Source organism: Corythoichthys intestinalis, chromosome 13, assembly GCF_030265065.1.
Source record: "Corythoichthys intestinalis isolate RoL2023-P3 chromosome 13, ASM3026506v1, whole genome shotgun sequence".
NCBI lineage: Eukaryota > Metazoa > Chordata > Actinopteri > Syngnathiformes > Syngnathidae > Corythoichthys > Corythoichthys intestinalis.
The window spans coordinates 26595944-26668032 of record NC_080407.1 but is presented as its reverse complement, the minus strand read 5'-3'; the positions used below and the strand labels follow the sequence as shown (position 1 = coordinate 26668032).

The 72089-nt window shown below is 40.9% G+C and overlaps 1 protein-coding gene across 2 annotated transcripts; it reads right to left on the bottom strand.

Annotated features, from left to right (window-relative positions):
• Positions 1–25626: 25626 nt before the first annotated feature.
• On the bottom strand, positions 25627–68605 carry LOC130928526 (oocyte zinc finger protein XlCOF6-like). Of its 2 annotated transcripts, XM_057855207.1 has the most exons (3): positions 68322–68605; positions 52108–52212; positions 25629–36798 (listed from the first exon to the last, which is right to left on the bottom strand). In XM_057855207.1, the coding sequence occupies exons 1-3, from the start codon at positions 68326–68328 to the stop codon at positions 34622–34624; spliced, it is 2289 nt and encodes a 762-aa protein (XP_057711190.1). In that variant the 5' UTR covers positions 68329–68605; the 3' UTR covers positions 25629–34621. The 2 variants fall into 2 exon arrangements, with proteins under 2 accessions (XP_057711191.1, XP_057711190.1); XM_057855208.1 differs by lacking the exon at positions 52108–52212 and having other exon boundaries at positions 25627–36798.
• Positions 68606–72089: the final 3484 nt, after the last annotated feature.

Sequence of the window (72089 nt, the reverse complement as noted above, 5' to 3'; positions counted from 1 at the left end):
GCGAGATAATGTGCCTTTTAAAACAACGCGGCGAACACACGGGGTCTGTACACTCATCAGAGAAGAGGGGAAAAAGGTGGACTTGATTCAACGGAACATATTCATCCCGAAACATTTTGCTGCTGTAACCATGGGTAAAGTATCCTATCAAGAAATATATTTCCCTAATACACATACTGATTCTACAGGGTGTGCCGGAATCCTTTTCCCTGTAACATAATGATAGCCTACCACTTTCATATTCATTATTTGGTGTTGTCTGAGCTGAATAATACACACATGAGCGCATATGCATATATATATATAAAAAAATATGAGAGAGAGAGAGAGAGAGAGAGAGAGAGAGAGAGAGAGAGAGAGAGAGAGAGAGAGAGAGAGAGAGAGAGAGAGAGAGAGAGAGAGAGAGAGAGAGAGAGAGAGAGAGAGAGAGAGAGAGAGAGAGAGAGAGAGAGAGAGAGAGAGAGAGAGAGAGAGAGTCAGAATGTAAAACAAAGTTCCTATAGATAACAATACAGGCAATGTTGGAAATGTTTTAACATCTCACATAGTGATAATATACCTATTGTCATCATTATTGTCTCAGCGCCTTTAAGTAAGAGGAAAGTAGTAGCCTTCCTACTAGGGATGGGCGATACCAGTGATTTTGGATTCGATCCTATACCAAGTAATACCAAGGCCAAATATTGCGATCCCGATCCGATATCGTTACCGGAAGTTCATATTTTATATATATTATATAAACACACAACCCTGCAGAGTTCTCAGCCATTCTGATGATATCTAATGTACAACTACAGCAAGCACTCAGAAAACTATTAAAAGTCTCTTTGTGTCAAATACGCATTGCGATGAAAAAAACTGCTGCTTTTAATAACTATCAAAGTAGTTTCCCTACAAACTCACAAACCAATCCATTATCAACAAAATCAGTCAGTCTCACTCTTTAACCATGACCCTTCAATTCAGATGCACAGAACATTTCCCTGCTACACTTTGTATTTGGTCAAATTTTAATCTACCCAAGTTAAATATTTTTGGTCTAATTAAAGAACAAATTAATAGTAGCATGTTACCGCCCTCTAATGGTAGATCATTAAAAACAAATCCAATAAACAATAGTCACTTGCCGTTTTTGAATTTTATTCTACTAACACAATTTTCAAATAGATTTTGAAATAATTGAAACAGACCTTTAACAAAATAAAATTAAATAACAACGAAACATAAATAATCAAGCATTTATGTGTGTGAAACAAAACAATATGGAAAAATATATTCACAGAAAAATAAATAATATATTAAACAAAATAAATACTAAACATACTGTAAATTAACAAGAAATAATAATAAATGAATAAGAAATTGTTATGATGCAGGGAATCGTATAATATGGATCCAAACACAGACTTTGAAATTAGAAGTATTTATTACAAAAACGAGAAAAAAGGGAGCACGCATAAACACGCGAGAGAAACAAAGGGAGCACGCAAAAACACGCGAGGTAAAATGCAACGCAAAATGGGCACGAACCGAGTCGGCGAGAGAACTAAGGGGAAGGCAATAATGGCCAGAAAAAGCTGAATCAAATGACAGCAAAGTCCAACAAAAAAGACTACTAGCAATGAGATAACAAAAGATACAACCGTAACAGGCAAGAGATCTCCAGAAGACGCACACAGCGGTAAGCAAGCATGTAGAATGTAATAGTCCGACACTTGCAGGTGGTGACAGACTTCCTTAAATATTGCGCTTTCCTAATCAAGCACAGGTGTGTCGCATTACCCTGCCAATCTGGCTCAATCAGGTGCTGCATAAAGAAAGAAGAACTGAGAACACACTCAAAACATGACAGAAATAATAATAAGGTCAAGTCAAGCATTAGTTCAGTAAGTTTCCTTGAGAATCTTGAAGTCAGCAGCAGGATAGTTTAAATCCCTAAATATTTAACAAACCATTCACTTAACACTTTTATTAAAGTCCCTATATTTTGATTGATTTGATTGATTTTTTTTTTGTGGAATAAGATAAAATATGTATTTTGTATATTTGAGTTTGGACAGTAAAATAATAATTCCCAATTTGTGTGAGCCTGAGGGAAAAGTAGTACAAAAATTGTGCACAAAAATATACCCAAAAAATAGACAAAGAAAATACAATATATTAATTCCAAATATCGATACTTTTGCTTGGGGATCGATACTTAAAACTCAACGCGCTGGATCGAAATATTGATATTTTGGTATCGATCCGCCCATCCCTACTTCCTACTACTGCTGGACAGACTGCGGAGGAGGGGTGGAGGTAGAAGGAGGCTGCATTGGGTCCATCCACTGAACCAGCGCAGGCGTCAGCAAGGGGATTATTATCATCTTGTGGCTGAACTGCGGCTGGACAGCCAACGCCATCACCAGTACTTCAGGATGAGTGCGGAGAAAATGGATGAGCTTCTGTCGCTCATCGGTAGTGAATTCACCAGGCAGTCCACCAACTACAGATTAGCCATAGAACAAAAGCAGAGACTGGCTGTTGCACTGAGGTGGGCTTTTATTTTAATGCATTTCAAATCACTTAAAACAAGCTGAACAGGCATTGACCTCATAGTATCATTTAAATAAGTGTCAGAACTACAAAACAAAGGCAATATCTTAAAAAAAATTAAAATAAAACGTCAACACAAATAGTCACCCACAGCACACACAGACAAACTCAACCAAAAATAATGAGGCAGCTCTTTTTCATGGTCCAGAGAGTGAGGTGTTGCTACCTTCCCACTCCTGAGCACTTGGAAGCATTTGTGTGAAATGCCCAAGTGGTTGGTGTCCTGGGGGACGTGTGGGGTGCTGAAACAATATTCTCCTGTTCAGGGGCGCTGCCAGGGATTTTGGGCCCCATGAAAAGATATCACTTTGGGCCCCACCACCAGTGCCGGGACACACACACACATTTAGAGTATCAACTACGTAATTTCCTGCATTCTGGTGAATTTTTACACACTAATTTGTGCATTTTCTGCATTAATTTAAGATGAAAATATATTTATGTAAACATACAGCGTACAGAGCAATAATGAATAGACTGATATCATCTTTAAGAAATGTACTGAAGCCCATCTTTTACAATCTAAATATATTTTTATTTAAAATATTCTCAAATACCACAATGAATGACTTAAGTTAAAACAAAACTTTTATTCTAACAATACTACAGCATACATTAACGCCAATCAAAAAAACAATCTTTAGAATGATATAACAAACAAAGCGAACACCACACATACACACACAAACACACACACACACACAAGCAATCACACTCACAATTACAAACAAAGCGAGCAGATTGCAGGTTGCTCAGCCTTAGTCACCAAGAGCCCAGCGCCGAGCCTTCTTGATAGCAAAGTCAGTTATCAAATCATTAAAGTCTAGCTTCCTAGCCAACTGACATTCAATGGACAACATGGCAAGACTAGAAAGCCTGTCCTGACACATAGTGGACCTCATATAATTTTTTATGAGTTTTAGCTTACTAAAAGCTCTCTCGCCGACTGCAACCGTTACGGGGAGTGTGCAAAATATTCGTAAAGCGATGCACTCTTCTCCAAAAATGCTTTGCAGCTGCATCTTAAAAATTGCATTCAGGAGACCAAGAGAGGACAAGTTAGGGGGGAATGTAGCAGTATACACAGAGTTCAGGTGTCTTACTGAAGATGGTCCTGGCTCTGTAGTGTACATAAAATGACAAATATAACAATATCTTCTATATTATTGTAGTATCTTAATTTAATTAATAATTATGTATCATTAATTAATAATAATAATAATTATTATTAATTATTATTACTTATTACTATTTGTCTCTTAGCCACTGATATTTTATGTGTGGTGTGGCAGTGTTCAAGTTGATTCCTCACCTCCTTCAGTTGGGAGTAAAGATGAGGCTGGCTCATAAAGGGTGTCAGGAGACAGGGCTGCTGAGCCAGACGCAGCAAGAGGATTTGTGCTTGTGCCTATTACAACAGGCGAGGGCAGAGACAACTGTTTTGGTGTGGAGAGCTTGCGAAAGGGTTAACCTGCTGTACTAATTAAATGTAAGCTAAAAGTGGAGCAAACACTAGCTAGCAAACAATTACAGTATTTCATTAGCCCCATTTGAAAACTTACAATCTCCACTATAGGCTACAGCTCCGAAGCCAGGTCCCTTCCTTGTTAACTAACTAAATTTAATTGATGACAAACTAAATTCAATAAATTCTTGACAAACTGGATTTAACCAGATTAAAAAAAAATCCACACCAACTTTCAACATCTGTATGATACCAAAAAATGCCGTCATTATTTGGAATTCATGTTCTTGAATTGGTCAATGTCGCTCACTGAGGTCGGGAAAATCCCGTATTTCTTACGGAGTGAGCTGGGACCTGCTTCTGAGTTTTCTAATAGACGTCGCGTGAGCTAAAATAACAGGTTAATTTTCAGCACTACACTGACACAATTTACACCAACCTTCCTTTGTGAAGTACTTTTTCACATCCTGTTGGCCTTTTCTACCGCTCTCCTGCTTTGCTTTATTTTCTTTCCTCTTTTGATAGCCTGATTTCTGTTTTGAAAACATTTTTGATGTAGCCTACCGCACGCACAGTACTCAGAGTCATTGACTGGTGTAAATGTGCACCGCTGCTCAGCCTGCGCGCGGTCTGTTCAAAGGAAGGGCGGACGAAACCAATTAATGAAAATACGCGGGGTCGGGGGGGGGGGCGCTGGCAATACATATGCTCTCTGGATGTTTACTTTTTGCCAAAAACAAAACAAGAAAAAGAAACCCTTCGTTTTATACCTTTTAAAATTATAATGATTAATATTTAAATTTGCAAACGATTACCTAATGATCTAATTTTCTTTGTGGGCCCCCTCAGGCCATGGGCCCTTAGAATCAGTACCACTTTTCCCCCCTATACGGCGCCCCTGCTCCTGTTAGCTAGTAAAGGTGGGATAGGCAGTGGTGGGGCAGGTTGTGCATAATTAGATGTACTCATATAATGTGATGGGTGTTGCGGGGGCTGTGCCCTCATCTGAATGTTCCAATTCGTCCAGGTATTTTAGAATATGTATCTTTGCCCTGAGCCTCTTCCTCTGGCCTAGTCTGTTCAGCTGGGGGACGCGACTCATGGCAAAGTGGTAAGATTCATCCAGTGATGTATCTGGCCTGGTCTCTTGTAAAACCGACAAGAGTCTGTGCTCCATGGAGTCTGTACCCCTGTGTCTCTTTGTAGGGGCGCTGGTCGAGGTGTCCCGCACCCTGGGGCTGCGAGACCTCTCTGCCCTGTCCCTTGCCTCCGAAGTAGTGGCAACCAACTGCTGTCTCTCTGTGGTCACAGATGAGCTGCCACTGGGCTGCCCATCTGATCCACTAAGTGTCAAAGTTGTGGATGACCACTCTTCCTCTAGGGAGGTGGCACTCAGGCTGGCTTTTGAACTAAGGAAAATATTAAATGAAACTTACTTTTCACAGGAAGTATTACATTAGGGATACATAATCAATATCATTCAATATCATTGAAATGTGCCATGGATAATGAAAAATTTGATAGTTTGCAATACTCCAAATTGCGGATGATTAGAATTCACAAAGACCTTCTGGGTTGTAGATGGGGCAGAAGAAAGGACATAAGCCCTTCATACTTCCACTCCCTCTGATTTCCACCTGCTGAACCACTAGCAGCTACTTTCCTTCTGCATTTCACGAACGCATCCCTCAGGCACCTCCATCTGGTTTTGCATTGCTGAAACAAAGAGGAGATGTAGGTTAATAAAACAATCTCGCATGTAACCTCTCTTTACTTTGTCAATTCCTTCACAGATACTTGGCATTTGGGGACTCACTGATGAGCATTCTGCTATCGCCTGGGTCACACAACCGTAATCAACTCAGTGCATATGGTGTGTGCAGCCATCGAAAAGACCATGATGAAAATATTCCTTCCTAAGCCGACCCCAGACACATGGAGGGAGGTGGCAGAATGCTTCAGGGTGAAATGGGACTTCCCTAATTGCCTGGGTGCACTTGATGGGAAGCACATATTGATTCAAGCACCACCACGATCAGGGAGGCTATTCATTAATTGTTAAAGAACATTTTCAATAGTGCTTTTGGCACTTGTTGATGCTGATTACCGCTTCATGTGCATTCAGGTGGGAGACTATGGGAGGACAAGTGACGGTGGTGTATTTGCTGGATCACATTTGGGGGTGGGAATGGCGAATGGCACACTTCAGGTCCCACAAAGTAGCTCTCTGCCTGGTGCTGCCCACCTCGGTAATGTGCCACATGTCATGGTGGGTGACGCAGCATTCCCTCTGAAGCCCTATTTGATGAGACCATACCCTGGAATGAACCTCAGTTGCAAAAAGATCATAATCAATAACAGATTATCAAGGGCGAGAAGGGTGGTGGAAAATGCATTTGGCATTCTTGCATCCCGGTGGAGGATTCTCCATCGGAGGATTAACCTGGACCCTAAAAATGTTGACACTCTCGTCATGGCAGCCTGCACACTGCACAGTTTCCTCCTTGCCCCCTCAGATAATGTAATGCTGCTCACGGAGGCTGAGGAATTGGGGAGGGGAATGGCATCAGTGAGGAACATGGGAGGAAACAGGGCTTCAAGAGAGGCCTGTAGCGTGAGGGAGACCTTTGCCACCTTCTTCACCACCCCCGAAGGCAGTGTGCCCTGGCAGGACAGGATGGTGCCCTAAGCACACTTCCCACACAAGGTGGAACTAGGGATGGGAATCAAAATCGATTCCAATTCGGAACCGGTTCCTAGTGTTTCGAGGCCTCGACATCACAATGAAAAAGCCTTAACGATCCCTTTAACGAGTCCTGAAGCCGCATATTGCGCCGTGACTGTCTTGTTGTCCAAACACATCAAACTAGCATGGCGCCAAGAACCACCCGCTCCAAAGTTTGGCTACACTTCACCAGGAAAGAGGGTGAAAATGAAAGGTTACGATGGTTTAGCACGAGCATTGCAGCCGTAAACATAACAATGACAGCACATAGGTTCAAAAGCTCGAAAGTGTGTCTTCACCTCACGAGGAAAAATTACAACAAAACGACTTGCAATCATTGCAATGTGGAGATAACTGCATCGGGAGGGAATAGACTGCACTGCCCTCACCGAGACACCTATTCAGCTAGCTAAAACTCCGAAATGACGATACAGAAGACGTTGGTATAATTTGCTGACTTTATTCAACCATCACTTGAAGAGTGAAACTAAAAATAGAAATGAAACAAATCAATTTCGTCCCCAATAACAAACAGGTTTGCATCAACGTAAATCAGCGATGATTAGCTACTAATTCAGTAATAACAAAACAGCATGCGTTCGCTAGCATTAGCACATCGTTCAAACCACTACACAACTGGATTTAAGTGTCCGATCGCGAGTGGAAACACACAATAACACAAAAGATGATACATACAGGCGTTGCCTCTGTAGATATTTTACAAGCATTAACAAAGAACGTAGGGTCGTAGCAGTGCTTCCCTCTCTCACTAACTCGCTCACTTGCTTGGATGCGGCATTTCTTCTTCGCGTGTAAGAGCGCTCTTCTTCACGTGGGCGCGTTCTTCTTCGCGCGAGGAAACGCAAGGGCGCCCCCACTTAAGCATGAAAGCACCATAAAAACTAAAAGGCATGCAATATAGACCCTACCCACGTGACGTCACAACTCCTTCCTCCTGACTGGTGCCGCCCAATTGTCCGTCAACACATCATGTTTACCTGTTACAGCTACGTACATTCCTCCTATTTACGACGAGTTTTTCTGCTCGTTAACATTAATAATCAAAATGGTGAAGGCGTGTGTGGCGGTCGGTTGCAATAACAGAGAAGATAGACGGAGAAGACGGAGAGACTTGAAGTTCTACCCGATTCAGAGAGACCTGGAGAGAAGAGAGCGAGATGGGCTGCTGCAATTCGACGAGAAAACTGGGCTCCAAACGATTACCACAGATTATGTAGTAGTCATTTTATATCTGGTAAGATGCATTTAATATATATTTAGAGGGTTTTGGGCTGACAACCACAATTAAGATCATTTCTAGGCTAATAGCCGACAACATACACGTATGTATGTAGTGAGAGTGCTATTGCTAAACCATATAAACATTAAAAGCCCTAACTCCATTGACAAACGACATGAAATACATTAGACTTGACAGTGGATGTTAGCAATAACAAAAAATTTTGAATTGAAAATTTCGTAACTCACCTTTCCAAGCACAAGATAGATTCCTGCCGAATTTTCGTGGACGAGGACCTGTTTCACCCAACCAGCAACGAAGTATTTATAAGCCTCCAAGCTCTTAAAGTTTTTCAAACTTTCGTGAGAATAGGCTGATTTTGTGTGGACAAGATAGTTGTACATATCAGGGTAGCTAGCAGATGTCAGGCAAATACGGCGGAGACAGCGGGTCGAAAAACATCGATTTAGGCATCAAATATGGATCTGGCGAATGGATAAACTGAAGCTTTTCCACATAACGCCTTTTATGCAACGCATCAAGTGAGTTTACGGCATCCGAAAGCACCGGGTCTTCCATGAAATGCATTATAAATTGCTCGATCAATTGAGACCATTGATAATACAGATACAAAATGACGGACAAGAGGGCGGAACCATACAGCGAGCACGTGATTTTGTGACGTCGGTGGGTAGGGTCTATACTGGTAAATAATACTTTAACAGGGGTCCCCAAACTACGGCCCGCGGGCCGAATACAGCCCGCCCCGACATTTGGTCCGGCCCCCTGAACAATACCAGAGAGCATTTTGATTTTTTTTTTTTTTCTCAATAGCTCAATAGTGTTAATTATTTTCTGGCCTTTTTCTGTGAAGAACTCAGAGAGGGTTTTTGGGTTATTATCTATTTGATTAATAGTGTTATTATTATTAATTATTATTATATTATATTATTATTTTTATTGTATTTTTGTTCCGTGAAATATCCAGAAAGGGTCATTTGATTGTGGCTTTCTGAAAACCAGTAATTTTTTAAATTTAGGCACTCCTGCAATCGTCACACTTTTTCTGTTACATACTGACCCCGGCCCCTCATCAGAGAAGGGAAAAGTTATGTGGCCCTCACTGGAAAAAGTTTGGGGACCCCTGCAAGTTTAACACATATTGCTAACGGCAGACCAACGACCTATATGCCAATATATACCAATATTTTTTATTTATATTAGAAAAACGTTTCAGTAAAATGTTACATTCTTGTGCATTTGCCACTTATTGCCACAGTTAATATTGAGGCTTTGGACCTCTTTTGACCTTGTTGTGAGTTTTTAAGGTTGTGACTTCTGATTAAACAAACTCAATGCCAATCAAAACGTTTGTTCTTCTTTTTCCCCAAATTAGAATCGATAAAGAATCGAATCGTTAAGCAATATCGATAATGGAATCGGAATCGTAAAAATCCTATCAATTCCCATCCCTAGGTGGAACGCATTTGGGCTTTGTTTATATGTAAGAATATTCCATAAAAATGTGACTGATCTTTTCAGTTAATAAATACGTTTAAAAATGAATTTTTGCCTGATTATGCCCTTGGTAGTGTCGGTCATGGACTTATTTGCATTTATTTGCACATTAATTTTTCCCATGGCACATAACATCTCATTGGGCTATTATTTCAGATAATTCAACAGTTGTTCATCTATATGACATTAATAGTGATTTATATACTACACTGACTGAAACGGGTGCATAAAACAGCATGCTTGGAAATGGTGTCTCATCATTGCAGAGATTCCCGTGCCAAGCGCACACTGTTGGTTTTTCTATTAGAATGCACGTAAAATGTAGGACAGAGAGACATCTTGAAAAGACCACCAGGTCGAAACTTATAGGTGTCGCTCTTTATTCTTTCGTACTTTTCCCCTCGCCTCTCTGCATTTGAACCAACATTGTGTGTGCGCCGGGCACGAGAATATATGCACTGGAACCACTTCCAAATACGCTGCTTTTCATCCTCTCTTTTCTGTCCGTCTAGTCTGCCGTTTAGTTTTTGACACCCCGACCACGCCGACAACCCATTTTCGACTTTGTAATTACTGTTTTAATTTGGATTACTTGCATGGACACTCACCGTCCATCCCCATGGCGTTCCATGCAGCTTCCTTTTTTATATTGTCCTTATAGGAAGGATCTGCTGCATCATAAATGATTTTGTGGGTTTCCACCTCCATGATGAAGCGCTCATCATCCATCTTCGCTCGTGTTTAAAAAGTGATTAGGCACCTGGGCTTTTGACGTCAGGCCCAGCTCTGCCCATTTTGTCGGATGCGTGTCCGGCAAAAATAGAAAATAGCCTATACCATCCGGCGGGCATGCGGCACACCGGAGGTGGTTCGCAGTCAATCCGGAGCCCTGACGCGGCCGGTATACGTTGAACAATAGGATGTAATGGGAACGGATTGGCTCCGGCGCTATTTTTTACCGGAGTCGGACCGGAAACGCAACGATCATGCATCAGGTGTACTTGGGCCCTAAGGGCGGTTGCGGTTCCGGTCCGACTCCGGTAAAAAAGATTAAGCTACTCTCAAAGTTACCCTGCTAAGCCAGAAAACTGGCTTACAGGACAAATTTCTCTTATCCAATAGTTTATTTTGTTGGCGTCTCATAACATAACTCTCAATAGCACTCTATCCAAATGAAATAACATACCAAAAGACTCAAAAATGTATCAACAATGGAACAAACAAAATGAGCACATTACTTTCCTGCACAGTGCACTAAGCCACAGTCAAAAACTGCTTTGCCCCAGGGCCGGCCCAGCCTATACGCAGACTATGCAGCTGCTCAGGGCCACTAGGGGGCCCCCAATCCGGTAATTGTTTAATTTATATTTTATTTTGTTTACTAGTTTGTTTTATTTGACTTTTGTGAGTTTTGATACTTGATTATAAGCTTAAAAGAATAAAAGTTCTTCCTTAAAGTGATCCTCTAACTTAAATACATGTAAGCTGTAATATACCACAATTGTTCTCTTGTACTAAAATATGTTGTTAGAAACACATAAAACGTTAAATTAATGGCAATATTTTATAATATTTGGTCCATATTTTGACCGTTAGTTGGGCTGTGGTTTGCAGGCTCGCAGTGATAACGTCATTGGCATCTTTCCAAATGTTCAACAATTGCTTATTTCTGCCTAAACTCGCGAAGTAAAATGCGACGCTGTGCTGCTTTTGGATGCGATTTCCAGTCAAATGGAAACAAGGGGACTGAAGTGAGTGGTCAAGGTGGAGTTATACACATTTATTCAACAAAAATAATAAGTTGAAGCTTCTCTCCCTTTTTGGTCCCTGTATGCACGTATCCTACCCACCACGCATTACTACTGGCGCCCAAACATTTTTCCTGGATCCTCAGTCAAGTAAGGGATCCGTCTGTTTTCTGGATCCGATAGTCTCACTGCGTCTGTAATATTGGTTTCGGATCTGTCCATTTCTTTGATTCGTCGGTCCCACAGCGGCTTTTCAGATCAGTCTATTTTGTGGACTCGACGGCCTGATCGCGGCTGTGACAGTGCCATGGGATCGGTCTAATTCCTGGATTGTCGAGTGAGTAAAAAACGCGGATTTGGATTACTATTGCCATCTTTTATGTAGACTATTCTTCGTGGGAGTTTTCCCCAAAACATACTAAATAATTAAAGCACTATGGCACGCTACAGTGACGACAGGGACTCTGACGTGAACCTCACAACAATGTTGGGAATTCGTCAGGGAACGCGTGTTTGCGTACTGCTGAGCTCCCGAGTGAAGAGTGGTCAAGGTGGAAATATTATTTTTTGTGAATAAATGTGTGTAAATATGAAGGGTAAGGCAAGGCAAGGCAAGGCAAGGCAAATTGCGGTTCCCTAGAGAGCATTTGGATGATCCAGAAGAGGACTGGGAGAATGTGTTACGGCCTGGACGTGTACTTTCTTTAGCAGGAGGACGCGTCTGGCAGTGCAGGATTTGAGTCCCTGGCGGCGCATTGTGTTACTGATAGTAGCCTTTCTTACTCTGGTCCCAGCTTTCTGTAGGTCATTTACTAGGTCCCCCAGTGTGGTTCTGGGATTTTTGCTCACTGTTCTTGTTGTCATTTTGACGCCACGGGGTGAGGAGGGAGTTGAAAGTCCGTGTTGCCCAACGACAGTCCCAAAACATCACTGCTCTAGAAGAGATCTACATGGATGAATGGGCCAAAATACCAGCAACAGTTTGTGAAAAGCTTGTGAAGAGTTACAGAAAACGTTTGGCCTCCGTTATTGCCAGCAAAGGGTACATAACAAAGTATTGAGATGAACTTTTGGTATTGACCAAATACTTATTTTCCACCATGATTTGCAAATAAATTCTTTGAAAAATCAAACGTTATTTTCTTTCTTTTTTTTTTTCCACATTCTGTCTCTCATGGTTGAGGTTCACCCATGTTGACAATTACAGGCCTCTAATATTTTCAAGTGGGAGAACTTGCACAATTAGTGGTTGACTAAATACCTATTTGCCCCACTGTAAGACAACGATTCACCCCTTGCACAAGAAGGGCACGACACAAAATGTCATAGCCAGAAAGGCTGCCTGTTCATAGAGCTCTGTGTCCAGGGACATCAACAGACAGGCTAAGGGAAGGAAAAGACGTGGGGAAAAAATGTGGACAAATAGGTGTATCCTCACCTTGGAGAGGCTTATGAGAGAAAACCCATTCTAAAATGTGGGGGAGATTTTGCCTGGCACAGCGAGACTATTCTCCCTGTATTTTTCAAACACTGTGAAAAATAGTCTGGAACCCAGCCCTTTAACGGCCTCTCGAGCAAGGTACAAAATCAATTGACCAATCAGATTTATTTGCGTGACGTGTTCTTAACGAGTAACGTCACTGTTGCGCGCCAAAAGTCGTGTCTACAACAACACAGCTGGCGAACGGGAGAGCCAAGAATATGTTCCAATCCGCGGTAAAACCAGTTTTAAATTACCAAAAACACATCGAAACGGTGGCTGAGTGGTTAGCACATCTGCCTCACAGTTCTGAGAACAAGGGTTCAATCCCGGGCTTCGGCCTTCCTGTGTGGAGTTTGCATGTTCTCCCCGTGCCTGCATGGGTTTTCTCCGGGAACTCCGGTTTCCTCCCACATCCCAAAAACATGCATGGTAGGCTGATTGAACACTCTATATTGTCCGTAGGTATGAGTGTGTGCGTGAATGGTTGTACGTCTCCTTGTGCCCTGCGATTGGCTGGCAACCAGTTCCCCTGCCTACTGCCCGTAGTTAGCTGGGATAGGCTCCAGGACCTCCCCAACCATCGTGAGGAAAAGCGGCATGGAAAATGAATGAATGAACATCGAAACAAGTCATTGACAACAGTCAACATGGCTCGCGCTAGCCATGTTGAATAAACTCCATTCTCCGCTCACGCTAATTACTTGTCGCTTTGACAACGTCACGTCTGCCCGTTGCTGATTGGTCCACTCCGCTGTGTTTGCTGTGGCTTGCTCCGCCGGACGGTCGCCATACTCAATCGCTGGAACAGCGGTGAGTTTGGTATACCAGGCAAGGGGAGATTCACAAAGAGTGCACTGCAGCTGGAGTTAGTGCTTCAAGTACCACCACACACAGAAGTACGATGGAAAATTAGTACAACCGAGTATTAGAGCCAAATAAAGAGGGGAAAAAGGAATACGAGATTCAAGCCATACTGTTACTACGAGAAAAAAAGTCGTACCATTACTACGAGAATTATTATTATGTAGAGGCAATGTAGCTGAATAAACTGCTTACTTTACATAGTGCTTCGCCTCCATTGAAAACCACAATATTGAAGCATCTTGTCTTTTAGAATCGGTTTTACAAATAGGGAAATCCTTATTATGGCTCATATACATAAAATTATAATCAATAAAAGTATATATACTAATTATGATTACTATTCTGCATCTAAGGAGTTTATATTTTAGAATCTGCTTCATAGATGAGGAATTCCTTTGTCCTTTGGCTCATCTCCATCAAATTATAATCAATAGAAGTATTTATACTAATGCTTTGTCATAGCCCCCTACGAAGGTCCATGTACTTAAAGCGCGTAACATCTCATTCAGTTACATTATCCCTATGTAATAATATTACATTGCATTTTTTCTTAACACTTAACGATGCATGCTATAACCTAATTTACATTAAAGACACAACGGTAGTGGCAACATACAGCATGAAGTATCCATATCCATGCTGCTGTTTTGACATCAATAATGTTGACAGTGTGAATACATACCTTGTCTGTTTTCATGCGTGAAACATCCACGTGTGGGAAATGTCTTGACCGCAACAACCATTCCAAGTCTTCCTCCATGTTGTCCTGCTGCAACTTCCAAAACTCTAATTGACCTGGAGGCACAATTAGCTTCCAAGATTTTTTTTTTTTGTGTGTGCTTCATGTTAACTTTTTTTCCCCCCAAGATTTTTTTTATTGCTTCGATATAAAAATGTTTTTTTTATTTTTATTTTTATTCTCTGTTTTTTTTTTCTGATTTGACGGGGAAAAAAATCTTTCGTGTCCCTTAAGGGGCACTTTTTTTACGTCAACTTTCCCCCCCCCTTTTTTTTCTTCTTCCATGTCCCATTAGGGGCTCCGTAATTCTATACAATACTTATAATAATAATAATAACAGTTCATATAGATGAAGTTGTGCTGAAACACAAATACAAAATAAATAAATCTATAAATACCATTATTTAAAAAAAAAAAAAAAATCATTGTAAGCAGTTACAATTTCCTTTCAACGAATACTAGGATAAAATATGAAAAGTACATTTAAATGCAGTGGACTGAATAAAATAAGGTATTAATAATGAATGAAAATAAACAAGTGACAATATATTCTAATTTTCCATATTTATTTGATGACAGTATTTTGAATGAATCTGGTATTTTTTGGAATTTGGGGTCTGCTGTTTCAAATATTAAATGTGAGAAGTGTAGTTTGAAAGGGAGAGTATGATATAAATAATGCCACTTAACTTTGTGATGAAACAGCGAGCTGTATAGTATGGATCCAACACAGACGAGGAAGTTTGTGTAGAATTTATTACAAAAAACCAGGGGAGCACGGCAGAACACGTGAGAAAAACTACAAACAAAAAGAGGCACTAACAAAGTTGGCGAGAACCAAGGGAAAGGTGTCGATGGCCAGAAAAGGCAAAAAACAAAGTAAACACGTAAAGTAAAACAAAGTAAGCAAAAGTCTGACCCTCGCACACACAGGAGTCTTTAAATAATGAGCGCTCCTAATGTGTCACAGGTGTGTTGCTCCGTCCATTCAGCTAAATCATGTGTTGGAATGGAGAGTTCAATCAGCTGAGGTTTAGGCAATAGGATGGATGTACATACAACAATCCAAGCAAGGCACCAAAAGCGCCAATCCTCAACAGAATTCTACGGAATACAATCGTCCAGCGTGCAAAATCTGATGAAGCCAGCACGGATGACAGGCAAAACAGTCACTGGCCTTTGCTTCTCACACCAACACACACGTGTCTCTTCATCCCTTTCTCCCGAACAAAACTTTGACCACAAGCTGAGCAGGAAAAATATTTTTCGCCAGTGTGGGTTCTTGTGTGGTGTTTTTTTTAAAATTGATTTTCATCAAATGGAACAATTCATAAGACAAGAACAGACGGAACAAAATAAGGCAAACGAACAATAACATAAAACAACAAAAACAGCTAGCTGGGAATAGTAAACAGGTACATTATGAAAAGGAGTGCAATACAATGAAAGGTATACAAGGGGGAAAGTACATCATCCACACAAATGCCCTCATCAGAATGGCAGAAACATTGCCGTGAGTGAATGGTTTCCATGATTGTTCAAAAACATCTGTTTTGGAATGCGAAAGACAAGTCAGAAAGTCCAGTGGAATATATTCCATTATTACCCTGTGCCATCCCGATAGTGAGGAGGCCTTATCCATGATCCAGTGCAAGAGGATATTTTTCCGGGCACAAACAGTTAAATTATTAAAGTCTTTCCTGACATTTATCATTAATACTTAATTAATAATATATATAAATAAATTAATTAATAATATAAATAAATAATAATATTTGTAAGACCCGAGAGAAGGGAAAATGGGTCCAAATCAAGCTGTGTTATTAAAATTTTCTGTATTTCAGACAGGATATCACTCCAATATTTTTGTATTTTAATACAGGACCAATCGCAATGTGTCAGATCACCAATTTCTGTCTTATATTTGGGACAAACAGGAGAAACATCTTTCCTATATTTAGAGAGACGGTTGGGAGCAACATGTGCTCGATGTAAAATCTTCGCTCCTGTTCGGTTAGAAACATTTATATTTTTTGCGTTCGTCCAAATGAGGGTAGAGCTTACAAATAGATCACCCAGAGAAACTATTCCTTTAGTTGCCCAGTGGTTGAATGAACCGCCCAAGGTCCCTAGTAGGAAATTAGGGTTATCAGTGATTGGTGTAAAGCAGTACTTCTCAAATGGTGGGGCGCGCCCCCCCAGGGGGGCGCAGAGCGATGCCAGGGGGGGCGCGAGTGACCTCGGGGAACATGCTTTTTTTTTTTTTTTTTTTTGCCGTACTAGAATAAAGTGTACTTGCACATCCACTCCGTGGGTGGCAGTGGCGCTCTCATTTTCAAAGTGCGTGCAGTATTTTTGAAGTAAGCAAGAGCACACGGAAGAGACTCATGCAGAGCTGGACTCACGCAGCGACCCACTGTCTTTCTCACGTGTCCGGCCGAGAAGTGCCGTTTTCGGCTTGGGATCGTCACGACCACCGCCCTCACCTACGGTTCTCCCTCGGCCGCCGAGAATGCGCTTTTTTCGGGCCGTTTGCCTTTGACTTTTAATATAGTGGGAAATGAGGAAAGACCACTGTTTACTGAGTCTAAAAATGATTATAGCGGAGAAGCCAAATCAGTTAAGACGCCACTTAAAGACATTAGACCTCAATCTCATTGATAAACCGCTTGATTGTTTTTCAGCGAAAATGTGCCGAATATTGCCAATTGTCACAATCGTCCCGCTTTGTCAGTGTTATATCAGTAAACCAGTGAGCACTGTGGTGAATCAGCGAAAATAAAAACTTTCCTTCTGTCCAGAGACCTTCCCCCCCCCCCCCCTTCTATTCAGTTTTGTTTTTTTTCGGTCAAATTTTTTGGCATGTTGTCCTGAAGAGTAAATGTTTCTAATCAATTTGAATGTTATTATTTACTGATTTTATTACATTTTATTTTTCAGTATCAAATGGTCAAAAATGTACCTTGAGTGTATTTTTACAGTTTGGATGTGACTTTTTTTTTTTTTAAACTTCAGGCAAATTGATGCGCATTAAGTCTTTTCTGTTACAAGCAACACAATGTTAAAAAAGTTATACTTTATTAAAAGTTGATCTATGTTACTTTTTTTCTTTAATAGAAAAAAAAGGACACAATGTTAGGCTGAGGCGTACTTATAATAGTAATATAGACGAATGATACTATTTACAGTGGCGGCAGAGAGTTGGGGGGGGCGCGAAACATTTACGTCTTCCTTGGGGGGGGCGTAACAGACAATAATTGAGAAGCACTGGTGTAAAGGCTGATGTAAGCCCTGATCTGCCTTTGATGTGCTGAGTCATCCTCCACGCTCCAACAGAATTGTAATTGGGTCGCGACAAAGCTTTTTGACACATTTCAATTATTTAATAAAAAGTAGATTTTTCAAAAGGCAGTTGGATAAGTATTTCTCGATATCCAGCCGTATTGAAGAGGCATCATCTTTCATCCAATCAGTTATATATCTTAAATGGGCACTCAGTTGATATCTCGATGTCGGGGAGGTCCAAACCACCCTTAGCATTGGATGCTTGCAGCATTGATATTCTGATCCTTGGTCTACATTTACCCCAAATATATGAGCTAAACCAACCATTGAGTTTTTTCACTATTGTGTGATTAAATAAGATGGGAATCATCTGTATAGGATCTTGCAGACGTGGAAGGACATTCATTTTCAAAAGTGAAACTCGCCCCAGCCACGAAATCAGATCATTCCATCTCTCCAAATCCTGCTTCATCTTACTAAATAAAGGGACAAAGTTAGCTTGAAACAACCGATTAAATTTAGGTGTAATATATAAACCTAAGTATAAAAACCCAGAGGAGGACCATCTGATTGGAAAAGGATTCGGAACAGCTGGCGGATGTTTTAAATTACCTAGAGGCATTGCCTCTGATTTGGAAAAATTAACTCTATATCCAGAAAAGGCAGCATATTGGTCAATAACCTGCATAAGACGAGGGACTGATACAGAGGGGTTGAACACAAATAACAATACATCATCTGCATATAATGAAATTTTATGAGTCCTTTCTCCTATAGACCCTACCCACCGACGTCACAAAATCACGTGATCACTGTATTGTTCCGCCCCCTTGTCCGTCATTTTGTGTCTGTATTATCAATGGTCTCAATTGATCGAGCAATTTATAATGCATTTCATGGAAGACCCGGTGCTTTCGGATGCCGTAAACTCACTTGATGCGTTGCATAAAAGGCGTTATGTGGAAAAGCTTCAGTTTATCCATTCGCCAGATCCATATTTGATGCCTAAATCGATGTTTTTCGACCCGCTGTCTCCGCCGTATTTGCCTGACATCTGCTAGCTACCCTGATATGTACAACTATCTTGTCCACACAAAATCAGCCTATTCTCACGAAAGTTTGAAAAACTTTAAGAGCTTGGAGTCTTATAAATACTTCGTTGCTGGTTGGGTGAAACAGGTCCTCGTCCACGAAAATTCGGCAGGAATCTATCTTGTGCTTGGAAAGGTGAGTTACGAAATTTTCAATTCAAAATCTTTTGTTCTTGCTAACATCCACTGTCAAGTCTAATGTATTTCATGTCATTTGTCAATGGAGCTAGGGCTTTTAATGTTTATATGGTTTAGCGATACCACTCTCACTACATACATACGTGTATGTTGTCGGCGATTAGCCTAGCAATGCTCTTAATTGTGGTTGTCAGCCCAAAACCCTCTAAATATATATTAAATGCATCTTACCAGATATAAAATGACTACTACATAATCTGTGGTAATCGTTTGGAGCCCAGTTTTCTCGTCGAATTGCAGCAGCCCATCTCGCTCTCTCCTCTCCGGGTCTCTCAAGTCTCTCCGTCTATCTTCTCTGTTATTGCAACCCACCGCCACACACGCCTTCACCATTTTGATTATTAATGTTAACGAGCAGAAAAACACGCCGTAAATAGGAGGAATGTACGTAGCCATAACAGGTAAACACGATGTGTTGACGGACAATTGGGCGGCACCAGTCAGGAGGGCGGAGTTGTGACGTCACGTGGGTAGGGTCTATATTCAGTCCAGTCATTAATGGATCTCGTCTTACAGCTTCCGCTAGGGGCTCAATCGCCATTGCAAATAAAAGTGGAGACAAGGGGCAACCCTGTCTGCTACCTCTCTGGACTGAAAAGTTAGTCGACCTAAGTCTATTGGTCAGCACTGCAGCCATTGGTTCCATATATAAAACCTCCACCCATCTAACAAAGTGATCACCTAAGCCGAACGGATCAAGCGTAAAAAATAAATAAGACCGTTCAACACGGTCAAAGGCCTTTTCTGCATCCAGGGAAATAACGAGATCATTCATTTCTTGTTGTTCAGATAAATGTATAATATTTAGCAATCTCCTAACAATATTGTACAAATTACAGCCCTTTATGAATTCAGTTTGATCCTCCTTCACTATGACTGGTAGAAGGCCCACTCTAAGTCTCTAAGTGTTTTGCCAAGACTTTAGATAGGATCTTCAAGTCCACATTTAGCAGCAAGATTAGCCTACAGTTGAGCAAATAAGTATTAAATCAACCACCAATTGTGCAAGTTCTACTACTTGAAAAGATTAGAGAGGCCTGTAATTGCCAACATGGGAAACCTCAACCATGAGAGACAGAATGTGAAAAAAAAAAAAAAAAACAGAAAATCACATTGTTTGATTTTTTAAGAATTTATTTCCAAATTAGAGTGGAAAATAAGTATTTGTTCACCTTCAAACAAGCAAGATCTCTGGCTGTCAAATAGGTCGAACTTCTTCTAACGAGGTCTAACGAGGCTCCACTCATTATCTGTAGTAATGGTACCTGTTTTAACTCATCGGTATAAAAGACACCTGTCCACAACCTCAGTCAGTCACACTCCAAAAGTCCACTATGGCCAAGACCAAAGAGCTGTCGAAGGACACCAGAGACAAAATTGTAGACCTGCACCAGGCTGGGAAGACTGAATCTGCAATAGGTAAAACTCTTGGTGTAAAGAAATCAACTGTGAGAGCAATTATTAGAAAATGGAAGACATACAAGACCACTGATAATTTCCCTCGATCTGGGGCTCCATGCAAGATCGCACCCCGTGGCGTCAAAATGATAACAAGAATGGTGAGAAAAAAATCCAAGAACCACACAGGGGGACCTAGTGAATGACCTACAGAGAGCTAGAACCATAGTAACAAAGGCTACTATCAGTAACACAATTAGGGCTGCAGCTATCGAATATTTTAGTAATCGAGTAATCGACTGAAAATTCTATCGATTAATTGGATAAAACAAATATATTTTTAGGTGAAGAGCAATTATAAATATACATGAGAAAACAAGAATTTTAATCTAATCTTGAACCATTTTCAGTCAATCAATGTCTTTATTTTCGATGTATATTGTTGAAAACAGCCAACAATTGCGTCTCAGATGTAACTAGAATTAAAAAAAAAAAGACTAATTCACTGCTTTCACTCAAAAAACTTTCAGATCTTATTTAAAAATATATGTATATACATATATATATATACCCAAAAATGCTGTTACGCTTGATAACACACATCACTTAAAAAGTTTTTTCCCCACGTGTTTCTTTGTATACATCTTTTTATTGAGCTTTGGAATACATTGACATGATTTAGTAGTTCTCAGCCACATCTGAGATAACAGATCAGATAGTCTTTATCATGGCACATTTGATGTAGATAGGAGAAAAAAATAAAAAATAAAAAATAATAATATTAACAAAAGATAGGTTGATAACAACACTTTGTCTTTGCCATGAGAGAGAAAAAACAAGAAACAAAACGGGAGTTATGTTTGGCTGTATCAAGAGCAAGTCCTCATCTATTTTACACAAACCACACATACGCACACACATACCCGCACACACAAAAACAAAATAATAGTAATAGAAATTTTAAAGGAAAATAAATAAAATTCAAGGAAAACAAAACGCACCATTCGAGCATACCGTAGCACAGTAGGTAGGCTTGAATGCTATGGAGAGAGAGAGAGAGAGAAAAAAAAATAAAAAAAATAAATAATAATAATAACAAACAAAAAAACAAAAAAACAAGCCTCAAAATGAATTTAAGAAGGGAGGGGGTGGGGCAGGGCATCTGGTTGCTATTCTGCGGAGATTATTAATCCATCCAGGTAGTCTCTAAAGGGCTGCCAGGTTTCGTGAAAAAAATTTTCCCTGCCGGAGAGTGAGAGTCTTATCTTTTCTAACTTTAAATGAGTCAGAACCTCCTTGAGCCAACTATTGAATGATGGAGGAAGTGCATGTTTCCACTTAAGCAAAATAAGACGTCTCGCTAATAAGGTCGTGAAAGCGATTAGATGCCGTGTTGGCGCGGGTAGAGTGGGAGATAGGGGAGGGCAGCCAAAAAGTGCTATACATGCATCGTTTGCCAAGTTTGTGCCAGTCACGTTTTCCAGAGTGTCAAAAATCTGGCGCCAAAAACCAGCAAGGTTAGGACATGTCCAGAACATATGCGTGTGGTTAGCGGGTGATTGTTTGCATCTATTGCATCTGTCAATGGTAGTGGGGTAAATTTTTGCAAGACGAGCGTTGGTGTAATGTACTCTAAAAACTACCTTGCACTGCAACAGACCATGTTTAGCACAAATTGAAGAAGAATGAACCAGTTTGCATATCTGCTTCCACCGATTGTCCGATATAGTGGTCCCAGTCTCCTCCTCCCACTTCTGCTTTAAAGAGCGAATATGTAAAGGGCTCTGACAATCTAAAGAATTATAAATAGATGAGATAGTACACCTGCGGGCCGGGTCTAAGTTAAGCACTGACTCGATCAGAGTTGTTGGTGGCAGGTTGGGAAAGACTGGATATGTAGTATGAATAAAGTGCCTAATTTGTAAAAAACGGTAAAAGTGAGATTGAGGAAGGTTGAATTTATTCACTAGCTCCTCAAAGTTCATGAGGTGGCCATTTTCATACAAATCTTGAATATGTACCAGGCCTGAGTTGTGCCAAGTCATGAAGGTAGGGTCAAGGTTGGATGGAGGAAATAAATGGTTTTTTGCTATTGGTGCGAGAATTGAGGGACCCACCAGACCAAAGTTTTTACGAAACTGAATCCAAATTTTTAATGAGTTGATGGCGACAGGATTTTGGGAGAGATGATGAATCTTTAGAGGAAGCTTCGCAGTTAGGAGAGACTTCAGCGGTAACCTTGAAGATCTTAGCTCAATCCGGGCCCATGAGGGACATAAGTCAGTGTCTTCCAAAAGCCAATTATTGATTTTCACAATATTGCATGCCCAGTAATAAAGAACAAAATTCGGAAGAGCCAGGCCTCCCTGGTTCTTTGGCAACCGCAGTGTTGTTTTATTAATACGAGGGGGCTTGTCAAGCCATAAAAAGGCAGAAATTATTTTATCTAGATGATGAAAAAAGGATTTCGTTAGAAAAATCGGGATGTGCTGAAAGAGATAGAGAATTTTAGGAAGTACGACCATTTTGATCAAATTAACTCTGCCAGTCAGTGAGAGTGGGAGCACTGACCAGCGTGCCATATCATGCTTACATTTATCAATTAACGGGCGAAAATTGTACTTGAAAAGATCATCAAACGAAGTGGGGATAAAAATGCCCAAATATCGAAATCCCTCAGCTGTGACTCTAAATGGAAACGAGGACACAGGTATCGTTCTTGATAAGGTGTTAATTGGCAGGAGTTCACTTTTCCCGAAATTTAATTTATATCCAGAATATTTGCCAAACTGAGTTAAAATGTCAACAACAACCGGGATGGATGAAACTGGATTTGACAAATACAACAACAAATCGTCTGCATAAAGAGATAGTTTATGGGTGACATCATTCCTCGTAATGCCCACTACTCGTGTCTCTTCACGAAGCCATATAGCCAGTGGTTCCACAGCTATGGTAAACAGAAGGGGAGAGAGGGGGCAACCCTGCCTGGTGCCCCGCTGGAGGGAAAATGAAACTGACCGTACCCCGTTTGTGAGAACCTGAGCAGTAGGAGACTGATAGAGCATTTTGATCCATTTAATAAAATCATCACTAAAACCAAATTTTGCTAGAATGTAAAACAAATACTTCCATTCCACCATATCAAATGCTTTTTCCGCGTCCAACGAGATCACCACTTCAGGTACATCACAGCTAGGAGAACCGATGATGTTGATAAGTCTCCTGGTGTTAAACGATGAATCTCGACCGGCCATAAAACCTGTCTGGTCGGCAGCGATGAGAGTAGGTAGGGCTTGCTGTAGACGCATTGCAAGGACCTTAGCAAGGATCTTCTGATCAACGTTTAAAAGGCTAATGGGCCTATAACTACCACATTCAATAGGGTCCTTTTCCTTCTTTAATAAAAGAGAAATGTTGGCCTCATAGAAAGTTGTGGGTAGTCTGCCAAGAGAAAAGGCATCATTGAAGACGTTAACTAGGTGTGGACAGATTGCATCGGCGTAGGTTTTATAAAATTCCACGCCAAATCCGTCCGGCCCTGGTGATCTGCCGTTCTGTAGATGACTGAGTGCTTCCTGCACTTCCGATAGCAAAACCGGGCCACCCATTCTGCAAGCCAACTCAGCATTGACTCTTGGGTAGCTAAGCCTCTCCAGCGGGTTGTCCCCATCCCAGACCTCTGGCGAGGAATCACTCGTGTACAAATCTGAATAAAATTCTAAAAAAGTTCTGTTCACTAGGTAGGGATCTGACACTCCCGTCCCACAAATTGATTTTATTCGCGGTATCAGTCTTGAAAGGGCAGTAGATCTAACTTGGTGAGCGAGAAGTTTACCTGCCTTATCACCATGCTCAAAATAACGCTGTCTAGTGTGTAGCAATTTAATTTCAACCTTTGATGTGGACAATAAATCGTACTCAGCTTGCAGTTTTAAACGTTCGTCGTAAAGAACATTGGTGGGGGCGGCAGAATATTGTACGTCAACTTTTGATATCTGATTAGCGAGCCAGGTCATCCTAGCCATGTCTGCCTTCTTCCGGTAAGATGCAAACGAAATAGCTTGTCCCCTCAAATACGCTTTGCAAGCTTCCCACAAATTGCCCCTAGAGACCTCAGGAGTATCATTAATCTCAAAGAAAGTTGTTATTTCTTGCTGAAAAAACTGTTTGAATTCTGAGTTTTTCAACAAAAAGTATGAGAGTTTCCATTGAGTGCACGGTGGTTTATAATTGGGAAAATGTATATCCAGTGAAACAGGTGAGTGATCTGAAACAACTATGCTGTGATATTCACTCTTAATTACCCATTCCAAAAATCTATTGTCTATTAAAAAAAAGTCAATTCTTGAATAAGTATGATGGACATGGGAGAAAAATGAAAACGCTTTGCTGGATTGATTCAGATGTCTCCAAGGGTCGCTGATTCCCAACTGATCCGCAAAAGCTCTTAATGTATTAGCGGAGTTAGATAGAGTGAAGGATTTGGATGAAGACCTGTCCAAAAACGGATCCTGAATTAGGTTGAAATCACCACCTATAACAGGGTAGCAAGATTCTATATCAGGCAAGGAGGAAAACAGATGTGCAATAAACTGGGCATCATCCCATACTGGGGCATAAACACTCACTAAGACTACCGGAATGTCAAATAACTTGCCCGAAACAGCGACAAATCGACCATTTGGATCTTCAATGGATTTTGATGGCTCAAAGGGTATATTTTTGCCTATGATAATGGCTGCACCTCTTGACCTCGCCGAAAACTTTGAGTGATACATATGCTTCATCCAGGGTTTCTTAAGACGAGCAACTTCAGATGTTTTAAGATGAGTTTCTTGAATAAAATAAATATCTCCATTCAGCTGTTTTAGATGTGAAAGGACTTTGCCCCTTTTAATTGTATCGTTAACTCCTCTAACGTTCCAAGACACAAACCTGCAGCCTTTACTTTTGTATGTAGGAAGGATGGACATACTAATGTGTTATAAAAGTAAGCATAGCAACAATGCCCTGCACAATTGGAAAAGGAAGGGAAAAAGGCACAAAACTAATGAAAAAACAAACAAACAACAAAACAAAAACAAAAATATAACTACCACAACAATCTTCAAACATACATCTATGTAGCCTCCAGTTTCTACCATACCTACTAATTCCCATACCAATGTCGCTCCCACCGGACGTGACATTAACCCAGCCTCTCAACACAGGATACCCCCTCAGTGAGAATTTTAGCAGAAATGTACAACCCCCCCCCTTTTTTTCCCCTTTGTTCTTTTTTGGATAATAAGAAAAGTAAAGGCAAGCAAATATACATAAATAATCATTGCAATAATTCTTAAAATAAACAACAACAACAAATTAATCATAATAATATTAATAATAGTTAATAAATGATTACATCCCACCTAACAAAAGCCCCTACACAAAAAAGAGGGGGAGGGATGTGTAACCAATAAATAACACAAAAAACTGATGAGAAAATCCGTTTGGATCCTTTGCAATTAAGAGGATTAAGGGAAGAGGGGAAAATAAGTAATAAAGCGTAAAGAAATGCGCACCAAAACAAAAAAGTAGTACTAAACAGACACAAGTCCACGAATGTTGACTTGTCCGCAAAATTACACAAATCAACGAGAACACTCTATAGTCACTTCCCACGGGGTGTGTCAATAATAATAAATAAAAATAAATAATAATAAGAAGAAATAAAGAGTGTAAAGAACTCTTACTGGTTAATGACATAGTTAACAGGTTGCTAGCCACCAGTACAATTAAAGCACACCCCTAGTACGTAGTCCAAGCTTAACAAAACAAAGGCCGTCCTGGCGAAGTGAGGAGAAATAAGAAGTAAAAAATAAAAATTTAGGCAGAAGACTGAGAGTGCAGAAAGGAGGTAGCATCCTCGAGAGAGGAAAATCGTAGTCTATTACCGTCTTTCTTGGTAATCTGGAGCTTCGCCGGATAGAGCAGAGCCGGCCTAAGACCCAGATCGTATAGTTTTGCCATTATTACACGATAGGCCGAACGCTGCTCCAAGACGTCAGGCGAGTAATCCTCATAGATCCGAATCGACGAGTCGCGGTACTTCAACACGTTCCTCCGTCGGCGGGCCTCGCGGACAATCAGCTCCTTCGTTTGGTAACGATGGAAGCACACGATCACCGGTCTTGGTCTGTCTCCCTGTTTTGGCTTGGCGGCGAGGCTGCGGTGAGCCCGGTCCAATTCCGGCGGGGAGGGCAGCAGCTGTGCACCAAAAATCTCCTTCAGTGCCTCCGCGAAAAAATCTGTGGGTCTTGGACCTTCCACCGACTCTGGCAGACCGATGATCCGAATATTATTTCGCCGGCTTCGCCCCTCCAGGTCTGCATTCCGAGCTTTAAGTTTCATACAGGTTTCAGCTAGCGAAGCGCACGAAACTTCAAGCGTGTGGATGCGCTCCTCAGCAATGCCAAAATTAGTCTCGAGGCTCGTAAGTCGCTCGCCAAAGTCACTCACAGTGCTCTGTAAAGAGTCCAATTTGACTTCGAGGGAGGAAAACGCAGATTTAAGTTCCGCCGACATCGCAGCAGCGATTGATTGGCGATGATCCTCGAGCAAGCTAGTCAGAGCCGACATGCTAATGTGGCTAGCGGTAGAAGGATCCTCCTTCCTGGCGTCTTTATCTCTCGCCTGTCTGGTCCCAGATGCCATCAGTTTAATCAGAAAATGAGGGCGACTGAATGCGCTGAGTTTGAGCGGGCACGGGTTACAAAAAGGTATTGAAATGTCGGGTCAGAGCGGGAGCGTTCAAACCTACGTCCCTACTCCATTTGCCTCTCCACCGGAAGTCTCCCCACGTGTTTCAATTGAATTTCTCTTTGTGTCAAGCCATTTTCAAGTTCTAGTTAAGTTTTAAGTTAGTCTAAACTGTAAGTCCTGATAGGATTTTGAGTTTTTGCAGTGTTCAAAATAAATGTATGATACAGGCTGTATTGGAGCACATTAGGGACCAGTGCTACTTGGTGTTTTATCCAGCAATGACTACTGAGCTAAAATTGATAGTTAGCATGATTAAGTTTTTTATTTTACACCCTCATCACTCCACAATGCTATGTTATGTTAAAGCCTGTATGTAAGACACGTTAGCCACGCATCGACAGTGGTCATAATTAATTGAAACCTAGCCCTCCGCAGGGCTAACGTTACATGTGCTAGTAGCGACAGTAACGTTAATCTTATTTATTAGCGCTTAGCGCTCTTTAGTAGCGCTTAGCGCTCTACTGCTTTAATATGGCGGCTGTTTACTAACACTGCCCAGACGCGGCCGAGTCTGTCATTTCGCATCTAGTTCAACATACATGTGATCTCTATGAGACGCATCAGACGCTACCTGTACCAACGTAGCATCGTGCGGGCTAGTATTTAGCAACGTCGGCGTCATTTGTGGCGGCTGTCGGCTGCAGTAAGTTGTTTTTTTTCCCTTCTTCCTCTCCGCACGTGACAGTGCGTTGTCCCGCATTAAAAGTAGTCCGAGCAAAACGTGATGCTTCGAGCTGTCAAAATAAACGATTACTCGAGGTGAATAAAATTACTCGGATCAGTTTTTAAACTCGAGTTACTCGAGTTGCTCGAGTACTCGTTTCAGCTCTAAACACAATGCACCACCATGGACTCAAATCCTGCACTGCCAGAATTGTCCCCCTGCTGAAGAAAGTACACGTCCAGGCTCGTCTGCAGTTTGCTAGAGAGCATTTGGATGATCCAGAAGAGGACTGGGAGAATGTGTTATGGTCAGATGAAACCAAAATAGAACTTTTTGGTAGAAACAGGTTCTCGTGTTTGGAGGAGAAAGAATACTGACTTGCATCCAAGGAACACCATACCCACTGTTAAGCATAGGGGTGGAAACATCATGCTTTGGGGCTGTTTTTCTGCAAAGGGACCAGGATGACTGATCTCTTGATCTCGGGTGGTGCGTTTTCGTGGGAGCGAGGAGTGGCCGCCCACACTCTCACGTCAGACGCGCCTATAAGAGTCGGGAGATTCCTCTGCCTCCCTGAAGCCTGCTGGCAGATCCTGGTACCCATCGCGCAGCGTGTCCTTTTTTTTCACCTTACTGGAGTGTTGCTGGCTTCCCACTCATTTTGTCACGGTAAGCGATCTGCATTTCTAAGGGACAACTTGGTTGAGCTGTAACGGTAACGCGGGGATCTGAGACTGACAAACCCAAATCTAGCGACCCAATACTACTTGTTTGCATGTCTGACCTGTTTTGATTGTGTAGGTTTGACCTGTTGATGCTTGCTTTTGTGGGATTGTAATCAATAAATCTCATTTATTCATTTATTCTGCATTTTCTAATCAATAAACATCGTCTATTGAGCAAAAGTGTTTGCCTGTTGCTGACTCACCGCGAACCTAGAAATTTCGGAAAACAATTAGCGTGCTCCGATTTATATAATTCTGAATAGAAATTTCTAAAAGTGTCATTAATCATCTTAGAATCAGAAGAACATGTCCCCAATCCCTCCAGAAGTGACTGAATAATTTGAGAGGCCCTACGCTTTTTTGTCAAATTGGCTAAATATCTTCCTGGTTTGTCCCCATATTCAAATAGTGTTTGTTTTGCATATCCGAATTTCTCCCCTGCCTTTTTTGTGAGCAGGGAGTTTAATGTGGAGCGAATTGCTGTAATTTCCTTCAGTTTAGCTGATGTAGGCCTCTTTATATATTCGGTCTCTGTTATACTCAATTCGGTTTCCAATAAAACCTGTATAGGATATAATCAACCCCCTGGCATGAGCCTTGGAGGTTTCCCACAGCAATGACGGTTGGTAGCAGTGGGGGAGTTAGTGGCAAAAGAGTGCTTGAATTCTTCAGTGAAATATTATAGAAATGTATGATCCTTTAAAATTGAAGTATCCATTCTCCAACCCATAGGTTTCCTATGGAGTTTCCCCAAAGTAACATTCATATAGACAGCAGCATGGTCTGATATTATGATATTTCCAGTTGAATGGGAGACCACAGACTAGCCTTGTGTAACAGGAGGGTTTGAGAAAAAAGTAAATTCCATATCAGAAGGGTGAAGTGTCCTATAAACATCCAAATAGCCAAAATCTTCACAGAGACCAAAAATTTCTTGTGATCGTTTAGAAGGGGCTAAAGCACCTAGAGGAAACCTGTCCATCAAGGGATTAAGAAGGCAATTAAAATCACCTCCTACGACAGTATTTTCAACGGCAAGATCAGTTGGTTTTAGTGATCAGAATTTAGTTGCCATATCCAGAAAGGCAAGTCCCAAAAGCCAGGCCAAAAATTGTTTATAAAAGATCATACAGGGATTTCTGTTGTGACGCATACAGTATGTCAATGATGTCAGTAATATTAGTCGGGCTAATGTTAGTAAGCAGAGTGACCCAGCTACTGCATTGAATGCCTTTACAGAACTGTTAGTGCCAGTTATGGACAAACATGCACCTGTCAAGAGGTTGACTGTTAGAGCCACTAGATGCCCTTGGATTGATGATGAACTGAGACAATGTATGGCTAAGCGAAACAAGGCAAAAATAACAGCAAAAAGGTCAGGCAGCATGTCTGACTGGCAAGTTTACTGTAAACTAAGGGACCACGCCAATAAGCTGAATAGAAAGAAGAAAAAGTTGCATTATGAATTAAGAATAAATCATGTAAAAAAAAATGACAATAAAAAGCTATGGAGTACCTTAAATGACATCATGGGCAGGAATTAGAAGCCTGACTCCATCCTTCATTAAAGCGGAAGGCTGTTTCATAACCAAGCCTGCTGACATTGCAAATTACTTTAATGACTATTTTACTAATAAAATCTGTCAACTCAGACAGGTGATATCCTCACCAAATAATGAATCATTGAACTTACATATACAAAACAAAATAATGAAGGACAGAAAGTGTAATTTTGAATTCTGCAAAGTAACGGTTCAAGAGGTAAAAAAAAAAACTACTATTGGCTATCCACAATGATAAACCACCAAGTATTGATAACCTGGATGGAAAGTTATTGAAAATTATTGCAGACCATATTTCTACTCCGGTATCTCACATTTTTAATCTAAGCCTTGCTAGCAATAGGTTCCCTCAAACTTGGAAAGTGGTTACGGTAATTCCTTTACCTAAAAATGCTCGTGCTTTCCTTCACTGGTTCAAACAGCCGGCCCATCAGCCCGTTACCTGTTTTAAGCAAACTGCTGGAGAAAATTGTACTCAATCAGATACAATCCATTTTTCATTGAATAATTTAATGAGTAATTACCAACATGCCTAGAGTAGGATACTCAACTTTTACAGTACTCACACAAATGACAGACGATTGGCTATCTGACATGGACCAACAGAAAGTAACAGGAGCAGTTCTATTACATTTTAGTGCCGCTTTCGATGTCATCGACCACAATATATTATTGAAAAAACTAAGGTGCTATGGCTTCACTCCATCAGCTATAGCTTGGATTAAAGGCTATCTAACTAGTAGAACTCAGAAAGTTTTGTTTAATGGTTGCTTCTCTAATGCACAACAAAAACAATGTGGAATTCCGCAAGGTTCTTCATTAGGCCTGTTGCTGTTCTCTATTTTTACAAATGCCAGTGCGTGTATTTTGCTGATGATTTAACAGTCTATAAATCTGCACAAACAATGGAGGAAATCACCTCAGCCCTCAACAAAGAGCTGCAGTTGGTGTTTAATTGGATCTCTGATAACAAAATGGTTCTTAACATATCAAAAACTAAGAGCATCATTTTTGGGACTAAACATTCACTAAGATCCAATCCTCAGTTGAACCTTGTATTGAACAATGTGGTCGTGGAGCAGGTACAGGAAACAAAACTTCCAGGGTTAACACCTGAGCTGACCAAACAGGTCTTGCAGACCCTTGTACTGTCACATCTAGACTACTGTTCTGTGATCTGGTCAGGCACAACAAACAAGAACCAACAGAAGCTTCAACGGGTACAAAATAGAGCAGCCAGGCTTGCCCTTAAATGCAGCCAAAGAGCCAACACAGACACAATACTCGATCAACTCTCCTGGTTTAAAATTCATGCAAGGCTTCGAGTATCACTTCTATGCTTTCTGAAAAACATTAAGACATTGCACAAACCAGACCGTTTGTTTAAGCATTATACTCCGAGCTCAACTTTGCATGCATACCCCACCAGACATGCTACTAGTGGCAACTACACATTACCTTTCATGAAAACTAACTCAAACCAACACACAGTATTATGCAGAGCAATGGTGGAATGGAATGCCCTTCCAGACCAAATTTTAAAAACTCAAAGAAAAGTTAGGAAGGAAATGTAATGGAATTCTCTCTGTTGTTGTCAACTTATATATTGCTTATTGTCTATTTACCTCCTTACTGTGTCTTCTTTTTTTCTGTCAGTATGTTGAATTATGCCTTTTTTAGTGTGTGTCCCCAGATAACAACTCTTTGTTTTCATTCTTTTATATATTTCCTATGTTGATTTGTATGTTGATGTCTTGTTTGTTTTATGTTTTGTGTGGACCCCAGGAAGAGTAGCGGATGTGTTCATCAGCTAATGGGGATCCGAATAAAATACAAATACAAAAGATCAGATAGTTGAGCAAAAGCCTCCGTCAAAAAATTAAGTGGGTGACGTGGTGGGCAATATACATTGAAGAAAGCAAATTTCTCGCCGTGTAGAGAGGCTGAAACCAACACAAAGCGTCCATATTTATCTTTAACACATTTTGACACCTTAAGTGGTCATTTTTTTCTAATAAGCATTGCCTCCCCTCTGCTTTTGGAGGTGAATGATGAAAAATACAATTGATCAAAACCGCATTGTAGCAGCTTTAAATGTTCGTCTTAATTGAGGTGTGTTTCTTGCAGCATATCAATATAAACTTTTTCTTTCTTTAATAAACATTTTTTTTTCCTTTTGATGGAGAGTGGCTTCCCTTAACATTCCAGGTGCAAAGCTTCAGTGTGTTACAGGTCATGAAATTTTTAACAGAGTATTCAGACTTCCAAATGTACTACACTCTTCATGTAGGTCATGCACCATACTATAACCCAGCTGAGAAACAAAAAAAGACAAAAAATACCAATCACACGCAACAAGTGTGCAGACAGCACTGTGGGATGGAACTTCCCTTTTTGATAACCAGGGGATTACCTTGAGTTTCACCATTTCTCCCCTCTAACTCGGAAAACTTTTCTGAACCCCAATGGTACCACCTAAATGGTAGTATCCACCCTTATATACCATTGGGCAGGTTCTTAAACAGGACAATAGGATAAAAAAAATAAAATCACTTCAAATTGCCCAATCAAGACTTTATGAGACATCAGTCTTCACAAAAGTTAAACATACCCCTTTCCCACTGGCCAAAAAACCCGTGTCAACCCACTAACAATCGGCTTTTGGTGGCAGTGGGAAAGGTGCAGCGGCCCGCTTCGACCCGTGTCAATCAACCCGCCAAGCGACCCACATTAAAATCACCTCGGCTCTGATCGTCATGCAGTGTGAAAGCAAAACCCCGGGTCAACAGTCAACACCCTAATCTACGTGGTGAGGTAGGCTCTTACGTGATGCGTCATAACAACGTTCCAGTCGCCCCCCATTTTAACACGCCCCACAACCGTAGTAACGTCAATGCTCACAACAAAGCTAGAAGAAGAAGAATTCACGTCGCCTACGATGCCTCAGCACAAGCAGAGTGTTGATTCTTTGCTGCATTTTGACCATTTTGAGGGCAGTAAAAAGCATGAAAACAGAGAACACTAACGGAAAGGAGGCTTCCATTTTGCTCTGCATTGTTTACTTCCTTGAACTGAATGAATTCGGTCGCACTTGTGTCGACGCGCATCTTAGCGTGGTGACGTCACGTAACCTTACGCACGGCTGAGGAGGGGTGGGGGGTTGGACGGGTGAAAAAAAACCGGCTTTCTTTGTCAATGGGAAAGGTGCCCAATGCCAATTGCTAGTGGGTTGCATTGGTTTGGAAAAAACACGCGTTAGACCTATTAGTTTCAGTGGGAAAGGGGTAATAGAAACCCACCACAAATAAATGTAATGTAAATAAATGTAATGTAAAGCAAAATATTCTCATTTTTTAAGATCATTAACCTGCCATAGACATTAACGGATCGTTTGGTGACTCACGTGAAGTTTACTTCAGTGTGTCCACATAAGTCACTGCCTGAGCGGGGGAGTCGAAACTTTTAGCCTCCCCACCGTGGATTACTTTTAGTGTAGCCGGGTAAAGCATGATGTATTTAGTGCCCAACTCTCGTAGTTGCCTCTTCACATCATCAAAAGCCTTCCATTTACGAAGCACCGCCGCCGACAAATCCTGGAAGAACATGATGGAGAATTCCCGGTGCTTCACGGTCCCGCGGCGTCCATCACCCGCTGTTTGTCGACGAAGTTGTGAAATCGGATCAGGACGGGTTGCGGTCGCTGGTTCGGTCTTGGCTTCGGCGCTATAGTACGGTGAGCCCTCTCAATTTTAACGCAGCTGGCTTTCGTCTCCATTCCGAGCACGTCGGGTATCAAGCTCTCCAAAAACGTTGTAGAGTTGCTCCCCTCCGTGTCTTCTGGTAGTCCAATAATGCAGACATTTTTCCATCTGCCTCTATTTTTGAGGTCGTCGATCTGCTCGGCCATGCTTTTTATCTGCTTCTCAAGCTCGTGCACCCGGGTATTCACGTCCTCGCAGATATGTTCGGCCACAGCAATCCTGTTTCTGGCCTCGGCGGTACGCTCCTAAATCTTTTTTAATTGCTCGGCGCGCGCAAGTACGATTTGAGATAGCGGCCCAAGCTTTTCATCAATCACCTTAGTGATGTTCGCTGTTATTTCCTGAATAATTTGCCGAAAGGAGGCATCGAGGAAAACCCCGGTGTCCGGTTGATTGTTGCGCTTCCTCTAGTCTGCTAGCAGAAACTTCTGGCTCGCACATCTTGGCTAGGTTACGATCCTCTCTTGTCAGTATCTTGTCCTGGGATCTCAAAGAGTATTCATCAATATTCATGATGAAACGTGCAATTTCAAGTTGCATATTAAATTGGTTGGAGTTTTGTATGAAAAATCAATGCGGTGGTGCGGAGCTCAGAAAGAGTCAACCATCTTACGCCACCATCTTGGATCCTCTTGTGTGGTGTTTTAAGTGATGCCTCTGAGCGAATCTTTGATCACAAACTGAGCAGGCAAAAGGTTTTTCGCCAGTGTGTGTTCTGTTGTGGATTTTTAAGTTTTCCTTTAGAGTGAATTTTTAACCACAAACTGAGCAGGAAAAATGTTTTTCGCCAGTGTGGGTTCTTGTGTGTTGTTTTAAGGCGCTCTTGCAACTGAATCTTTGACCACCATCTGAGCAAGAAAAAAGTGTTTTGCCAGTGTGAGTTCTTGTGTGTTGTTTTAAGTGTTGCTTCCAGGCGAATCTTTGATCACAAACTGAGCAGGAAAAAGGTTTTTCGCCAGTGTGGGTTCTTGTGTGTTGTTTTAAGTGTTGCATTTGAGAGAATCTTTGGTCACAAACTGAGCAGGAAAAAGGTTTTTCGCCAGTGTGTGTTCTCATATGTACTTTCAAGTATTGCTTCTGAGAGAATCCTTGACCACAAACTGAGCAGGAAAAAGGTTTTTCGCCAGTGTGGGTTCTCATATGTACTTTAAAATATTGCTGAGAGAATCTTTGACCACAAACTGAGCAGGAAAAAGGTTTTTCGCCAGTGTGGGTTCTTGTGTGGATTTTTAAGTTTTGCTTTAGAGTGAATCTTTGACCACAAACTGAGCAGGAAAAAGCTTTTACGCCAGTGTGGGTTCTTGTGTGTCGTTTTAAGGTGCTATTGCAACTGAATCTTCGACCACAATCTGAGCAGGAAAAAGGTTTTTCTCCAGTGTGGCTTCTTTCGTGTATTTTTAAGGCTGTCTTTTGAATAAATCCTTGACCACAAACTAAGCAGGAAAATTTTTTTTCGCCAGTGTGGACACTTGTGTGTTGTTTTAAGGTGCGCTTGCAACTGAATCTTTGATCACAAACTAAGCAGAAAAAAGGTTTTTCGCCAGTGTGGGTTCTTGTATGTTGTTTCAAGCTGCTCTTGCAATTGAATCTTTGACCACAAACTGAGCAGGAAAAAGGTTTTTCGCCAGTGTGAGTTCGTGTGTGGATTTTTAAGTTGTGCTTTTGAGTGTATCTTTGAGCACAAACTGGGCAGGAAAAAGGTTTTTCGCCAGTGTGGGTTATTGTGTGTTGTTTCAAGGTGCTCTTGCAACTGAATCTTTGACCACAAACTGAGCAGGAAAAAGCTTTTTCGCCAGTGTGGGTTCTTGTGTGTCGTTTTAAGGTGCTTTTGGAACTGAATCCTTGACCACAATCTGAGCAGGAAAAAGGTTTTTCTCCAGTGTGGGTTCTTTCGTGTGTTTTTAAGGTTCCTTTTTCAGCGAATCCTTGACCACAAACTGAGCAGGAAAAAGGTTTTTCGCCAGTGTGGACACTTGCGTGTCGTTTTAAGTTGCTCTTGCACCTGAATCTTTGACCACAAACTGAGCAGGAAAAAGGTTTTTCGCCAGTGTGGGTTCTTTTGTGGATTTTTAAGGTTCCTTTTTCAGCGAATCCTTGGCCACAAACTGAGCAGGAAAACGGTTTTTCGCCAGTGTGGGTTCTTGCGTGTCGCTTTAAGGTGCTCTTGCAACCGAATCTTTGACCACAAACTGAGCAGGAAAAAGGTTTTTCGCCAGTGTGGGTTCTTGCGTGTCGTTTTAAGGTGCTCTTGCAACTGAATCCTTGACCACAATCTGAGCAGGAAAAAGGTTTTTCTCCAGTGTGGGTTCTTTCGTGTGTTTTTAAGGTTCCTTTTTCAGCGAATCCTTGACGACAAACTGAGCAGGAAAACGGTTTTTCGCCAGTGTGGGTTCTTTTGTGTCTTTTTAAGGTTCCTTTTTCAGCGAATCCTTGCCCACAAACTAAGCAGGAAAACGGTTTTTCGCCAGTGTGGCTCCTCATATGCGTCCGACAATTATACTTATTAGCAAAGGTTTTCCCACACTGAGAGCATTTGCAGAGTTTGTCGTCACCGTGAGATGTCTTATGACCATCATCATTGTAAGGTGAGTGTGACGGGGCGCCATCTCTGTCTGATGGAGCAATGTAAATGTCTGCTTGTAATCCTTCTGTTGAGCTGCTGCTACTACCCTCGCTTGGAGGCTCCGGCCCTCTGCCGGCCTCACTCGGACCATCTTCACTCTTCAAGGGCTCACCAGTCGACCTGATGATATGCTCCTCCTCTTCCTCCTCTTTAACGCATGGCAGTTCCTCCTGATCCTTTTTGATTGGAAGTTGCTTCTGTTGACAGGGCTTTGGCTCCTCGTCTTTGATTTGGGGAAGCTCAACATCCTCTTTCACGCCAGGAGATTCTGACTGCTGCCTCTCGGCACTAAGGTATTTTCTGAAACCTGCAAGACACAAGAAAACCATTGATATATTTTATGGACTACCACCACGTCTTTCCTTTTCGCAAAACTTGGGAGAAGACGAGTACAGTGATCTCTTGCGTTTTCGTGGATTCAGTACATGGTGCGGTTTTGAAAAGTATCCACAAAAAATAGTGGGAAACAAAATGCGGTTTATTTTGAGCCGAAAGAAACATTGTTTCGCATATGGATTCGGCCAAAAATAATTAAAAATGCAATTTTGGTTAAGATGTTTTGAAGACCAAAAGTTCACCATCGAATTGTGTGAAGAACTTTAGTCCTCTTGTGGTGAGTAAGCCTGTCGGAATATGCAATAATTCCATTTATCGCACGACAAATAAAAATGAAGGCCGTAATTTTGCCGATGCGATTTATCGCCTCGCGTGCACATACGTGCGCGCATGCGGCAGACGTGCTGTTAAAAGTTCGGATTCCTTGTTACCAACTACGCAAAATGCATCTTCTTTCCAGTCCGGCGAAAAATAGCACCCGGGCCAATCGTTCCCATTATATCCTATTGTTCAACGTATACAGAACACCGGCCGCGTCAGTGCTCCGGATTGACCGCGGACCATCTCCGGTGCCGGTGTTGTGCCGAAAAATAGCCGCCCCGCGTGAAATGTCCCCCCTGACGGGAACGCTTATTTATAACGCTTTATTGAGCGTTCATTTTATTTATTTTATTGTTGAGCGCCAACACGTCACTCGTACCAACAGTTTTTTCTTACCAATCGATGGAAATGGAAACGGTTTTCTTGTACCGTGAATATGTATTATTTTACTCTGCTTGAACTAATAAATGTCATACCTGTGTGATTGTCATTGGGATATGATCGTGAAAACCTGTAGACTAAATACATTTCTGTTCAAAGATGGTTATGTGGCCCAGTCCACGATTTGTTACTAAAATAATGTACTAGTATTTTGTGTAATTTATAAAACTGATTTTACAGTCGTAAATCCATTGTAGTATTGCGCCCGTGAAAACATTTGATGTTTTCTCCTCAATAAAGCGTTATAAATAAGCATTCCTGTCAGGGGGGACATTTCTCGCGGGGCGGCTATTTTCCGGCACAGCACCGGTGTTGTTGACGTGTGGGCGCTCCCGTCAGGGGTGACATTTCACCCAGGGCGGCTATTTTTCGGCACAACACCGGATATTTACAACGAAGTACGCCAAAACATTGTTACAGACTTGGCTGCTACGAACAACCTCGCTTTGACAACAGACAGCTGAATGGATATGATGAGCATTGAGTGGGAAATTAAGAGCGCTGTTTATTAAAGTCATATGCTGGTGTTGTGCAGTAATGAGCAGACGCAATTTCTGTGGCGCTTGCTAACCTTTTTAATGCGCGCACACACTAGATATCATGAAATAGCAAACTAGATGTGCTACGTCCCATGGCATTGGCTACGTGAGCCCAGAGTGATTATGAGACACGTAGTCCATATACTACATCGATGAATTATAAACCGCCATGACTGAATGGAAGTTAAGAAGGCCAAATCAATCCACACCAGTGACTATAGATAATGCTGGAAGTATTGTTAATTCAGTACGTGACACAGATGGATTCGGACCACAAATAGGATGTCTTGCTCATAAAGTAAACCTAGCTGCTAATAGAGCTTTAGCAATCAACAGTGTGCCCTGCCTCACTTTACAAACAGTAAAGATTGTTCTCAGCATTTTTATACAAAATTTCTTCAGATCAGTAAGAAGTGAGCACATAAATATTATGCACTAAAATGCATGCAAAAAAACAAACAAAAAATATAATTTTTTTTTCAGAGCATTAAATGTATTGAATCGGATCGAAAATCGTGTCCCCCCCGGCAGTTCCTCGGCGTTCCCCTGCCTCCGCCTTCCCCTCTTCTCTGACTGGACATCCGCCCTGCACTCCGTCGCGGGTCGCTGGCTGGGCGCCGGTGTATCAGCGGGGTGTTGCCTGCACCGGCGGGGGGGCCCTGCCTGTCTTGGGCTTAGTGGGCCGCTGGGGTTCCCGTGGCGTGCCGTGCCGGTTGGGGGGCTGCGGCTGTGGCTCGTGGCTCGGGTGGGCGGGCGGGGGTGGGGATAGACGTGGGGTTGGTGGTGCGTCCACTCCTGCCACCCCTGAAGGCCGGTTGATGGGTGCGCGGGTGGCCCGGGGGACCACCCTGGATCCCGGGGGGTGATTGCTCCTTTGCTGGGCTGCGGGAGGAGGGATGGACTGCGCTTGACCCCCCCGGCCCCACGCCCGCCCTCCCTCCCCGGGCTGGCTGGGTGGGGGCTGTGGCCCTGGGTTGGCTCCCGCGCGGCTTCTCCGCCCGTCTGCGTGGCTGTCGCGCGTCCGGTGGGGCTCGCGTGCTGCTGGATGCGGTAGGGCATGCTCGGGCTGGGGGTCCTGGTGCCGGGATTGGCGATGGGGCGGCGTAGTGTTGGTCGCCAACGGGCTTACATTCATAAGAGATTCACATGATTAATGGGTTCTAGATCACAGAACTGATTTGTGTACACTCTACCTCTTTCAATCACTTAGCTTATAGACACCCCCACCCTGTCCCCCTCTTTCAATGGACAATAGGCCCCCACATGGTGTAAACCGGAAATACATCTCGCTGACGATGGCACCAGCATATTAATAATTAGTCTAGATGTTCTATGTATTTCTTGTTGTTTGTGTATGTTTCTTTTCTTTCTTCTCTTGTGTTGCTTTTCTTCTGTCCCCCCATAATCCCTTCCTGTTCGCTGCTTTGTCATAATAAAAAGGTATTTTGATTGATCAGAGTATAGACCCTACTCACCTACGTCACAAAATGGGCGTGTCGCTGTTTCCGGCCGCCATATTGTACCTATTTTTTAGACCTATTCTCATTGTTTTCAATTAGTCGAGCAAGTTATAGAGCAATTCATGGAAGCCCCGGTGTTATCTGACGCTGTAAACTCATTGGATGCGTTGCATAAAAGGCGTTATGTGTAAAAGCTTCAGTTTATCCATTCGCCAGATCCGTATTTGATGCCTAAATCGATGTTTTTCGACCCGCTGGTTCGCCGTCTTTGCCTGACATCTGCTCTCCTGATATTTACAACTATCTTGTCCACACAAAATCAGCCTATTCTCACGAAAGTTTGAAAAACGTTAAGAGCTTGGAGGCTTATAAATGCTACGTTGCTTGTTGGGTGAAACAGGTCCTCGTACACAAAAATTCGGCAGGAATCTTGTGCTCGGAAGGTGAGTTACGAAATTTTCAATTCAAAATCTTTGTTCTTGCTAACATCCACTGTCAAGTCTAATGTATTTCATTTCATTTGTCAATGGAGCTAGGGCTTTTAATGTTTATATGGTTTAGCGATAGCACTCTCACTACATACATATATAATATGTAATAAATATGAAGTGTGATAGCACTACTCCAGATTGTCCCTAGTTGAATTTATTTTTTGGCTTTTGACCTCAATAGTGAAATTGTAAATTAATTGCATGACAACTGTCTGATTATCCCCTTATAATTATATATTTTCAGGTAGTTCATTCACAACGTCTGAGTTAGGCCTGAACGATATATCGTTTAAACATCGCCATCGCGATGTGCGCATGCGCAATAGTCCCATCGCAAGGACGTGCGATAGTTTTTTCATTTCATTTTTTTAAATCCACAAACGTTTGTTTTGAGGAAGGAGCGGGAAGGAGAGGGCACAGCCTCTCATTCCCTCCAGCTCGCAGTCATCGGCTCCTCCCCCTTCCCTGCTACAGCGGAGTGGAGGGAGGAGGGGCCGAACAGCAGAGCGGAGGGAGGAGGGGCCGTTTTCAAAGTGAAAGCAAGCAAGCAAGCAACACGTTGAATAGGGAAGACCGTCTCCAAAAGTAGTTTTGGAAGTATTTTGGCTATCGACAAGAATATAAGGAACAAAAAACAGCCCTGTCGACAGTGCCTCGCCGTGGTTGCCTCAACAAGAAGTAACCCGTCGAACATGTGGGACCAATTAAAACGCAGGTATCTATGCATTCCTGCTACGAGCTTCCCATCAGAGGCTTTTTAGTACAGGTGGGAACATTGTTACGTGCCAACGTTCTTGTCTCAAGCCTGCAATGGTGGATAAACTAGTAGTCTTGGCCAAAAACCTATGAGACCCAGTTGAGAATTGCTGAGCAAGGAAGGTGGACGATATGCAGACAAATACATAACACAGCTGCAGGAATGTCTTTTCTTCTTTTTATTCATGTGACAGCTATCAGGAAGGCAGGAAATTTGGGAGTTAAAATGGTTCTGTTATTAATCAGTTATTTGCTGTCATTCAGTTCAATTATTTACAAGTTCAATTGAGTTTCTGTTTCTTTTATATTTAAATTAATTGTAAATCGTATTTTTCAAATAACTATAGTACAGCTGCACATCAAGTTTTGATAATATTTTTACAACTTTGTTGCAATTTTACAGTTTTATATTGTTATATTTTGTGTAAACAACTCAGGGGACTAATGCACTTGCACTTTTATTTGACAGATGTAATATTTAAGTTCAAATATGTTGACAACTTTATTGTTGTTTTACTGAGGTTTTTATTTATTGTTATAGTTTGTGAACAACTCTTATTTGTCATATTTAATATTTTTGTTCAAATATGTTTACAACTTATTTTACTTATTTTACTTATCTTGTTATTTTACAGAAGTTTTTATTTATTGTTATATTTTGTCAAAAACTTAGGGGACGAATGCACCTGCCCTTTTATTTGTCATTTAATGTATTTGCTGCTGCTGAAGTGTCAAATATTTTGTTCAATAAATTATCTATTTTGTGCAGACATGGCTTCCTGGATCCCTTCATAATAATACAGCAATCTTAATCATTCAGAAATGAAACCGTATTATATGAATACACTGTGGTCACGGTGTGTCATGCAAAGTATTTCCAAACAGCTATTCAAGTCATCTAGTTAAAATTTCTTTAAAAAAAATATATATATATATATGTATATATATATATATATATTTTTACTATTGCAATATAATATCGCAATATATTGCACACCTCAAAAAAATCACAACAATAGTTTTTTCCAATATCGTTCAGGCCTAGTCTGAGTGTATGTTGTCGGCGATTAGCCTAGCAATGATCTTAATTGTGGTTGTCAGCCCAAAACCCTCTAAATATATATTAAATGCATCTTACCAGATATAAAATGACTACTACATAATCTGTGGTAGTCGTTTGGAGCCCAGTTTCCTCGTCGAATTGCAGCAGTCCATCTCGGTCTCCTCTTCGGGTCTCTCGGAATACGGTAAAACTTCAAGTCTCTCCATCTATCTTCTCTGTTTTTGCAACCGACCGCCACACACGACTTCACCATTTTGATTATTAATGTTAACGAGCAGAAAAACACGCCATAATAGGAGGAATTTACGAAGCGCTAATGAGTTAACATGACGAGTATACGGACAACATGGCGCGGGGGCGTGGCTGTGATGCCACGTGAGTAGGGTCTATATCAGACTCTCAATGTGAAACATTAAAACTGTGCAGACAACCCTGGCACTTAGACTTCCATTCTCTGTGTCAAACAGCTGAACAGGACAGGTTTAAAAAAAAAGAAAAAAAAAAGAAAAAAAAAAAGAAAATCGTATCGAAATCGTACCGAACTGTGACTACATCGTTGCACCCCTATGGAATGCCATAGCAGAAGCTATGAGGGGAAAAGTTTTCATTTGCCTAAATGCTGAAGTTATTAAGTGCAATTTTCTTTATTTTTTGCTTGAAAAACACATTTTATTTATTCTGTATTTGTGTGCGGTATTAATATAGTTGTCATTTACTTAAGAGACATGGTCTATTGTTTTTAGTTGTGATTTCTGAAAAAGTATTTTTGAATTTAAGAGTAAATATTAACCGCATTTAAATGGGTATACTTGATCTATTAATCTCAGTGTTTCCCACCAATGAACGAGACTGTGGCGGCCCGCCACAGTCTCGTTCATTGGTCTCGTTGCCCCCCCCCACGCCGAAAAAAAAAAAAAAGATACTAATCAGACGCGTCAGTCAGCCGATTACACAGCTGTAGCCCACTCCACTCTACTACCCGCGCGAGCGAGAGCAGCATTTTAGAGTAGTATTTTATTTATTTATTTATTTATTTAAGAGACGCAAGGGGAACGAGTAGGAAGAATGGGAGAACGAGCGAGATAGCGAGAGATAGCGGTCGCATGTCATAGCAGCCCGCTGTTATTTTGTTATTGTTTTTCTTTATTATTGTTACCACAATCAAGTGGGTAAGCAAATACAGACTTCTCTCCTTCTTCCCCATATCCGGGGCATTATAATAGTTTGTCCCTAATAGGAAATGAATGGAACTCGTGTACGAAGGAGACGTTTACAGCGCTAAACCTACCAATTCTCTCCGAAAATGATGTGCCTGGTGCCAAATTGACTGGCATAGATGTGGAAGAACATAAAAATATTCAGTTAAAGAGATGGCTTTAGTGTCTAAGGCTGAAAAAGACGAAAAAAACGAGCCGACCTAAGCATAGCTTTAGCTTTTTTATCGACGCGACTGACAATGACATTCTCCCGTTTCAACAAGCTATCCTTTACCATCAGCCCTGTCTTTCTTACATATCCTCTGGTTGTCCTACGTCTCTTACCGTTCTTGGGGGTAATTTAGTTAGCTTTGTGTAGCGATCGCAAATGCTACTCAGTGACAGCCAACGAACACTTTTATTTTTTCATTGATAACACATCTTAATCCTATAATTTATTTACACTCCCCCCTTACTAAAGTTGTTTTTATATATATATAACAGAAACGGTAACAGTGGCAGTCAGATACCATTATAATTCTTTTCGGGTCATTCATTGTCAGACAGAAGCAGTACGGCACAACGTTACGCTAAAAAAATAAGTTAAAAATATAAAAATGGCTTACCTCATTGTCCTCTGAAAGACCACGCCAACCCAACATAATGTTTACTGCATATGAAACGTGAATGGATTCGCCGAGCTGGTGTTAAAGTCCGCGCAAGTTGATTCGGTCTTCACATTTTTTCCTCCCGAGTTTTTGGTTTCCGGGAACGTATGAAGAAAACATCCTTCATGGTCGTGATGTCTAGAGTCGTTTCTACAAGTTCCAAAAAAGCAATGCGTGATCGGCATGTTGGTTTTTGAAAGATTACCGGCGAAAAGTAGCACTTTTTACGTTGGGTCTATGCGAGGGCGGGTCTATAATGTCCCACTTCGGCTTTACTTCCGCTTTACGATGCGACGTCACGGTCTAAAAATAGCCTGCGTGCGGTACGCCATTACGGCTGACGAAAGTTGGATAAATGCGCCCCCCCCCCCAATTTCGCGAGCTCTGGGACACTCGAAAAATGACTGTTGCCTTGCTAAGTTAATGGTACCTCGATGTGCGTTTGTGTGGAAATTTATTTCACGAACAACGGGGAAAAAACTATTCACCTTCTCACCGAATCAAGAAAAACTCTTTACACGGCCATTAGAATTCCCCCAGTTCTGTAAATGGGTCAGTTGACAGAAGGACTGTTATTGTTGTGGTAATGTAGTACTTATGAGGGTCAAATAAAAAGGAGGGCTACGACGGCGGTCTGAAACCTGCGGCTCTTGGGCCGCATGCGGCTCTTTAGTGCTGCTTCGGAGCTTTTTTTTTTTTTTTTTAATGGAAAAAGATGGGGGAGGGAAATATATTTTTTGTTTTAATAGGATTTCTAGGAGGACAAACATGATACAAACATTCTTTCAATTCATTAATATGGTAATGAAGTCAGACTTGTGGTGTCATCGTACAACAGAGTAGTCACGTGGTGCGCTATAGGATCCACTGCAGGGAAAATAAACATTTAATCATGAAGGCTAATTATGTATTTCTAGCCAACTTAGTCATTTTTATAGTAGGCTAATATAGCTAGTATTGATAATTATAAGGCTTGTACAAGGCTTTTAATTTTTTGCTGCTCCAGACATACTGTATCATTTTTTTTTTTTTTTGGGGGGGGGGGGGGGGGGGTCAAAATTGGCTCTTTCAACAGATTGGGTTGCCAACCCTGAGTCACTATGAGATGTAAGTCGTACTATTGCTACGAGAAAAAAAAAGTCGCATTATTACATAGGGTAACGTAGCTGTAATCAGCAACGCATTTTACATACATGTACCGTAGCTGAGAGCTATAACATTAGCCTAGCTAATGAAATATTTCAAATATATCTTTGTTATGGTTCTTCTTGGGGGGAAAAATGGTGAAAAAAAATATAAAAAATTCGCCGTGGCACGACATGGTGTGGCTGTCCGACTCCGATGCAGTCCACCACCACAGTTTCAAAAAATCCTATGGTCAGAGACCCTCCCACCACAGTCTCCTAAAATCCTGTGGGAAACACTGAATCTATAATGTATTCTCGTTGTGTTATTGTAAATTGGTTTAAAAGAAAAATTGGGGGCTGCAATAATATCGCATATCACAATAATTTATGAGATAAATTATCGCACACTAAAATTTGTTATCGCGACAAGCCTAGTGGTGAGGTCATTAAAACACGGCGTATCGAAGCTTTGTACTCGTATTTACACATTCGTGTTCGTATATAAAAAAATGTTTTCTCATATTTACGCATTTGTGTTTATATTTAGGCATTTGTATCTGCAACCAACCAATTCTGATGGATTTTTTTTTTTGCGAGTGCGTGAATATAACTTTCTTTTCCACGACTAGGAATCTTCTCTGTGGACAATTTTAAGTTTACGGCTACGGATCAAAAGCGTTTAACGCTGTCACGTCGGTCTCGGGGAAAACTAATCGATCCTCTAATGGCGCATGTGCCAAAACCACACAACTGGCTGAATGCAGTGTTGTGCACGTAGCTAACTTGTCAGTTGGAAGCAATGAATCACTGGTAAACACAATAATGTGTTTTTCCAATACCAATTGGTTGAAAATAAGCATTTGATTGGAACTAAATGTTTTCTATTGTCACTGCACAATGCCTGTGTATATCTTGTATTTGATATTATGTTTAAAAAACATTTCAAAATGATTAGACCAGGGGTCGGGAACCTTTTTGGCCGAGAGAGACATGAACACCACGTATTTTTTAAATGTAACATTGTGAAAGCCATACAATGTGTTTAAAAATTAAAATACAAGTAATATGTGCATTTTATGTAATTTTAACACTTTTAAAGTACAATAAGTCTCTGAATTATTTTTAATAACTTATATCAATAATAATAATTTAAATAATTTAAATTAAAAAATACATATTAAATAATATTAAAATAGTTGTTTTAATATTTTGTTTTGTCCACAGATTGATTCACCCTATGTTTAAAATGTTTCATCTTATTTCGTTGTTCGTGGAAAATATTCACACAAGTTTCAGCCTGAAAAGACTTGTCCTTACGGTTTTAAACCAGCAGGGGGCATCCTTCGCTTCTTGGCGTGCATGGGAAATAAGCATCTGCATTTTAGAGCAAATAAGAAATGACCCGTCTGTGCTGTAATGCGAGACAGATATTGTTAAAAGTATTTTCTTCTTGTTTCAGGTGAGAAAAAGACTATAATTTGACTGTGGATTGCTTTATTTTAGGATGATTGTGATGTGTACTGTGTGTTAATATAATTCAGAAATATGTTAATCGATATGTATGCTTATGTATGACTGCCGATGTGTTCGTAATGGCGAGCGGACGATGAGTGAATGCTAGTAGTGTCTAAAATGCAGAAGTTAAATGTTTTATCAGAAAAACTTGCCTTTATTCGTTATAATAATTGTATAAGAATTCGCATTTTAGAGCGAATAGACCTTACTCACGTGACGTCACAGCCACGCCCCCGCGCCATGTTGTCCGTCTACTCGTCATGTTAATGCATTACCGCTTCGTAAATTCCTCCTATTATGGCGTGTTTTTCTGCTCGTTAACATTAATAATCAAAATGGTGAAGGCGTGTGTGGCGGTCGGTTGCAAAAACAGAGAAGAAAGACGGAGAGACTTGAAGTTTTACCGTATTCCGAGAGACCCGGAGAGGAGAGCGAGATGGACTGCTCCAATTCGACGAGAAAACTGGGCTCCAAATGACTACCACAGATTATGTAGTAGTCATTTTATATCTGGTAAAATGCATTTAATCTATATTTAGAGGGTTTTGGGCTGACAACCACAATTAAGATCATTGCTAGGCTAATCGCCGACAACTAAAGATGCATCGATACCGATACTAGCATCGGCAGGGGGCGCCGATCCGGCCCGAAACGGTGGTATCGGCGAGTACCAACAAAGACGGCGCCGATACCATTTACCGGTCCATTATTATAACATTTGACCGCAGCCTTTCTTTTCTCCTGGCGCTCACTACACTCTGTCTCTGTGTTGTGTGATGACACGAGAACACCAAGCAGCTATCGCTATTGGCCTGCTCAAGACCAATGAGAACGGGCCAATAGCCACTCCCAACCAATGAAAAGGGCGCTTTTTCATATGAAGGGAAACATAAACCAGGAAAAATGGCGGCGGTCAGGAAATATTTCAAAATACAAATCCCGTCGATTAAAATCAATGGATTTAAGGCCTGAAAGTTTCGAGATGTGGAGGTAAATCGGCCAGTTTCAATACTTCGAACCTGATAAAACATTTGAAGACGAAACGTGAACGAACACAACGAGTTTGAGCCTGCAAGAGCAGGAATGCTATCCAGAAGAAGGGCGCTGGACCGGTGAAACAATCTTTGCTAAGTTCACTACGTCAACTTTACTTTGTCTTTTACTTAAAAAAATGCTCCAGTAATTTGGGAACTGTTTCCAAAGTAGGGTTGCCACCTTTCAGAAACAGAAATAAGGGACTCCCCCCCATCCCGAAAAAAGGAGGCTAATCGAGAGACGGGATGCTGTGGTCAATTATTATTACTTATAATTGTTAGCGTCCGCAAATGCGGAAACAAGGTTGGACCTCGAAGCGGACAACAAGCGGGGGTAAGGGTTTAATGATTGCAAACAAAAAATAACACGCGATCGCGGGATAGTAGAAATAACAAAAGGAGTCCGTGACAGCAGGTCGACGGAGCTCAATACTACAAACTCGATATTAGGGCTGTCAAAATTATCGCGTTAACGCGCGGTAATTAATTTTTTAAATTAATTACGTTAAAATATTTGACGCAATTAACGCACATGTCCCGCTCAGACAGTATTCTGCCTTTTGGTAAGTTTTACAGCAAGGTTTTTTGTGCTGTCTAACAGCGAACTCTTGTGGTCGCTTTGCGACATGGTTTATTGCTTTCTTGCCAGTTCAATATGGCTGCACGACGTCTCGGGCTGATGCCTACGTTGTAATGTTGTGCTTATATGATCCTTGGACAAGATTTGTCCGTAAGCATGGTTGTTGTAAAGAATGTACATATTATGTTAGTAAGCGAAATGTTATATTTTTTGTATGAGACGCTTTTTGTTTATGTTTAGTGAACCTGTATAGCGTGCTAAGCTAACGTTGTTGCTAATGCAATGCTTGTGTACTTTTTTTTGTAGTTTCACTACGGTCTAAAGAGGACAGTGGTTTGAGGCCATTTTATTAATAAATCAGATGAAAAAGGAAGAAGTCTGATTATTAAGGCGTCGTTCACTGGCTGTCTAGCTTTGGAAAAAGTAGACGCTTCGGAGTGAGGACAGCATAGACAGATTTAAATGACAGTAGAGTCAAATGCCCACTACAGTCCTTATGTACCGTATGTTGAATATATATATCCATCTTGTGTCTTACCTTTCCATTCCAACAAATTATTTTACAGAATATTTATATAATTTACAGTAAAATATGGCATATTTTATAGCTGGTTTGAATTGCGATTAATTGCGATTAATTACGATTAATTAATTTTTAAGCTGTAATTAACTCGATTAAAAATTTTAATCGTTTGACAGCCCTAATATATATATATATATATAAACGGGGTGGTATCGGTATGGTATCGGCCGATACTGCACAGCCAGGTATCGGTATCGGGGCCAAAAAATGGTATCGGTGCAACACTACCGACAACATACCGTTTCAAATTCAAGATGCTTATTTGTTCCGCCAGGGGTCGCGTTAACCGAATATTTTCCGTCGTTGACCGATTTTTTAAAACGGTGACGGAAAAAACTGAAATCCATCCGTCATTTTGACCGGTTGCAATTCACACCCCAGACCACAGGGTGGCGAGTGAGCTTATTAATTAGCTATTGTCTCTCTTGATGCATGATGTCGTTGGCCTTACTCTGAAAAATGTCAAGGCAACTGAGTGTCCGAAGTTTCTTCAAAAAGCCCCAAAACGACGATGGTGTTGATAAAAGGGGTGAAAAAACAGGGACTGCACAAGCGGGCACGCAATTCAAGTCCATGCGCACCAGGAGGAAAGTGTGAGACTACGTTCAGGCCACAGCAGGTGAACTGTTAATTTCATTGTTCCATATGCTACATATGGTAGGCTACCTAACTACTGGGGCCACAGTTAGCTGTTTTTGTCACTGCGGAGAAAAAGTTACATATTCATCTGCTTGATGTGTGATGGCACGATGTGGATTCTCTGTTAAGCTTGTTCGGACAGAATATTAATCTAAAATGAATGAAAACTAAATACTCATGAATATGTTGAAGCGGTATGCAATGTTAAGAGTCTTGTTAGCTGTAGACGCACTATCCTAGACCCCTTACTATCCACTCGCGGGGGCCTGCGCTTGTCAGTGACGTTCCTTATTCTCGCTATATGATTATACAACTTTAACATTTGTTAATAATACGCTCTGTGTGTAGTATGATCCATCGCTTTTCCTTTTTAAATGGGCACTTATAAGCGAACGCAAGAAGTAACAACGGGAACATTTTTAAACGGGCATTTCACGGGAGAGCATTTCGACTCTTCGGCCAATCATATAGCGAGAGCGAGTGGATAGTGAGGGGACCGCGCGCGGCTCCTAAGTGTCTCCGTCACGGGACTGTCGTAGCCGGTAACGCGCTCGGCCAAATGGACACACAAGTACGGAAGGTGAATTATGCCAAACAAAGGGTCACCACAATGTCATTATTATCATTTTAAAAATTTAATTGACGGGTAAAAATAGATTATGACCGGATTTTTATGACCCTGTCAGTCAAAATGACAGACAACGAAAAAGTCTAGCGCAACCTCTGTGTTCCACCATCTTTATTTTTTGAATAATATTTAGCTGCTACCAAGTGAAAGAAGCTGGCCTCGTCTACGGATCATCGGTTGAACGGGTGTCCAAGCTTTTTGCAAAGGGGTCCTGATTTGGAGTGGTAAAAATGTGGGGGGCTACCTGGGCTGATTTACGTAGAACAATACATTTAAAGAAATTTTAGCAAGGCCTTCTGTGTGTCACATTTGCTTTATTATTATTTTTTTAATACATAATTTCAACAATCTCGCCTTTGTGGCGTTCTCTTTCGACCCTCGGGCTCTTGCGAAATACTGCTGCTGTGAAATTAAATTAGCTTCAAGTTGCTTTAATTTCTCGTTGCCTATCTTCCACGACTGTCTCTGCAAATGAGGCAGACACGGTTGTGTATTTTATTGAAGAAATAGTCCAATATGCACCTATCCTTGACGCGTCGCAGTCACCTTTATTAAATTTTTTTATTGATTGTCGCCATTTTAGAAAATTGGAAGTAAAGGGTCACACGGGGTAATGTAATGTTGCTTAGAGTGCTGCTCTTAAAGTTTGTCAAACTTTTGTGAGAATAGGCTGATTTTGTGTGGACAAAATAGTTGTAGATATCAGGGTAGCAGATGTCAGGCAGAGAGGGTGAAGACAGCGGGTCGAAAAATATCGATTTAGGCATCAAATATGGATTTGGCGAATGGATCGACCGAAGCTTTTCCACATAACCTCTTTTATGCAACACATCCAATGAGTTTACAGCGTCTGAAAGCACCGGGGCTTCCATGAATTGCACTATAAATTTAACGATAAATTGAGACCATTGAGAATACGGACACACAATGACGCACAATACAGCGACACGTCATTGTGCGATGTTGGTGAGTGGGGTCTATAGGATATTTCGATTCTTGGTGAGAGCATATCGATAAACTTTGGGGCTACGAAGTATCACAATATGTCGCATTTTTGATATATTTTCACTAGAGGTGGGAATCTTTGGGCATCTAATGATTTGATTGCATATCAGATGCTATGATTCGATTACAAATCGATTATTTATGCACACACCCCCCCCACCCAGCCCAGCTATTAGCTGCTTCTAATGTTTCGTACATTAGTTACAAAAACAGTACAAAAATCCTCTCGGGCTTAAATGAAGTACTATTTCAGTATCAAGTTAACAGTTCAAAACAGTGAATAAAATACTCAAGTCCCCATTCTGTATCAGCAGGTTTAAACTACATTCAATTAATCTAATGTTTGAATTAATGAATTAACCGTTAAAGTTGCTCCCGTAATTGCATTAGTTCCCTTCTGTCTACTTTCGACATGTGAAAGTTTTAAGACTGTTTCATCCTTTAAAGATTTGATTTTGCTGATTTAGGAGTAAATTCGATAAAAAAGTTAATTAGGTTCGCTACAACATAGCTTTAAGATGTCTGTCATTTCGCATTTAGTTCTATTTCCATGTGATATATACCGTAGCATTATGTAGGCATAGTTATTAGCAACGTGGGTGAAGTTTGTAGCAACTGGGCATTGTTTGTAGCGGCCGTCGGCGGGTTTTTTTTATCAAGCGGCATGAGTTGTGATGGATGTTCACTCTCGTTCCATTCCTTAGTCCATCCTGAAGACCGCACTGACTGTGTTTTAGTTCAACTTTGCTTAGCATATTTAAATAATTGGAATTTGGATGTTTGTAAATCCTTCTCGAATCTTCAGTGGCCGAATCGCGAATAATCTAAGAACCGGAAATTTCACACCTTTAACTGTCACACCCCTACGAGTAAATGTTCCATTTTATTTGGTGTTGTTGGCGTGACCAGATGTTTGCCGTCAGTGTGTTTGACACAGCGTTACACACTTGTTTGCGCTACTCAGTGTGTCTGTTACACACTTGTAATAGCGCGTTATATATCTACCTCATGTATTTACTTCAAACAAAGCAAATTTGTTTACAAAGAAATCTATCTGCAAACAATTAGTCAAGTCAATGCCGTGACGCAAACCTTACGTCGGTTCACCAGTCCATTGCACAGCTACTAATAAAGCAAATCCACTATATTAGACTGAAAGACATTTTTGTACTTATGAGAAGGTACCATATTTGATTTCTGCCTCATCTAAAGAAAAAAAAATGCTTGGGATGACCTTTAATGTGAACGGACTCCTCCTCCTCCTGGATGTATGGTGACTCCCCCTTGACGCATAAAGACTCCTGGTGCTCAAGACAATGGGCTTGGCTGACATACAGATCTGCAAGACCACAAACAAATCTTATTTCTTCATTTGCAAACTTGTGTCCCCAAAGTTGTTTTCTGTTGGAAAAAATTCCTCCTTGCCCATTTTTTTGTTTATTCATGTTTTGTTGTTATTCAATCCAAAATAAATTAATTCAAAGTGATTGACACCACAGTAAAATCAGGAAGACATCACCAAAAACAGTCTCATAGAATACATTAAAAAGGAATAAAAGCATAAAAGAGCCCAAGCCATATATTGCGTATGTGAGTAGGGCAGCAAATGATGGCGTTTGCATTCTGAAATGAATGCCTAACACATGTCAAAACTTCAGACTCGACAGAGTTTCCATTTTGAATGTAATCCATGGAAAGTGAAAGTTATTCTGAACAGGGTTCTCAACTCTAACCCACTGAGCCCAAGGCTTCAACAACCAATTGATGAATAAATCTGTTGCATGGTTCTTGCACCATTCTAAATGTGCAATTGAATGCTTTTTAAGACCTTCAAAATATAATTGAAGACCAAAACATGTCGCAACAATTTGTGATGAAGAAAATAACTCATTTTATTTCACTGTAAACACCGAGATGCTGGCGTTTTTCTCCTCTCGTGTGCGACTCGACGGCTTTATATGGCGGTCCAGATGTGCAAAACTAAATACATGATTAAATGTGTCATTAAAATGCTTCAATTTCAATATTTATTTTTTCATTTCAATATTTATGTATTTATTTCTTTTATTTATATATTACACATTTTATTTATTTCCATGTGATTTATTTCAGCATTTATTTATTCCAAAATGTATACAGGACTGTCTCAGGAAATTAGAATATTGTGATAAAGTTCTTTACTCTCTGTAATGCAATTAAAAAAACAAAAATGTCATACATTCTGGATTCATTACACATCAACTGAACTATTTCAAGCCTTTTATTATTTGAATATTGCTGATTTTGGCTTACAGCTTAAGAAACCTCAAAAATCCTATATCAAAAAATTAGAATACTTCCTCAGACCAAGTAAAAAAACAATTTTATAACAGCAAAACTAAATCAAACATTTGAAAATGTCCATTGATGCACTCAGTACTTGGTTGGGAATCCTTTTGCACGGATTACTGCATCAATCCGGCGTGGCATGGAGGCAATCAGCCTGTGGCATTGCTGAGGTGTTATTGATGCCCAGGATGCTTCGATAGCGGCCTTCAGCTCATTTGCATTTGTAGGTCTGGTGTCTTTCATCTTCTTCTTAACTATACCTCACAAATTCTCGATGGGGTTCAGGTCAGGGGAATTAGCAGGCCAATCAAGGACAGTGATGCCATGGTCAGTGCACCAGTTACTGGTGGTTTTGGCACTGTGGGCAGGTGCCAGATCATGCTGGAAAATGAAATCCTCATCTCCATAGAGCTTTTCAGCAGATGGAAGCATGTAGTGCTCTAAAATCTCTTGGTACACAGTTGCATTTACTCTGGACTTGATGAAACACAGTGGACCAACACCAGCAGCTGACAAGGCTCCCCAAACCATTGCTGACTGTGGGAACTTCACACCGGATTTCAAGCAACTTGGATTTTGCTCCTCTCCAGCCTTTCTCCAGACTCTGGCGCCTTGACTTCCAAATGAAATGCAAAACTTGCTTTCGTCTGAAAAGAGGACTTTGGACCACTCTGCAACTGTCCAGTGCTTCTTCTCCATAGCCCAAGTCAGACGCTTCTTCCGTTGTCTTGAGTTCAGAAGTGGCTTGACCATGGGAATACGGCTATTGTAGCCCATTTCCCGGACACGTCTGTGAACTGTGGCTTTTGATACCTGGACTCCAGCTTCAGCCCACTGTCTTTGAAGCTCCCCCAAATTCTGGAAGCGGCTCTTCTTCACAATTTTGTTAAGGCTGCGGTCATCTCTCTTGGTTGTGCAGCGTTTCCGGCCACATTTTTCCCTTCCAACAGACTTTTTGTGGATATGCTTTGAAACTGCACTCTGTGAACAGCCTGCTCTTTGAGAAATTTCTTTTTGTGTCTTACCCTCCTGATGGAGGGTATCAATGATGGTCCTCCTTCGTACACAATTTCCATTCATTTCCTATTAGGGACAAACGGTTACTTGTCCCTACTTAGCAACAGTAGCTCATGTCATGAATATTAATGAGCAGAAGTGACGTGTTGCTTGCGGTACACCATTGAGAGGAGATGTAGTTGGGGGGGGGGGGGGGGGTATGGAGATAGAATAGTGCCAAAAGAAGTGAGGTTGCAAAATGAAAATTATCCCTGTAAAATGACCCAATCTAACTAAAAAACACTTGTATTTCCAACATGAAAAAAATTCGAAGGAATAAATTGTTCTACAGGTTGTTTTTTGCTGTTTGCAAGTATTTTTTTTTGTTTGTTCTACAGGTGTTTTTTCTTCACTACGGGTTAAAAATTACCAATTACAAGTGCACAAGTTTTGTCATATTCTTGTCGAGTTTTATGAGCCTAAAAAGATACTCGTAACCTAGTTTTAAAATAAAAAAAAAATACCTGTAAAATGACTAATTTTAACTTGTAAGGGGCAGGACATAAATTGAAACCATTGAGAATACGGATAAACAAAGACGGACAATATGGCGGCCGGATACAGCGACACGTCATTCTGTGACGATAGGGTCTATAGACCCTACTCACCGACGTCACAGAATGACGTGTCGCTGTATCCGGCCGCCATATTGTCCGTCTCTGTTTAGCCCTATTCTCAATGGTTTCAATTAGTCGTTCAGTTTATAGAGCAATTCATGGAAGCCCCAGTGCTTTCAGACGCTGTAAACTCATTGGATGCGTTGCATAAAAGGTGTTATGTGGAAAAGCTTCAGTCTATCCATTCGCCAGATCCATATTTGATGCCTAAATCGATATTTTTCGACCCGCTGTCTTCGCCCTCTCTGCCTGACATGTGCCACCCTGATATCTACAACTATCTTTTCCACAGAAATTCGGCCTATTCTCACGAAACTTTGAAAAACATTAAGAGCAGCACTCTAAGCAACATTACCCTGTGTGATTTCTAAAATGGCGACAATCAAAAAAAGAAAAAAGCAGGCATGAAAATGGGTCAGGGGTTAAAAAGGTGAGAAGGGTGTGGAGGAAATATGTTCCAGTACACTGTACACCCCAACAAAATATTGAGCTCTGTCGACCCACACTGTGTTTCAGCAGGGCCGTGCAGAGACCGGTGGAGGGGCCGGTGCTCGTAGATCAAAAGGAGCACATGAACAAGTATTTAATACACCTTAAAACAACATAACTTCAATTTTAACCAGCTTTAGATAATAATTGGCTGCGGCTGTGACATACTTTAATTGGGAGGGGGCAACAGTGAATAGAAATCAAAACTGTCATCAACACTTTCTGGCTGTGACTCAGTCAGTCTGCCTCTTTTCTTCCTTCAACCTCTGCATCAAAACTTCCTTCCTTAACTTGTTCATCTGAGAACAAACCACATCAGATGGTCACTGACCCACCAACAGCACAGTTTTCTTAAAACTATTATTTCATTATTATTAGGGCTGTCAAACGATTAAAATTTTTAATCGAGTTAATTACAGCTTAAAAATTAATTAATCGTAATTAATCGCAATTCAAACCATCTATAAAATATGCCATATTTTTCTGTAAATTATTGTTGGAATGGAAAGATAAAGACAAGATGGATATATACATTCAACATACGGTACATAAGGACTGTATTTCTTTATTATAACAATAAATCAACAAGATGGCATTAACATTATTAACATTCTGTTAAAGTGATCCATGGATAGAAAGACTTGTAGTTCTTAAAAGATAAATGTTAGTACAAGTTATAGAAATGTTATATTAAAAGCCCTCTTAATGTTTTCGTTTTAATAAAATTTGTAAAATTTTCAATCAAACTGAAGTCATCTCTTTTTGACAGGAGCACGTTTCTTGTATTTTTGTAAAACTGAAAATAACAAGGCAATGTGTCAATAAGTTGCATAAATCACAAAATAACATTAATGTACACACACGTGTCCATTTGAGCAGTAGCACTAGCCAATTAGCTCACAAGCATCTAACAATGTAACTGCATTTCACCATATATGTGAACAAATTCAAATACACATCACCAATAACATTATGATGCTCATGAACTTAAACAAAGGAGGAATAAAACTCACAAGCGATGCATGTATTAGACACAAACAGTGTGATGAGGCTATGAGAACTGCCACTGAACACTGGATGCAGACGTTAGCTGGTCTGAATAGCACTGTATTAGTGTGAGTTCGCGTCGACATATAATCACGTCAGAAAAGCGCGCCGAAACCCAAATAACCAGCTGCACCGAATCGCCAGCAGAGGGCGACATTACGCCAGATAACATTTGCAAGTCACACCCAAGCGCCAGCAGAGGGCGAAAAAACGCCATAAGACACAATTAACAAGTTGGCCTTTCACTGTACTGACATTTAAATCTGTCTGAGCGGGGCAAACGTGCGTTAATTGCGTCAAATATTTTAACGTGATTAATTTAAAAAATTAATTAACGCCCGTTAACGCGATAATTTTGACAGCCCTAATTATTATCCATACTTAACAACTCTAGCACCTAATGATTACTAAAGCAATGACATAAAAATCTTATAGAAAAATAACATTGTAATTGTGTTTATAATTGTATTTAATACCCGACTATCCTTGCAAACTTGTTCTTACCAGGTCTGCTATTCACCCAGCTGATGAGGTATCCACTGCCTTTAGCAGCCTCATCTAACTCCTTTTTTTATCCCTCAATCTCCCTTCCCTACGACGCATGTCTATGTAATGAAATATAAATATTTAAATAAAACAGACTCCCCGGTGGCTTTTAGTTTTAAAGCTTTCTTAATTTCTTTCTCTCTCAATAACGATGGAGGTAGATTTGTGTTTTTATTATTCAATCAAAAAACAAAGTTACTTCTATCAAAAACAAAGTTGGTACAATAAAAATACAGTATATACTTTTAATCCCCAAAAAGTCACTTCAATTAAAAAAATTGTTTTTGATTGCAAAAATAAATTTGAGACAAAAAAAGCATTTGAAAACTATTTTTCTTGATTGAAACAAATTTTTCTATTGAAGTAATGTTGTTTTGCATTTGGGCCACATTTTGGCTAGGACATTTGTGTCTTTATTATTCAATCAAAGAAGTTGCTTCAAACAAAAAAATATATATAAAAAGAAAAAACTTTGCACACGTGTCAATCACCGTTTACCAAAGCCTGAGAGGGTTTGAGTAGACTCACTATGAAGCATTTAATAAAGCCAAGCATTTTCTTACTACTTTATTCTTGTTTAAAAATAATTCGGTGGGGCAGTAACATGTTTAAAACATCATAATTCTTACATTTTGAAGTGCTTGAAAACCATTCATAAATGATACTTGGGTGAAAAAAGTGAAAAAACATGTCTTGTATATATGTATCTTTTTTCCAATGTAAAATCTGAATAAATGCATTGAACACGCACAAAAAATGTGGGGGGGCGCTACTTCGCGGTTTTCACTTATTGCGGCAGGTTCTGGTCCCTATTAACCGCGAAAAACGAGGGATCCCTGTATTTCTGAAAAGCTTTAAGAAGCAGGACTCATTCCCACCACTCGTCGGGCCGCTGTTGTGCCGACACCGGCCGTCAGCTCAAATCCAAGCCGAAAATAACGCGTCTCCGGCGGACGACGGGAGCGATGTGAGGCGCCCCTTTCCATCCGAGAGCATGCCGCTTAATTTGACTCAACAGTGCGTTTCTTCGTTTGTATTACCGCTAAATACACAAGCTTGACGCCAATTTAACGGGAGCTATTTTTTTTCATGGGAGATTTGGCTAGCTCTGGCAGTGTTCAACGCAAGCTGCAACGAATGGCAGTAACTATTGAAAACAAAATGTGAAAACGATTGAAACCATTACTCACCAACTTCAATCTGCTGGCAAATACAGGCAAGTGTGTATGCTGCGCTCTGGTCTGCCCCGGTGTGGATAAGGCCTGCTTTTTGTTTTCGCAGCTTTGCAATGCAACGAAAGGCTCTCCGAGCACTCCATGTACAGTAAGCAGTGCGCGCGTTTGGAATAATGGAACGCAGCTTGGGCCGATGATTGGTTCTCGTCAGCGAAGCATCTAGAAGGATTTGCTGACTGTGCTCTTAAGTGCTCAGTTTACGTACTAAGTTAATCACATGATGATAATAATAATAATAATTAAATAAAACCTCCCGACCCCCCCTCCTCCCAAAAATAATTTCTCCTCGGATCTACGCAATTCACGTAGGTCGCCCTTTTTGACTTCAAAACGGCGAATTTCGCCGAAAGGTAAGAGATTTTCATTCCTGAAAAAGTTGACTGCGATGGCCGACGCTTCAAGGATAGGTGGATATTGGACTATTTCTTCAATAAAACACGCAACAACTGTGTCTGCCTCATTTGCAAAGAGACAGTCGCTGTTTTCAAAGAGTTCGATGTGACGCGATAATAACAAGAAACGCTGACATGTACGACAACTAGACATGTGCCGGTTACCGGTTTCACGGTTTACCGTGGTGTGAAAACGTCGCGGTTTCAAAACCACTAAAATTTTCCGTCATACCTTAGTACGGTATTCGCTATTTTTCATGTGCCAAAATGCAGCCGAAGTGGCTTGGTGCGGCAGCGCTCACCCTTCCCCTGTTTGTTGCCGTGAGTGTTAGTGACTCTATTCTGCTAAACAGCCAGCAAACCCAAAAACAAACCCTCCAAACACAAGGCGTACTTTTCTTCAATTTATTGAGCTCTCAAATCGTGGTGAAATATACAAATGAATACATTTAAAACGTTATACAATTGTATTTTTCCACATGTGAGTAGGTTCAACAGGATAGCAGTAGCACCATGAAAAAGATCGCCAAAAACAAAACATACATTTTCCTTTCAAATTCAATATACAAAGTAACTAAAACTTACAAAGACGAATGTTAGCCTAGGCTAAGCTGGGAGAGCAGCTTTGTCGACGTTTTATGTCTCACAGCCGCTGAGTGAGAAACAAGCTTGAATGAAGGGGGGGAGAAAAAAAAAGGATTGCGTCAAAGATCGCTAATTGCGAAAGGAGGTCTCACTCCTCACTTTTTGTTTTAGAAGAAACCTTTCCTCAACAATATTTACATTTTAACTAACTTATACATTTTTAACTAACTTATTAACTTATGAATTCTTTGTTCTTTTTAACACAAAGGCATGACATCATGAAGAAGAAAGTTGACAGTGGCTGAAAATGGCGAAACTTCAGCTTCTCCCCCTCAAAAAAAGTCATACAGTATATATTTTTAATTTTATTTAGAAGTGTTTTTACTTTTTTTATAGCAATTATTTTGTTCTTGCTCTAATATTGAGCAACTTGAGCTGTGGCTGTGGGTATAGTCTAGGTTCTATTTATTTTAATTTTATATAAAATATTTGTTATTTTTTGTTAATTTATTTATTTTCACATTAATTTATTTTCACATTATATTCATGTTCCAATTTGCAAATATGCTCTGAAAAAAAAAAAAACCTGTTCAATGGGAAAAAGTTTTTTTTTTGTTTGTTTTTTTTTTTCAAAAACCCATACATCTCAAAATTTTGGAGCTATAATTGCAATACCGTGATACCGTGAAACCGCGGTATTTTTGCTCACGGTTATCGTACCGTCAAAATCTCATACCGGCACATGCCTAACGACAACATTACAGGAAAGATACGCAGCGAGAAATTATAGCAACTTTGAAGCTAGCACAGCAGCAGTATTTCGCAAGAGCCCGAGTATTGAAAGAGAACGCCGCAAAGACGAGACTGATGAAATTATGTATTAAAAAAAAAAATTATGAAGCAAATGTGACACACAGAAGGGCTTGCTAAAATTTCTTTAAATGTATTGTTCTACGTAAATCAGCCCAGGTAGCCCCCCACATTTTTACCACACCAAATCAGGCCCCCTTTGCAAAAAGTTTGGACACCCCGTTTAACCGATGATCCGTAGACGAGGCCAGCTTCTTTCACTTGTTACCAGCTAAATATTATTCAAAAAATAATGATGGTGTAACAAATAAGCATCTTGAATTTGAAACCGTATGTTGTCGGCGATTAGCCTAGCAATGATCTTAATTGTGGTTGTCAGCCCAAAACCCTCTAAATATAGATTAAATGCATTTTACCAGATATAAAATGGCTACTACATAATCTGTGATAATCCTTTGGATTATCCTTTCCTTTAAGTCTCTCCGTCTATCTTCTCTGTTTTTGCAACTGACCGCCACACACGCCTTCACCATTTTGATTATTAATGTTAACGAGCAGAAAAACACGCCATAATAGGAGGAATTTACGAAGTGGTAATGCGTTAACATGACGAGTAGACGAACAACATGGCGCGGGGGGTGGTGGCTGTGACGTCACGTGAGTAGGGTCTATTGGAAACATCGCCCTCCTTCGTCACAGCTTCTGACGGAGCGCAGATTTCGGTACAACACCGGTCCAGGAAAATAAGGCCTACATCACACTGGTCCGTAGCACAAAAATCTTGAGGAACACTAGTGCACAGTATACGTATCATCGAAAGTGAACCAACCATCCAGTCAGTGGAAAAACAACCTTTGCGTGCATTGTTTTGCACACAGTCGAATATTGGTAACGTGGGGGCTCCTCTTTCACTCCACAAAGTTCCTCTTGGAACTTTTCTGCAGCCGTTATAGTTCCCGCGAACATATTTCTCACTTGATTTCTGCACGCTTGACTACGTGCTTTACAGCTTTGTTAGCGGTTAGCCAGCTAGGCTAGACTAAAGTAGGCGACAAAACTTGAACGAGTGCCCCTGCGCACTCTGATGTTAGAGCAATATTAGGGAAAAGTTAGGGCAAAATAAGCCAATCGGCGCTGAGTTCGCGGAAAGTTAGGGAAGAAATAAACCAATCACCGCAGAGCTCGCGGAAAGTTAGTAAAGTGGGGCCGGAAATTAAACCAATCAGCGCAGACCTCTCGCGCACGCGCAAATCGCGACATGGGCTGGTGGGAAGATTTGTCACTGCCGTCGTGACGTCGCTTCATTCTTCATTGCAAGTTATCGGGACGACTCCTTTTCTTCATTGCAAGTTAACAGGACGGCTGCTTTAGTGAACGGTAAGTTTGAAAATATATTTCTCTGTTAACAAATAAATGTGTAATGCTTGCCGTTTTGCTCATTAATGAACTCCTTCAGGCTCTTAGCTCGTGAGTAGAGTTCATGCTTCGTGTTCTGCTGCCGCTCTTGTCTCTTCCAACTCTAGTGTCCCTGTAGTTATACCAAATAAGGACGGTTTAAACACGCTACGTGACTAATGTGTAGCGGATGATGTTGGATCAGTCTCGTAGCTCGTGAGTAGAGTTCGTGTCTCATGTTCCACCGGCCGCTCCTGTCTCTTCTAACCCTCCACATCAGGGCCCCAGCATGAGTTTGTCCTTCCTCCAGCAGGACGGGACAGGTTCCTAAGTTGCAGCCGGGTAGACGACCTGCTAGTGCCACTGCCGTGCGGACCATCGCTCCAGCAGCTCCTCCTGCTCCCCCAGCTCCTGCATCACTCCCCCAGGTCATTGTTCTATACCCTGGTGCAGGTGGGACCTCAGCTGCCCCTGTCTGGGCTCTAACTCCTGTTGCCCCAGTGGCAGGCCAATTGGAAGCAAAACTTTAGAAGAGTGGCTGAATGAGCAGCGGCAGCAGAAACTGGGAAACCCGCACTTGTAAAAAATGTAGAATAAACTGTAAATATGTAAACGCATTTATCCCACTAAAATGTAAATTCTATTACCCTTTTCCTGTGTATATATTATGTCATGTTTAATTTTGTCTGACTAAATACTGCATTATATTTGGACATTATTTGCATGTTTTTATTTACTCACATTTACTAGTGTGTTCATTAAGGTAAGTGTGTTATGTCTTGCATATCGTTTTGTAAATAAATACTGACTCACTGATACTTTGTGCTAAACATATTTGTAATAGTTCATGCAAGTAATATAAAGTAGTACTGGGTATTAAAGTAAACATGAAATTGTATTCTATGACTATATTAGAGCTGAAACGAATACTCGAGCAACTCGAGTAACTCGAGTTTAAAAACTGATCCGAGTAATTTTATTCACCTCGAGTAATCGTTTATTTTGACAGCTGTAAGCATCACGTTTTGCTCGGACTACTTTTAATGCGGGACAACGCGCTGATTTCACGTGCGTAGAGGAAGAAGCAAAACAAAAAAAAAACTTACTGCAGCCGACAACCGCTACAAACGACGCGGACGTTGCTAAATACTAGCCCGCACATGCTACGTTAGTTGCAGCTAGGGTCTGAGGAGTCTTATAGAGATCACATGTATGTTGAACTAGATGCACAATGACAGACTAGGCCGCGTCTGGGCAGCGTTAGCAAACAGCCGCCATCTTAAAGCAGTAGAGCGCCAAGCGCTAATAAAGAGCGCTAAGCGCTAATATATAAGATTAACATTACTGTCACTACTAGCTCATCTTACGTTAGCCCTGCGGAGGGCTAGGTTTCAATTAATTAAGACCACTTTCGATGCGTGGCTAACATGTCTTACATACAGGCTTTAACATAACATAGCGTTGTGGAGTGATGAGGGTGTCAAATAAAAACTCAATAATGCTAACTATCAATTTTAGCTCAGTAGTCATTGCTGGATAAAACACCAAGTAGCACTAGTCCCTAATGTGCTCCAATACAGCCTGTATCATACATTTATTTTGAACAGTGCAAAAACTCAAAATCCTATAAGGACTTAGTTTAGACTAACTTAAAACTTAACTAGAACTTAAAAATGGCTTGACACAAATAGAAATTCAATTGAAAAACGTGGGAAAACATCCTAACTTTTAAGTGATGTGTGTTATCAAGCGTAAAGGCATTTTTAGGTGTATATATATATATATATATATATATATATATATATATATATATATATATATATATATATATATTTTTTTTTTTTTTAATCTAAAGGTTTTTTGAGTGAAAGCAGTGAATTAGTCTTTTTTTTTTTTTTTTTTTTTTTTTTTAATTCTAGTTACATCGGAGGTGCAATTGTTGGCTGTTTTCAACAATATACATCAAAAATAAAGACATTGATTGACTGAAAATGATAAAATGTTTTGTTTTCTCATGTATATAATTGCTCTTCACCTAAAAATATATTTGTTTTATCCGATTACTCGATTAATCGATAGAATTTTCAGTCGATTACTCGATTACTAAAATATTCGATAGCTGCAGCCCTAGACTATATGTTATTTAAAGAGGAAAATTTAGACTGCATTTTGTACTGCTACTGCACTAGGCCGAGTACATATTACACCATTTATAAACTATATTTATATTGACAAATGAAAATAGGTTAAGGAATGAAGTTGTCCGGATAGTGTAATTGTGTGCAATATCCAATGCCTTCACTGTCAACTGCTGCTACTTCACTTCAATTATTTGCACTGCCTGAACATAGGACTACCTCCTACATACTTTATTCTTGCAAGCCACCTTAGAGATTTTTTTTCTTGTCCTGCACTGTAAAGGGAGATTTCATTGTACAACTGTATAATGACAATAAAGGGCTATTCTATTCTATTCTATTCTAATGAATGAAAAGCAAAACAAATGGGAAAATACTTCATTCATCTAAGAGGTAAATTGCTGAAAGAACGTGCTCTCCACGTGACGGATACGTTGCGGAAAGATGACGTACGGCGCGTGCACCCGGCAATGTACGCCGAGGGTGGCGGGTTCGACGCAACCCCGCGGCGCGCGCGTTTCGACCGATCCGTGAAACGTGATGCGCCGAAAAATCCCCCGGGCGTCCCCCAGTCATCGCCGCGGGGAAAGACGGTCCGCCGCTCCGCCGTGTGTGGGGAAGCTCAAAGATTGGGCCCCACCCTGTGCCCAGACTAGTGACAGGATCTGTCGTTCACTTGAGGAAACGAATCCATTCCAGTTCATTCAGTAAAAAGACTCGTTCAAACAAATCGTTCAACGAATCGTTCGCCCCCCTCATCCACCTCCCCGCCCAAATGAATCGTTCGGTTAGTGAACGGGAACTGACGCTGCCGAACGAATCACCAAAGACCGCTTCGCAGTATAACTGAACGGGAAGTGACATTGCTTTGTCCCTCCCTCTCTTGCACACAGGCTCCTCATTGACCGCTCGTGGTAGTTTCAGAAATGAGTGACAGACGATATCATTCTGCTTTCCCAGCCTCGTCTCCCTCTCGCTGCTGCAAAAGCGAGGGAGAAGTTCCGCGTTGTCTGTCGTATTTCTATTGGATCAAAGTCATGGCTTGTGCTTGCATTTCGATTTAGGACACGGTTAAACATTTTCCTTTTGTGGGTGGAGTGGGGGTTTGGGGTCGGGGGCGCACAACTTTCTTTAGCATGATCTTGATCACATACACAATGCTGCTGCTACCAGCCACCGCGGCATGCTTGCTGTCACGAAAATAAAAATAAATCGAGAGTTTAATTTCTAATTATGGAACGGCCAACACATCATATTTACCTCACGCTCTGTTGTGTTTTTGTTTTTATGCTCATCACTATTATTTTTGGTAACTATTGTTAAAACTAAAGTGTAAATAGCTAGTTGTCAAATGTGTTGCTCTGAAATGAAAACAATACTACATTTTGATAGACGGTTTCAATGCAAATCACTGGTATTAATAAATAAAATAATCCGGTCAGCTCCCCTGTCGTCCCCTCATCTCAGATCGTCAAATGCTGACGAGAAATAATGGTTTGCTCTTTACAATGTTGCCTTTCTACTCTCATTAGTCTGTTAAGAAAAATGTAGAAATATTGCGACATCTCCCGTGACCGCGTGCGTTGTTTTTGGGCGCTTGAGTAGCACATGATGGATGGATGGACATAATTTGTCAAACCAACCACACCCGACACGCTCTGACACGAAAAAAAAATCAATTAAACACTCGGAAAAATGGACATGTAATACAGTTTCATTGCAAATCAGTATTATGGTGATCATACTAAATATTCTTTTTTCTGTGCATATATGAGGTGCCATGAAGCCTCCATACAATGGCAGTTGTCCCCCCCCTGCACTGGCGTCACGCGACCGCAGCTCAGCTTTTGCTTGCCTCGTAGCTACCTGCGCAAGTGTTTTAAACTACTGTAAATTTGATAGTATGTCGTCACATATGTAGTCCCGAGTCTGTTGAGAAAAGTAGTACACTAAACCATGCTCGCTAGGTTTTTGTGGTGTTTTTGTCTGTTTGAGCAGCATATGATAGGCTCCACATTAACAAATATACCTTACCCACCGACGTCACAAAACCACGTGCTCGCTGTATGGTTCTGCCCACTTGTCCGTCATTTTGTCTCTGTATTAGCATTGGTTTCAATTGATCGAGGAATTTAAAATGCATTTCATGGAAGACCCGGTGCTTTCTGATGCCGTAAACTCACTGGATGTGTTGCATAAAAGGCGTTATGTGGAAAAGCTTCGTTCTATACAGTCGCCAGATCCATATTTGATGCCTAAATCGATGATCTTTGACCGGCTGCCTTCACCGTCTCTGCCTGACCCTGATATTTACAACTATCTTGTCCACACAAAATCAGCCTATTCTCACGAAAGTTTGAAAAACTTTAAGAGCTTGGAGGCTTATAAATGCTACGTTGCTGGTTGGGTGAAACAGGTCCTCGTACACGAAAATTCGGCAGGAATCTTGTGCTCGGAAGGTGAGTTACGAAATTTTCAATTCAAAATATTTTGTTCTTGCTAACATCCACTGTCAAGTCTAATGTATTTCATGTCATTTGTCAATGGAGCTAGGGCTTTTAATGTTTATATGGTTTAGCGATAGCACTCACTACATACATACGTGTATGTTGTCGGCGATTAGGCCTAGCAATGATCTTAATTGTGGTTGTCAGCCCAAAACCCTCTAAATATATATTAAATGCATCTTACCAGATATAAAATGACTACTACATAATCTGTGGTAATCGTTTGGAGCCCAGTTTTCTCGTCGAATTGCAGCAGCCCATCTCGCTCTCTCCTCTCCGTGTCTCTCGGAATCCGGTAGAACTTCAAGTCTCTCCGTCTATCTTCTCTGTTATTGCAACCGACCGCCACACACGCCTTCACCATTTTGATTATTAATGTTAACGAGCAGAAAAACACGTCGTAAATAGGAGGAATGTACGTAGCCGTAACAGGTCAACACGATGTGTTGCCGGACAAGTGGGCAGCACCAGTCAGGAGAGCGGAGTTGTGACGTCACGTGGGTAGGGTTACGGCTACGTACATTTCTCCTATTTACGGCGTGTTTTTCTGCTCGTTAACATTAATAATCAAAATGGTGAAGGCGTGTGTGGCGGTCGGTTGCAATAACAGAGAAGATAGACGGAGAGACTTGAAGTTCTACCGGATTCCGAGAGACACGGAGAGGAGAGAGCGAGATGGGCTGCTGCAATTCGACGAGAAAAATGGGCTCCAAACGATTACCACAGATTATGTAGTAGTCATTTTATATCTGGTAAGATGCATTTAATATATATTTAGAGGGTTTTGGGCTGACAACCACAATTAAGATCATTGCTAGGCTAATCGCCGACAACATACACGTGGGTATGTAGTGAGAGTGCTATCGCTAAACCATATAAACATTAAAAGCCCTAGCTCCATTGACAAATGACATGAAATACATTAGACTTGACAGTGGATGTTAGCAAGAACAAAAGATTTTGAATTGAAAATTTCGTAACTCACCGTCCGAGCACAAGATTCCTACCGAATTTTCGTGTACGAGGACCTGTTTCACCCAACCAGCAACGTAGCATTTATAAGCCTCCAAGCTCTTAAAGTTTTTCAAACTTTCGTGAGAATATGCTGATTTTGTGTGGACAAGATAGTTGTAAATATCAGGGTCAGGCAGAGACGGCGAAGGCAGCCGGTCAAAAATCATCGATTTAGGCATCAAATATGGATCTGGCGACTGTATAGAACGAAGCTTTTCCACATAACGCCTTTTATGCAACACATCCAGTGAGTTTACAGCATCAGAAAGCACCGGGTCTTCCATGAAATGCATTTTAAATTCCTCGATCAATTGAAACCAATGCTAATACGGAGACAAAATGACGGACAAGTGGGCGGAACCATACAGCGAGCACGTGGTTTTATGACGTCGGTGGGTAGGCTCTATAGGTGAGAAACTAATTTCCTTTCATTTTTTGACTCATTCACCGCATGACTGGAAAGGCAAGTTAGCAACAAGCTCGGTCGGGAGCCGGAGGACCGAGTAAGTGAACGGGAAGTGACATAACTCAGTCTTGCCCCCTGCTTGCACGCTGGCTGCTTATTGGCCACATGTGGAAGTGAGTGACAGACGCCCTGATTCTGTTTCCGCTCCCTCCCCTGCCCGCGTTGAGGCTGGCGTCTGATTGGTCGTGTGCGATGTCAGAAGACGCTGCCGCTTGCTCAAAGCCCTTCCACAACTAACGCAACTCCAGAACGAATCAGTGCAGAAGGTGATTAGTTCGGTCTCGTTCACCCAAACAATTCGTTCAAAAAGAACGACTCGTTCGCGACCGATACAACACTAGCCCAGACTTCAAGACTGATGTTTGAGTCCGTAATGTGGCTAATGCTGCACACGTCGTCGAGACTTCGATTTAGTTAAGGGGCTGGAATCTAGGAAAAACAATACGTTCACAAAGTAAATCTTTTTCCATTTTCGATCAGCATTGCATTAAGGGAAAGACAATCTCCAGCCCAATCACAACGTAAAACCCGTCTGGGTAAATTTATTTGTACATATTTGTGTCCAGCAACTATTATCGGATGTTACTGAAAAGTCGTTTCTCCATTTGCCGATTGGTGAATTTGTAGAGTTGTTAGATGAGAATATTTTAATTGAAGTATTCTACATCACATTATGATTAAAATTAGAACGAGACCATCAAAAACAGTGACGATAGAAAGCCACAAATGGGTGCTGCGTGACAGCACTGATCAGACATTTTGTGTCTTTAAACATTCGAATTGTAATGTGTGGTACTTGCAAAACAAAAGTTAACTTACTCACCTGACATTTTGGGACTTTATGTTTGCTTGCTGGGCGACGTGTTTATCTCAGGCGCGTTGTTTTACTTTGTTAGCTGCTAAACTAGGCTAGGCTAACAAAGCAGGCCTCGACATTTCAACGTTCACCCAAACGACTCGAAGCAGGAGCGAGATTGAACGGATTCTCGTCCAAAAATATCTGACACTTCCAGTCGATTACATTGCGTCGTCGTGCTTAGTGGATGTTCTTCAAAGCACCACTTTTCCAAAGCAATCGGACGGCTACTCCAGCCACTCACATCCTCTACGTAATGACGCATGACGCGCGCGTGTAGACCCTACCCACGTGACGTCACAACTCCGCCCTCCTGACTGGTGCCGCCCAATTGTCCGTCAACACATCGTGGTGACCTGTTACGACGACGTACATTCCTCCTATTTACGACGTGTTTTTCTGCTCGTTAACATTAATAATCAAAATGGTGAAGGCGTGTGTGGCGGTCGGTTGCAATAACAGAGAAGATAGACGGAGAGACTTGAAGTTCTACCGGATTCTGAGAGACCCGGAGAGAAGAGAGCGAGATGGGCTGCTGCAATTCGACGAGAAAACTGGGCTCCAAACGATTACCACAGATTATGTAGTAGTCATTTTGTATCTGGTAAGATGCATTTAATATATATTTAGAGGGTTTTGGGCTGACAACCACAATTAAGATCATTGCTAGGCTAATCGCCGACAACATACACGTATGTATGTAGTGAGAGTGCTATCGCTAAACCATATAAACATTAAAAGCCCTAACTCCATTGACAAATGACATGAAATACATTAGACTTGACAGTGGATGTTAGCAAGAACAAAAGATTTTGAATTGAAAATTTCGTAACTCACCTTTCCAAGCACAAGATAGATTCCTGCCGAATTTTCGTGGACGAGGACCTGTTTCACCCAACCAGCAACAAAGTATTTATAAGCGTCCAAGTTCTTAAAGTTTTTCAAACTTTCGTGAGAATAGGCTGATTTTGTGTGGACAAGATAGTTGTACATATCAGGGTAGCTAGCAGATGTCAGGAAAATACGGCGGAGACAGCGGGTCGAAAAACATCGATTTAGGCATCAAATATGGATCTGGCGAATGGATAAACTGAAGCTTTTCCACATAACGCCTTTTATGCAACGCATCAAGTGAGTTTACGGCATCCGAAAGCACCGGGTCTTCCATGAAATGCATTATAAATTGCTCGATCAATTGAGACCATTGATAATACAGACACAAAATGACGGACAAGGGGGCGGAACAATACAGCGATCACTTGATTTTGTGAAGTCGGTGGGTAGGGTCTATAGACCCCACTCACATGACGTCACAAGCACGCCTCCGCGCCATATTGTCCGTTAGGTCGTGGTGTTGTTGAACTTTTGACCCCAAACCAGTGCAGGGTTGAAGTACTTTACTTGTAGATCAGGGCACACCTCTTAGTTTTCCAATTTATCTATTTATAAATTTTTAATGATTTTTTTAATTGACTGACAAATTTCAAACTTCAATAGCTCCTAGCCCATTTGACCTTTTGACGCCAAACAAGTTTAGGGTTGAAGTACTTTACTAGAAGATCAGGGCACACCTCTTGGTTTTCCAATATATCTTTTTAAAATGTTTATGATATATTTTTCATTTTTTGACTAGCCTCAACTTCAATAGCTCCTAGCCCATTTGACCTTTTGACCCCAAACAAGTGCAGGGTTGAAGTACTTTACTTGAAGATCAGGGCACACCTCTTAGTTTTCCAATTTATTTATTTATTAAAAAAAAAATGTAATTGACTGACAAATTTCAAACTTCAATAGCTCCTAGCCCATTTGACCTTTTGACCCCAAACCAGTGCAGGGTTGAAGTACTTTACTTGAAGATCAGGACACACCTCTTAGTTTTCCAATTTATCTGTATACAAGTTTTTCAAATTTTTCCTAATTTTTTGATTGAGTGACTTGATTCAAATTTAAATAGCTGTGAGGTCACCTTTTGTTAATTATCAGTGTACATTTGTAGTACTGTCCTTGCTGTTTGTGGATTAAAAAAAATTTTTTTTTAATTAGGACAGCTAAACATTTTCCATCTGTTTCTGTAAATCCTAGCACAAATTGATTACGATCTGTCAATATACTTGACACAAAATGCGTGCTAAATTTAAATTTTTTAATTTTAACAGAGTTTTTAATAGGCAGCCATCATTCATTTTTTTCATTGAGAAAAATACGAATTAACGGAAGTCCCAAGCGGGATTCGAACCCGCGGCGTCACGTGTCAGAGACGATGGACTTTTCTATCAGGCCATTCTACTGCGTGACGTCACGGGCATGTTTCCGAATATAGACCAAATACACCACACCTACGCCGTCTATCACTGTGCGGTAATAGCTGAAAGGGAAACGCAACAGAAAACAAAGTGCGGCTGGCTTGAACAAAACGCGGCTCAGTTCACCACAGTGAAATACTGCACCGCAGGAGGCAAGAAATGCGGGGAATTAAAAGCTTCAGCAGTCATCAAGAAACTTTTCACTACAGTAAGTCAATACTGTAAAATTTCAGCACATAATCATCTTCATAAATGTTCTTTATTTGTAAATTCACACAATTAAACAGTGTTCAAAAGAAACAACTAAATAACAGCGTATTTGTAAGTACAGTGAACTAGTAAAGCATAGCATAGCAAAATTGTTCCATGTTCTTGTGACTGTTTCTTCACTCTCGATTCCATGGGCTGTGTGGTATCTGGCAGTAGTTTTTCTGTGCATGTTTCTCTGTTTTTGTGTTTTTCTGGGCTTGTGTATACCTATTTGCCAGTAGCCCGTGTAAAATAGCTGATTGATAGAAAATTTCAACTTTTGCACTGCTTCTGTAAAGAAGTCAGAATCTGGGAATATTCTTTGTAAGAAATAATCTAATTCAGACCAGCCTGCTTTGCACGTGCAATGGCCACACAAAATGGTTCCATTCATTTTATTGACACCCAGAGCTTTAGAATACTGTCCTTGGAGATCAAGGCACACCTCATAGTTTTCCAATTTATTGATTCATAATTTTAAAATAATTTTTTTAATGAATTGACGACCTTTCAACTTAAATAACTCTGAGGCCATTTGACCTCAAACCAGTGCAGGTTCAAAGTACTGCACTTCGGAGATCTATGCACTCCTCTTAGTTTTCCAGTTTATCTATTCTATATTTTTTAAATGTTTTTTTAAATTAATTGTATTAGTTTTAACTTCAATGGCTCTGAGGTCATTCAAGCTTTTGACCCAAACCAGTGCAGGATAGTAATGTTCTCTTTTTAGGTTGGGGTAGCCTCTTTGTTTTCCAATTTATTGTAGTTTGAAAGTCGTTCGATAATTTGTGAATGCAGAGTTCCTTGTGACTTTTTAAAACCCTGGAAGGAATTTCCAGAGTTTGATTTCACGTTTTTGCCCGCTTTGTTCGGTTTTTTTTTTTTTTTTTTTTTTTTTGGTTGGAACTAAAAGTGGTAGGGTTGTCACCTGGCTCTTGAAATAAGGAACGATCAGTAATTGGGAATTAAATGTTGCGTTCTGTATTGAACTTGTTGAGTATTAATACTGTATCTGACTGTTTGAAACTGTACTGCGCTATTTCACCACAGGGTATGCTGTCGTACATTTTTCATGTCTTATGTGAAGAAGTCAATTAGGAGAGGCAGTAGCAGCCTGTACTCTTTTCGCATTGCACTTGAGCTCTCACGGAGAGCACGTTCGCCATTGTGTTCAAATAAACAA

Bases quoted from the DNA above. Each gene is read 5' to 3' on its own strand.
- LOC130928526 (XM_057855207.1), bottom strand. The intron at 36,799-52,107 runs GTCATCCCAAGC...TGTGTCTTGCAG, and splicing joins GGAGTCCGTTCACATTAAAG to GTTTCAGAAAATACCTTAGT.